Genomic DNA, 72,089 nt, shown 5'->3' with positions numbered 1-72,089 from the left:
ATGATCCATTTTATGACAGAGAAAAAGTATTTAAATAAAATATAGTTGCCATTTATTTCACAGTTGATTTTAAACACATGTTAAAATGAATGCTTTGGGCAGCCTGAAAAATATAGATAGTAAATGAGGGAAAAATTAATCAAAACTCTTAGCCTTTGTGACGGTGCATCTGGGACAAGAGAAGGACGGGGCTGTGACTGAGTTCCATATTACCATGGTAAATTCATGTTTTCCACTCTCATACTGCACCACTGGAAATAACAGCCATGTAGATTACAGCAGTAAATGCTAGATTCAGTTGACTATCCCTCCTATCATGTGAGAGAGGAGTAATCTTCGCACCTGCTTTCCTGTCAGATAGCAGAGAATAAAAATAAAACGCAGTCTTTGCCTGTACGTCATGGCTGTTTTACAATAATAGTCATTCTCAGTAGAGAAGCTAAAGTTTCCAAATTCCAAATTTCCAAATTTCCAAATTGACATTCCAAACAGTTACCACTGAGTCCTATATGTATTTCTCATTTGATTAGGTCCACTGAAGTCAACTGGGTTACTTCACTCAGGTAAAGTCAATGGGAGTGGAGGTAACCCCCATGCAATTAAACTGAATAAAATTTTGTTTTACATGTGACTCTGTGTGATTAACTTCACTCTTACGGAATAGATGGCTCAAGTTCATTTTTTCTTTTGATAAATGTGATTTTACCTAGGGAGTCTCCGCCTTCCTTTCATTGTAAACCCCTATGACTTCATACATTTTGATTAAGACATGAAAAGAACTCTTTTAAAGAATCTAGGAATTGTAGATATTGTGTGCTACTTAATCAAGTGCATTATGATTTTTTCAGCTATATACACTCTGAGAAAGAATAACTTTTCAAAATTCAGACTGGTTTTTATATGGACCACATAAGCAGAAAGGAGGCTTTTCCTCTACAGAATTATAGAGAAAACTGTGTTATTTTAGTCTGAAATCTTTGAGTGGAAAAAACTTGAATTAAAAAATAATAATTATTGGCAGGTATAATACATTTCTGCTTTCTGCTTTCTGTGATTTCTGAAAAGTCAAAAAATACCCGAAAAATTCAGGATGGGGAGAGAAAAAGAATCAGGGCTGAAGTAGAGACAAATTACCACAGATGAAAGAGGATAGTTAAACTATTGGAGTGAAAATTTTTGAATGAGGCAAGTTAGGAAAAGAGAAATACATGACACAATCTGATACTATATGAAATATATAATTTACACGTTTTTAACATTTGTCCTTTTGAAAATACGTTTAATCTTGCCTATATTTGTTTCAGAAAAAAATACTTCTAGTTGTCTTTTTTTTTAAAGTGAGAGAAATAAAGAAATACGTTCTAACGAATAGAGAGCATGTTTCTAGACTGAATTCTTTTCCAATGAATGGAGTAGAAAACTGACTGCTCTGATATCATCATACATTAACTTCTGATGAATAGTCATTTTGAAATGGCATTTCACTATCATCTTTAACAAATGTATTCCCTGTGTAAATTCAGATACATTATTTTCTTAATAAGGAACACAATATGGGAGGGAGAAACATTCATTACCTCTGTGCGGGCAACTGTGCTAGGTTTCCATTTATCTCTTTCCGTAGCCTTGCTCAAAGCAAGAGAGTAGCCTTGAACATTTTTCCAAAACATTTCAATAGCATCTTGTCCAAGAGGTTTATGTGGTGTCTGTTCCTTTCTATTTGGCTGTAGCCTGAACAATGAGATATTTTAGCTTCTAAGAACCTTTTTCCACTCAGCGTGGAGATGCTGGCCCTTTTGTCTTCTTTCTCACGTAATGACCAGAGCACTTGGCTTGAGAAACCTTTTCTCATCTGATTTAAACACTTCTTCCACTTCTTCCAAGGGCTGCCTGAAGCTAAAACCGATTTAGGTGGTGAGACAGAGAAGGTCAGGCCCTCCTATGCTCCTTTGAGTTATAGCTTGTTGGTTCTACTCAGAAGATGCTTACAAATAAGGCACCAGGCTGAGGGTAATGGCACACCCAGCCCTACACTGCTCAGGACTGAAGTTCTGCATTGTGCATGTGCTCAGTGCTAGGTTGCTAGGTGCCCAGGAAGCTTACAATTCAAAAAAAAAAAAAAAAAAAAAAAAAAAAGACTCATCAAAAATTATGTGACAGTTGAGTGTGCTTTAACACTCACAGTTTTGGATCTAAGTTTCTGAATTCCACTTAGATCACTTTTTTAAGAGCCTTAACAGCATCCTGTCTATAATAAAGTGACATATAGCTAGGACTACTGAGGTTAAATAAAGAGAAATATCTTTTCTATAATGTAGTCAAAATAAGTATTCTGTTCTCCCAACTTGCCAACAGTTGTCAAGAGATGACAATAGTATTTTTTGTAAAAACTGTAATTGCTTTTTTTTAAGTACTCAATTATCCTTTTTCAGAAATAAAATGTTAACTATTAACAATGTTATAGAAACAAAGCACAGCAAAAGAAAATAAAGTGCAAAATATTCATGAAAGGAGCAAAGGTAGTGAAGTAAGAATTCAGAGACAACTGGGAGATGGAAATGATATGAAGGTAAAAGTAGAAAAACATTTTTTATAACTTTATTTTTAACTGTCTGTTCTCTCACCTGTTACTAGGACTCCTTAACCATGTGTAGACTTGTATCAGAAAAAAAAAAAAAAGATCCATTCTTTTATGATAAGTACAATCCTCTAAAAATATTTCATGAATTTTTATTCATCATTTGAATACATGAAATTGTCCAGGAGCCTTAGTAAACTGGACTTAGGTTAGAAGTCTTAAAAACACCATTTAAAAAACTAGCTTTTATTCTATCAAAACTGAAATTAAAATACTGATCTGCTGTGAGAAAATTGGTGAGGTAAGAGGACTGGATCTCAGCTTCCCTCAGCCCACCAGTAATCCTCTCCACCATTTGGTGACAGTGAACTAGAATGAAACTCAGCATTTATGTGCACTTAGAATGGGCTGAACAGGTAGGAGCTGTGTTTTAGGCTGCTCATAAATGCAGAGTTGACTTTATTCTACACTGAGGAAAAAGGACTAGAGTTCCACTACTCACAATGTTGTCTGATGTCCCTGCAAAAGAGTTTGTATATACTAGTTTTCTTTATTTACTGAAGAGATGATATTGTGATATTGAAGTCGGTGGGACTCCTGCTATTAGTTTAAGCAGAAGGAGATGTTCTGATTCCCATGAGCATTCTGAGAAATATATAATCAGATAAAATGTAGCCTCTTCTGCTCTCCAGAGAGCTTATGGTCTTGCCATAAGCTCTCTGACAAACCTAACAAACCTGAAATAGAAAACAGGTGATGAGCTAAGAGAAATGAAAGATATGGATTTCAAAGAGAAAGATGAGTTCCCAGCAAGTCTGCAAACATCTTGAGTTATGGGGGCTTTTTTTGGGTGTTTCTAGATCATGGTGTAGATTATTTCTGTGGTGAATCTCCTATTCCCTCAAGTATTTCAAAAAATACAGCTCCTTTATCACTAAGCCTATGCCTACAGCATGATTACAAGTGCAGCAGTTCAGGGGCTGGAATCCCCATGAGATCTTTAATCACACTAGAATGTGTTAAAAGCACAAGGGTGAGGATATAGAAGCACAAATTACACCTCAGGTGCTACTGTACATGTTTTCATTAGTCTTCTACCGTGCTTAACTTTTTCCTACTTGTGTTAACTAGATGAAAACAGTAGGTATCATTAGCAGTAATCACTGCACTTCCCCATAAGCATCCCTTTGTACTATGTTCGAGAGTCAAGAGGCTGCAAAGCAGAACAAGAGGCAGGATCAGAGCTTCTTCTTCTTTTTTTTTTTTTTTTTTTTTTTTTTTTTTTGTATAAGTTCAAAAGATTAGCACTCCTAGCTCTGACAAAAGGACTGTGAGTGTTTGAGACCTCCTAGACATGGCTGACATAGCTGAAAATATAATTCACTGATACGTCACTGGTATGTTGGACTTCTGTATCAGTGGTACTTAACTTAATGTTAAAATGTCTTTGAAGCATAATCAAAACCTATAAGCAGTGACAATTACTCAATTAATATATTTTTAAAAAGAATGTGAAGAGAAAGAAAAAGTAGATGTTTTTCTCTGCAATTATTCCATCTCAAACAACAACATTTAGCCTCCAAAGTACTATAAAAGTATTAAGTTCTACCCCAGTAAATCTGTAGGTAGAAAATACAGCTGTTGAATGCACAGACTTAAAGCCTATTTATGGCAAACAAATTAATAACTTGCTACTGTCAAAATGGTCATACCCTCCTATTTTATCTATTTCTCTCTTCTGCTTTTAAGCTGCACCCATTCATTTTGCTAGACATCTCAAGTAAGCCAGTTCAACTTACATGGCTAGAGGAAAACTAAACCAGAGAAATTGTGGGCATTTTTCTGTCCAGTTAAAATTGAATTGACTGTTTAGTAGAAGGGTATCGGTAGGATTTCAGAACTGAGGTGATTAGAGGAAGTGATGTGACAAAACAGTGAGCTGTTAGATTGGTTCAGCTGCTCGTACAAGCAGCTGTGTCAAATAGTATATCAAAGCCGGTATTATTCCATCAACTTTAGGGATTGAGTTATGTAATTAGATGAAATTAATGTGAGCATGAAGGGCTCTAAATCCTACCTTGCCCTATGACCTAAATAGATAATTCTGAGATGTAGAGACACATCTCCTCCTATCCAGGAACTTTATTCTACATACACCATTTTTTTAAAAAAAATAGAAAAGTGGTGATTACTTTGGCAAAACATGTCCTGAAGAGAACCTTACTTTTTGGAAAGCATCAGCTAAAATGTAGATGCGAGGGCTTGGATTTATTCTTCTCGGTTTTGGTATATGAATCCAAATATGAAGCAAACCTTTCCCACTGGGCTACAGAGTTTTCTGAGGTGAGGAAACTCTCATTCAATCTATCTGAAGTTCTTAATTATGTAGCCCAATGAACAGTCTTATGAGCTGAGTTGAAGAATTTATGCTTGATTGTTAGTACATCTTTAATCTGTACTCAGTATTTATTCATTGTGTTATCATTTTAAATGTTTACAGGATTTGGTCATAGAAAAGTAGAAAGTCATAGAATCTAAATTTTGACCTAAAAATATAAATATTTAATATATAAATAAAATTTATAGATCTGGAAATGTTTGATGAAATAAAAAAATACAAAGAATAACAAGAGAAAACAGAGATATTCAAGTTAGGAATATTCCTTATGGAAAGTTGGTAGCAGGCATAATTTGCTACCTGGGAAGATGGAGGCAGAAAAAAATATGAAAAAGAAAAAGGCCACCTGAAAAAAAGCCACATAATCTTTTTTAAATTTAACTAAATAAATATTGGTGAGAAAAGTATCTTCTCTTCATAGAAAACGTTTCCTTTGAGGATTTTTAGCAGCATTGTGATTGGGTTAGACTCAGTCACCACAAGTGGAAAGTCTGAGAGACCCAGCAGCGAGAAATGAACTATCATCTGCATTTTGTTTGCTACTTAAAAGAAACTAAATTCTTGAATTGAGGCAGTGTTTGAATGAGAGCTAAGTATGTTATTTTGGGGCAAATGATACAGCTGAAAAAAACAGACAAGCTTTCAGGCTTTCAACCTTTTCTTCAAGCTTTTGTATTCTCAACATCTTCTTACAACAACGCTACACACATTTACACAGCTGAGTATCCTTGTACACATGAACATTGGTGCACAGTTCCACTCTTTGCATTCATAAGCATTTGCCAGACAAGGACTTAAATCCAATATGAAAGAGTCAGATTTTTTTTTCTCAGATCCTGTCACCTCCAATTTAAATTCAGTAAAGATAATTTTTTCCCCCTAGAATAGCCAAAAATGTGTCTGTCAATCACCTACAGTATATTTAACTTTGAGGTCTTACAAGTGAGTCCCTGCCTTCTTGGTGGACTAAGCAGCAACCTGTTCCAAATGCCTAAAGTGACCCTTAGGGAAATAGATTAAAATAGTGACTGTTGTCTTTTAACCTCTTCAGTTAAACTTTAGGAAAATTCTAGCTTATCAGCTCTGTTTCCATTATCAACTAAATGCATACTTTAGCACTGTGTTTTAAAATGTCAGCCAAATGGTTTGAAAATTGTATTCAGTAGTATTAAAGAGAAGCCAGTTACTGAATTAGCTGAAAGGTCAAGAAGCATTACATTTAGCTTCTTTGTTAATGCATTTCTAGACAGTGTTAAAACTACAGACTGAAAGAGCAGACGGGCAACAGGACTTTGCAGAAAACAGATATAGACATGTTACAATCTGTACACATAGGATCTGGGGATGTACATAGAAACTCATTTATTTACAAATTATAACAAAATATTAATAGATATATTACATAATATATACAGTGACAAAGGTGATCTCTGTGGATTATTCTAAGTACATGACATTTACAGTACAGCTGTACATGAGTAGCTATTGCACTTACTGTACCTATTGTGTTCAGTATGGAAAGGAATATGTAACTGTAAGATGCACAGAAAAGAAGCCAGAATCAGAAGACAAACTAAAGAAGAACAAAGCAAGTTAATTTCAGATAGAGAAGGAATAAGTTGTATCATTTACATTATCCAATTATCATTGGATATAGCATGTGAAACTACAGAGAAGTGGAGATCTAGCTAGCTTTTAAATTTATCTTTGTACTCACTATGATTCTAACCATAGAAATTAGGAGAGGAGTTTAGTGGAGAGGATGAAAATGAATTATGTATACTTGTACTAGTATTGAACCAGGAAAAACTCAATTTCGGTTAGCAAAAGTACACTGTTACTGTTGAATTATTGGGAAAATAGGATCATGCCCTCATAATTAATTTCATAACAAGACAGGGTGTCTAGCTTTTGAGATTAGGTTGTGATACCACATGTGAAAGATGGTGGATTCACATGTGAGAAGAACATGTCAGAAATGTCATATGTAGGAAAGAGCAGGAAAGTCATGCAAAGAAAATTGGAGAACATACAGCAGCTACAAATACATATAGGAAGAAAACAGTGAAAGAGAGTGGGAGAGGCAGAGCAGTGCAGCAATGGTGCAGGCTAATATTGTCTTTGGGTAGAGGCAGACAGATAATGTCATGTTTTAGATGCTATTCCTCTCTCTTTTATATTCAGAAATAATGAAAATAAATTAAAAATAGTAGAGTCAACTAGCAATGTCCTAGATTTATGCTGAATAAATATAAATTGCAATGTATAGTTCCACTGAAGTCGCTGAAGCTACTTGAGATTTTAATCTGGTCCGATGAATAGAAACATGTGATGTCTCTGATAGCCAAAGAGGATGCAAAACAGTTCTGTTTCCTCTTACAAAAGGAAAATATTAGAAAACTTAACAACTTTGACCTCCAAAAGCATATCTGAGACAATTGTGTGAAACTGTCATTTAATAGTCTTGAAAAATAGACTGGAAGAGTATGATTTCTACTTTGTATAGTAGAAAATCTACATTTTCTGTCAAGTTTCTGACTTGGTGACCTCATTAGTAAAAATGTTTAAAAAAATCTGAAAACACTTTATTTCAAAAAAAATGTAATGTTGTCTTTAAAAATTGTATAAATGTTAAAATCTTAACAATAATGACAATAACAGTGGTGTTATTTTATGGTGGATATGTTTAGGTTCATTTTAAAAGGATGGATTTTTTTTTTTTCATTTTTTCTTCTGTAAGCTACATTCCATAAGTCATGTCACATCAGTGCAATTGCTTCCTTACCCCACTAGCAGCAGCAATGCTGAATTCATCTTAGTGTGACTCGATCAAAAAAATATACTTAATTTCTGCATGACCCACCATCTATTTTTCCTCCATTTATTCTCACCTCTTTATTTAGGAACAGCAATCATCAGGCACAGCACAAGTCTTTTCTCCTCTTCTTCCCTTCATACCATGAAGTCTTGGACTCAGTTCACCTTCTCCAAGAAGGTGAAAAATACCATTGTTACTGTCAAGTCCCTTTGATCATTATACTGTTCCAACCATACTCTCAAATTTACCAGATTTTCCCACAGTGAGCTGATATTCAAAGGGCAGTATACTGCCAAAAAAAAGAGGCTTCATTACTACTGAATAGATCTATCTAATAAAAGCCCTTTTGAATCAAAGAATAAATACATAAGGTTATAATTTCAAGGTGAAAATAGATCAAAAAGTAAACATCATAAGCCACAACTATCCTTATAATAGTTCTAAGGCAGACCTCAGTTCAGCTTCATATGTTTAGTTTCTAGGCCACACAAAAAGTGATAGTCTTTATTAATGCATTTCCGATTAATACTGTCTACATATCTTTAAGAGGTAAATATTCATAGTAGTAGTCTTTTCCTCCTAATTTTTGTTACTCATTTTATGTTTAGTGTAAACTGGTCATTCATTATGCATAACAGTAAATAAGATGACATGCATTAGAAATAAGATACCAATCTTTCATGCTGTCTTCACTGATCGTGCACACAGGAAAAGAAGCAGGCAATGAAGTGGCATATCCTACTAAATAAACAATACACAAATAAATGTTGTTTCTCCCAGTTCTTTTACTTATAGTACTTCCCTCCAACATGTTTGCTTCCAACTTTGCAGTGAAAAATTCTAGGATATTGTTTGGAACAAATTATGTGCAGTTTAATGTGATTCAGTCTGGCTTTTTGTGTGCTGCATATACTCATATTCTTTATAGTTCATGTACAACACGATCTGTCGTTAATCTTACATCACAAGATAAGATACATTATGAATGCTAGATGAGTAAGAGGCCTTAGAAGGAAACTGTAATAAATGTGATAACGTGCATACAAAACCATTTGCAAGGTAAAATTTTATAAGACACAACAATGATGAAATGGCAAGATAAAAAAAAAACAGCTAACATTAATACAGAATGATTAATGAAGCACTATTTCGTAAGATCGTGACAGTACTATAAGATTATCACCTGAAAAATCAAGTAAAAACTTTGAAGTGGGAAAGGAAAAGATATTGGCATAGCATCATTGCTTTGACAAGGCTGACATTCATCATAGAACACAATTATCTGTAATATGGATGTTAATTAGTTAATTAGTAGATACTAATCAAACTAGAGAGATCTTTGTAGATGTAGATACTTATCTTCCTAGAGAACTAGTTTCTAGGCAGAGACTGACTTTAATCATTCCGGAATACGATGAAATAATTTTATTGCATGATCAATTTTCCTCAAGAGTAGAAGTGGGAAAGTTTTTAAAATGCAAAAGAAAGAACATTTCTCTTTATTCAGACAGCTGACTGAACACTCAAATACTGAAATACGATTACAAATCCATTCCTTCCACCAGTTACTAAGCTACTTTCAAGGAAGTACCAGATTCTAAAAATGAATCTCTGTTATTGCTTACACCTATTATAGCAAATGGGTGGATTTTTATCAGAAGGCCTTGATTATCCAGACCAAAGGAGTTCTGAAACAGACTTTTCATAGAATCACATTGTGATATACCAGAAAACAATGACTTGTCTGTCATGACACCAAATTATGTGACTGAGCCAGTCTAGTACTCACCATCCAGGGCAGACTTCTGATTCTGCTGGTGGTACTTTTACTAGGTTAGTACTCCCCTGAAAGGTAGATCTTATGATTTTAAGGAAAAAGAGACCACTTTTCCTTAATCTCATTCATGATGCATGACTGAGCAGGCTGAGCACTCTGATCCTTGCATATTCTGTCCACACTATTGGTGAAAGCCTGGCCACGTCTTGGGCATAGTGTTACAGGTGAACAGCAGAGCCCAGAATCATGATTTCGATAATGCTGGAATATCTCATTGCTACATCTATACCAAAAAAAGCCAGCTTGTACTTTCTGCCTCACAAGTGATACAGCTAATGTCCTCACTCTCCTACAAACAGGGGGGTCCTGTTCAAGCTGCCCACTAGGAAAGGTGGTCGGCTGACGCTAATCGTGGCCAGGCATCGTGCCGCAGAGTGTTCGCTAGCCCAAGTCAGAATGCAGCTGTGTTTTTGACCATGCTAACGTTTCAATGATATGGACAATCCTGTGTTAGCCCTCAGACATATCTGTTGGTAATATTGACAAACGCAATTCAAATCACTGAACATACTTTGGAATATAGTCTGAGCAAGTCTTTTAATTTGGGCTTAAAAGTTTACTGTGTAGATATTTGGTGAATTCTGTCTTTGAGTGAAGGCTTGGACTTCATTTTAAATGGAATGGGGAAAATGGATCCAAGTGACTTAGAATGTGACCTGAACAGAAATGGTTTGATCCAGGTAGATACAGCAGCCTGTAAGCAGATGCATGAAGACTGCTGAAATGCAGTACAGCTGGAAAACAACATGTCTGTTTGTGCATGTGTACAAACACACACGCACACACACTTGAAATATATATATATATATGTGCACACTCTCACACACACACACACAAAATGAAGTACATTCAGTATCATTAGAAAGCATATGTGCTGATCTATATATTTATAGTCACAGTATTGGTCTAAATGAAGAATTTGCATCCTGCCAATGCACAATAAAAGTCTTTTTTTTTTTTTTTTTTTTATTTATTTTGAGGGTGTCTAGTCATGGTTTATAGTGTGAGAATTAAACATAACCTTAAAGTTGATTATTACTGCTGCATCCTGTCTTCCAAAGTACTTACTATTTCTCTTTAGGCATCTGTTATTCTATCATAGCTATTTAATTTTTTACATGGTAGTATTGTTAATTTAGCAATAAATGAATTCACGTGCACTCATTTGGAAAATAAAGTCCACAGGCACCTTGATGACAGTCAATGGATTTATTTCTCAATTTAGAATGTAATGCCTATGGCAACCTTTAGCTACATTAAAAACATAAAATAACTGAAACACAGCAGTTATTAGGGCAAATATCAAAATACACAGAAGTCTACTTAGCAATTCGGGATTCCGAAATATAAGTAGATGAAATGAATTACTGCAATTAAAAGAGAGGTCTTGACTATTACAAATTGTCATATCTTAAAGGAAGCCAATGTGATTAGTGGCAAAGGCATGTAGTCAGCCTTAGAGGACAGACCCTGATGTTGCTTTGTTTGTTAACATAGTAGTAGTCATTGAATACTAGCAGATATTTCTGCATGTCCTTTGTGGACAATTTGTAACCAAATTCTGCAGAAGCATCTGGCAATGTTGTGTAGATAAATAAAAATATAATAATAACAGCAAAAATACACTTCAGTTAGTTCACTCAAAGGAATAGCTATTCTATAATCAATCATCTGTTGTGCAAATTGAAGACAGGTGTTATATCATAGTAAAAACAATGATAATCCACTTTTTACAATTTGTCCTATATAGTGGAAAAGATAGGGAAGCCATTTGAGCAGCTAGTTAAACCACTACCATAAGACAGAGTGGCAAGGTCAAAATTTCATGTTTTCAGTGACAAGATCAAAATTTTATTTTCCCATTTAAAGGATGTTATTCTGTCATGTAGGAGTAATAACAAATAACTTTGATACCAATGTACCTCTTTTCTTTCTGTCTCTTTTGAGCTGTTGTTTTGTCACGCTGCAATTGTGAATTTGCAATCACTTTTCAAAAACAGTAGCAACAATAGCCAGTGCAGTCTGGGCATTTGTTTTCATAAAGTAACACTTAGAAACCAAGTTTTTGATGACCATAAAAAGCATGACATAATATGATCTTTACTTAGGTTGTCAACACTTTGTCAAGACAAGAATTTTCACTCAAATGAGCTACGAATATGCAAACTTTCTGCAAAATTGTTAAAATTAATAGTTAACATTAAGTGCAATTTCCATTGGTCCTCTGGTAAAATGGATTTTAAAAAGATAGTCAACAAAAAGAGATTTAAGGATATAATTATACTCTTCACAAACTCCACAAAAAAATGGATAGTGAAAATGGTTCTTTATATCCATCAAACATGTACATGAATATTAACCAAAAATAATAAGCCTGAATTAATTCAAAATGCTTTTGATATGGATTAGTAAATCATGCTTAAGCGTATTACCTAGGGATAAGGTGGAATTCACAACGTTAGACATTTTTAAGAATGGAGGGTACAATAATGCTCTGGAAGACCTGGTCTAAGCTGACAGGTATACCTTCAAACAGCAGTTTGGATGACATTGCCTCCTGAAAATAATTCCAGTCCTGTGTTTGTATAATTGCATTAAGTAGCATTTTGTTTCCTTCCTGAAAAATGCCAATTTGTATATAAAATATAAACATTATTGGAGCATCTATTAATATTTCCTAAAGGAATGATTTTGAGATAGAACTGCCTGCAACTTTTACAAGACTAAAACAAAAATCATGTTCAGTGAACACGATTCCGAGCACTATTATTATTATTATTATTATTTTTTTGTTAGTGGCTCTCATTTTGATAATAACCAGTATCAATATCTTACACATTGAGATTATATACATATAAATGTACATACATATAAATGTATGTACACACACACACATATAGATAGATAAATACAGATGTAGATATGAAATTTGTGCTTGCAGTGCTACCAGGGATTTTTTTCATTTGTTTTTTTTTTTTTTCTGATTGTTTCCAGTAAACCTCAAATTACTTCTTCCTTAACATTGCTATCCATCATTGCTGATTATATTTTAAGATGAAATAAAGAATTCTAAGCCTTTGTTCCTCCATGATATAGTGTATTGAATGCTTCATGTTCTTACATATAAAGAAATAAAGATAGAGCTACTCATGTTGGCAATATAAAAACAAAAGAAAAAAATTAATTCATTCTAGAAAGGAAAATGATTTTCTTTTGATCTGGATAGCATTAATTATTCCTTTCTGAGATACCTTCAAGGCAGCTGTTTAGGAGCTGATTTATTTAGATACCACTATTTCCTTTTTCTCTTCTATTTGTTACATTTTTAAAAAACTCAGTTGCATAAAACATATGGCTATCATTTAAAGATATACACAGATATGATGAAATGAAAATATGCACAACCCCCTTTAGTACAGTGGAAGAGCTAGGGTGCACAGAACCAGCTTATGACTGTTTAATCTATCCGGAGGAATCTTGGAAAGAGCACAGACTTGACTGATAAAAATGTGATCTATGTAGAAAAATGAAAAACATCTGGTTTCCTTTGGTCAACAAAAAGAAAAAACAGAACTGCTATAATAGTTTGGAACAATAATTAAGCTTTTTAAAGAGGTGTCATTTGTACTTGAATTAGTGAAAGCTTGGCTGCTATAGGGAAACAAGAGTTTTTTGCAAGATATACCAGTGTACCACAGCATTATAGAATTATTAGCACAGCATATGGCATGCTAAAATGCTTTACATCATTATAGCTCCATCTAATATTTCTGTCAGGTCATGAATAGTTTTATTTTTGCAGTGCAGTGCCATGCAGAGATAACTGGTTGCAAGTAAGTGGGCTTTAGTACTGAGTGGTAGCACAGAATTTGCTTCAGTTTTCTCTCTGCACAGCAAATACATTAGGAGGAGATCTCTGAACATCAGACCAATGGGCAGAGTGAGACAAGCCCACATCGTTCAAGGCTAGTCCCTCTCCAGTCCCAAATAAAGTGTATTAAATAATAGACGACACATATTTTATGGAATGAAATTGAGCCTGTTGATGCTATGAGATGTTTTGGGAGAGCACGTAAAGGTACTTAAAGGTGAATAACCTGGTGGCTAGTGTAGGACGGAGTTATGAAGCACAGCAAAAGCTGTAGCTGGTGCAATCTTGTCTTCTGTCCATTGGTAAAGGCTCCCCTAGGCATGAGCCAACCATGTAGTCAAAAAGACAGGATCCAGGAGCGAACTATGAAGTTATCAGTCAGGGTAGACAGAATCAATGAAAATGTGTTTATCACTTCTACATATCACTCCTAAAATTATGTTAAATAAACAGTAACTTATTTTGTCACCATTTCCAAACTAGGAGTGTTAGGACTATGACTGGATTTGAAGAACATATATGAATTTGTAAGAGAATAAGTATTGCTTAGGTTCTGGAAGCCATTTTTCACTATCTTTGGAGAACAAGATGGATCCTTTTGGATGTTTCAAGAAAAGATAAACACATTTTTACAATTAAATTGAAAGATAGGAGGTCTTGCTTCAAGTCCCTGCTCTGTTTCATGGACTATTTTATGGTAAAACTTCTGATGTGTGGTTAGCACAAATCCATGGTTTTCCTCAGGCAAAAAAAATGTACATCATCCATAAAAAAAGTTTAAAAGTTTGCCTATTTATAGGGGTAATAGTAAGCTATAATTTAAAATAGCATTTTTACCTCTATTTGATACCATAGTATTCCCTAATGTAGGATTTTATAATGTGTTTTTAATAAAAACAAAATTCTTCTTAGAGTTGAATAAAACTAAGTCTGTCTCTTGAGGAATAAAAAGTAAGTGATAATTAATGATAAAATTTAGCTGATACCTAAAGTTTTTGCAAATAGATTAAAAATAAATAAACTTCATATTATCTATTTCCTAAGAAAACTAATTATTTAAAATATTATTATTCTGTGAAATGATTGAGTCCTGAAATTGTTGTTTCCTATGAATAGTTTATTTGTTTATTAACAAATTCTTTTTAATGAAAGAATTACCTATCATTTTAGAAGTACCAGTCTCTTTTTTTTTAATTTATACTACTCTCTTTGAATTAGAGACTGCATATTTTCTAAACAAAATCATTAGATTCCCCACAGCCTTAATTCTTTAAACTATTTTTATGTCTATTTTCTTACTATTTTAAAAAATATATTTGTTTGGATTGCAGTACTAAAGCCAATGTTGTCTATTTTCATCAGCCACCTCTCAATTCCTGAACAATCCAAGACTGACCTATTTCTGTCTATAAAACTACGTTGATCATGGTATCCAAACACCTCCTAATTTTGAATCTAATTATCCTCCTAACACCTTGTCTTACATAAAAAAGATAATTCTATCTCTTTAAATATTTTGCAGCATCAAATTAGATGTGGCTCCTCGTGCCCAAAGTTTTAAAAATGATTATTTTAAGTAACAGCATCTAACTACACAAAACATTAATCCATTGCATGTCTAATGTAGATATGCCACACAACTAAGCCTTCAAGAAAAGATGGAATCATCCCTGTGTTACATTGGTATTTTCATATTACTGACTGGGATGAGCTAAACAAATAGACATAGATCACAGAAGCAATGATGTCACTTGTTTCAGCCTTAGACTACAGCATGGGACTTATTAGTCTATTACCAGTAGCTCTATGCTGTTGGTTGTTTGCTTTTGTGTTTGGTTGGTTGGTTGGGTTTTAGTTTTTTTTTTTTTTTTTTTTTTTTTTCCTCCCCCTTTAAATTAATGACAGTATCTGTTCATAGTAACTTGTATGTATAATTTATAACTGCAGAAAATCTAGGATACAGAAATAAGCAAGGGATTGTATTTGCTTTTGTGCAAGTGTAAAATGATAATGAGAAGTTCAAGGAGTTTCTTCTCAAGCAATATTCAGAAATTATCACCTCTAATAAATTGCCCGTTTTCTCATTTCCTCTTTTTTTTTCTCCATATTTTATCTTTCTCCAGTTTTCCAGATTTTAACCCACGAGAGATTCAGCTGACTTTTGTATTTCAGAGGACAGTCAAACATCTATTTCAAATTGATTTTGAAGAATCACAGCTGCTTTAGTAGGCTCCAGATATAACACAGGATCTATTCCCAGATGCACATAAAGAAATTTAATAGCAAGAATGAGCTCATGTACATGCAGAGGGGTTAAACAATGTGAACCAGTGGCAAGTTACATAGCTCCAGTGACTCCAATAGTATAAGCATTCAAAGTAAAAAGCATTCAAAGGGATCCTCTATATTACAAAAGCCTTCTACGGATGATGCTATAATATTTGGACATTTCTGAGGCATGTTAAACAACTCATTTACTCTAAAGTTTGTACTTTAGATATATTCAGTTTGAGTTCTAAATTTTGAGACTCTCACTAGTCTCTTTCCTTTCTCTCACCTTTGTTTTCATTTCATCCTTCCCCTTGCTGACACTTTTGTATTTTGGTCATTGTCAACAATATTTTTAGAACAGGAGTATGTGCATTTTATTACAGCTTTCTTAATTATCAATGGGAATAATTGGAGATATTAAGAAGATTGATTGCTACTGTAATGACAAGAGATAATCTGGTTGTAGATTACTAGTTTAATAGAAAAGCCTAAAAAATTTCAGTTAGTTTTTATGCTCTCAGATGAAAACGTATTTAAACTGATCAGCTGAAGACTTTTAGCCTATTTGGTGGAACTTTATTCTATGATTTTAAATAAACCATGCTCCTTTTTCGTATAAAATATATATGAAATATATCATTATATTATATATTATAATCAGAGCTGCCACAGTAGTCAAGGTGTGGATCTTTGACCTTGTGAAGTAGCATATTTTCTCTTTTGTTCTCCATTACTTCCTAATAATCCCTAACAAACTATTTATGGTTTAGACTACTGAATACTTTTCTTACATTTTCACAGACTTAGCCATTATAATACTACAGATAATATTAGGATAACTACCATCCAGTTTTTAGAATATATTTTAAACACATTTTGAACTTTCTGCTATTCCAGTCAAAGTGAATTTGAATTTCCTACTTTACCTTTGTTTGCTGCATTCTATTACATAGCTTTGCTATATTATGTCTCTTTTTATTTCTTAACCAAGATGTAGATTTGCAATGAGTCATACTACACATTTCAGGTAAGTCAGAGGAACAATAACAAAAAAACATTACTGAAGAAGAGCAGACGAATTTGCAGATAACATCTCAAAAATCCATTATGAAGTTGAATTTTACTTTTAACATAGAAGTAAGATTTTAACCTCCTTGTGTACATTGCAGATTTTGGTGTAGAAGATAAAAGAAATATTGTCTTCTGGAAATATTCTTTGTGTCCGGCATGAGAATCTATCAACACTGAGATGCTGGTGTTGCACACTACACGCTAAATTTGAGTTACATGGCTAAGCTCCTTCAACAGCTAGTGAAGAGATATAGCATCTTCAGTGCATTTTTTTTTTCATCCTGAAAAGGATACCTAAAATAGGTGTGATATATCATCCACTGGTAGTAGTGTAGCTCTTTCCAATGATTCTAGAAGGACTGTCATGAAGCACCTACCTTTTAGATGGCTAAATATAGATCTAAATGACTCTCTCAGTTTCATAGGGTTCCTCTGCAACTCTTTTCTATCAATACTATTCATGTCTATTCAGAAATATTTATCACTTAAAATTTTTGTCATATTCATGTTTTCCAGGTCATGAGTTCACCCATCTTAGGTTTCAGAAAAGAATCATTACGTATCCTTGAAAATAGATTGCTTCCACTGTGAAAACTATCAGTTTTCTACTCCTTTATTCTTGTATTTTAACCACTTCTTAACTGATTGATGATTTCAATTTACTCATTACAATATTATCAAGAGCAAGTAACAGAATTTAGACTTTAAAAGTAAATGAATTTGGGGACCATTGAAAATCATCTACCTGGATTTTAATTTAGGTATCACAGCTCTTTCACTGAACTGTGTAGGGAGTTACTATCAGAAGGTATTGGATGAAAAGCTTTTGAAACTACTCGTGAATTTGCAAAAGCAGATGCTCTATCAGTTGTAGCGGTATGCTAGTAAACTCTAGTAAATTGTGAAAAAAAAGAATTCTTTATCACTGCTTTAATGTCAATCTTTGCTATATTTTAAGAAAGAATTTTAAAAATCATATTTTTAAAATGAAATAATACCCTCATTATGACATAATATTAAAAAAAAATGTCACACAGCAGTGGCCCAAATATTGGTTTTTTCCTTATATCCTAATGTGCAGCATTTTGGGAAAGAAGAGGCTGGAACGTTATACGGATGCTAAAAGAATGGAAGCTGCTAAAAAGTCCTTCAGAATGCCAGCAGCCTTCCAACAGCAATGCTAAAGGGTTGGTATCTCGCATTCAGCAATTTATCAGCAGTGTTACTGGTATACAGATTCTTATATAATCTTATAATATAGTTTCAGTCTATATGCATGTATGATTTAATTTCTGTGTGTTTTTGTACATGTATAAGCACACAGAGAAGAGTGCATATGCAAGCCACATACCCCAGTAGAATTTTGTATTATCTCAGAGATACCAGTGATTCATAATTATGTAAGTACATACCCTGCTTCTAATGGAACAAGTCATAAAATTCTGCAAAAGTTTCCCAGAGATACATGTCTTAAAGAATTATTATGTACTATTGCTAGAATAGTACTTTCTTTTTTCTCTTCCTTTTCTTTTTTCTTTTCTTTTTTTTTTTTTTTTTAATGTTGCACTAGATATGCAGAGATGGAGGAAAAAAGATGTAGCTCCAGGACAACTTGAGAAAGTCTCTAAGACTCACTAATGGATGCTATTTTTTTCTTTAAACCATTCTTATGTAAATTGTATGAAATGCTTCCTTGAGCAGACTGAACAAGAATTGTATTTGTGGGGGAACATGCAATCTACAAAACCACCGAAATAAAATAAATCATATTAGAACACCTTTGTGTTCAGTTCCTAAGAACACAAAATCCCTGAGTTTTTCTTCCTTGCACCTCATTTAACATCAGTGCAAAATATCTGTAAAATCCACAGGCTTACCAATGGCTTGGTTACTCAGAATCTGGTATAGTTTCTAAGCCAGTTTCCCCTTGCAACATGTACAATGAGCACTCTGAGAGGGTTGTAATGGGGCCAAATTTGGCCTTGCTGTTTATAGCAAGGATTTACTGTGCACAATATTGAAATGATTTTTGTAGCATTTTAAACACTATAATTAAGTTATACATGATGTACCCTTACTGCAGTTTGCCCATGTACATGAGCTTTAATTGGTACCAGTGTCAACAGGATGTTTATTCAGATGGATTGTTTTTCAGCTCTTTATTTGTAAAAACACAGGGAAAATATATTATGTGTATGTTCAATAACCTCTATCAACTTCTACGTTAAAAAGAAAGATTTAAAAAATTAAAAAGGTCTATCTCTTTCTTCCCTGATTATATGCTCTTTCCATACAACTCTTATTAGATCTGGTACACTAATAGTACTGTTCCAGCCTATTCACATCTCTCGGTCTCATTTTTTTCCCTCTTGGATAGAGCGCACTTCTAGCTCTCACAGACAACTTTCTCCTTCACAGTTCTCCTCATTGTTTTATTATATTACAATTTATTTAGTGTTAACTGGCCAGTGCTGTTATATATATACATACACATTTATTTATATGCATACATACATATGTATATACACATATATATATTTACCTAAAAATCAGAGGAGTCTATACAATTCATGGAGATTTTATTGTTACCTTTTCTACCTTTCTAGTCATCATATCATTTGCCTCTTCTAGTTGCAAGAATTCATTATGGGGATTATCTCTACTTTGTTGTTTGCAAAACATCTAGATTAGCTGTCCCCAAACTTATCTGATGTGATAAATTGTTACCTAATTAATGAATAAATGCCATTCACAGCCCTTTGTGGAACCGTAGCATATGGATAAACCCTTCAACCTGAAGCATGTGTACACATTAAATAGATTTTCTTATCAGCAAAGTGTCACTGTTGCAAAATTGGAGCTTGACCTCGGTGACTTGATATCAAGCTCTTTTACAGCCAAGATGATAACTTTCTCCATCTTTTTCTCTTGATTTCTTCACTTTTTGTAGCTTGAGTAGTGTTAATAGATCAATTGTGTTTCAGACAGATTATAGGTTAAATGTTGCATAATGAATTGATTCTTTGGTGGTGGCTCTTTTTTATATGATTAATTTTTTGAGAGAAATGGTCTTATTGGCAGAGAGAAAAAAATACCCTCAAGAATTTGTCACATCATATCCTACATGTATTATACCTTTGTGATAAAAGGAATGGTCCTCAGCCTCAGCACACGACATGTTGTATATGAATCTTCACTTTGCAATTGCAAGAGAATTAAAACTCAATTAAAATTGAAAGAGCACAAGCTCACTTATATCTTGTTTCTGTGGACCATGGGTCTGCAAAGGCAAGGGGCAAGTCTCTGTAGGCATCTGAGAATATACAGAAACTACACTTTTATACATAGTTGGGGGAAGGGATGCAGAAAGGGGAAGAGGAAATGGAAAAAGTGAAAGGAAAGGAGAAGGATTAGGGGAAGAAAAAGGTAAAAGTTGACCATCATGTCTGTGACAGAAGTTCAGAATGTCTTTCCCTAATTTATTTTCCATAACAAATTGAACTGAGTTCAATTTAGGGGGGATGGCTAAACTTCAGAAAAATGTCTCCTTGAAAGAAGAAAGCAAATACTGGCAAGGTCAGGAGAATTGCACAGAGCTCAGTGAAATGGGGTCACCAAGATTGGTTTTTAAGCTTTTGGGAAAGGGACCATAAATCATCATTAAGGATCTTGTGTTTCAATGAGCTATTCTTTAGGGAAAGATGCAAGTCTGAAACACTACTGCAAGTGTAGATAACCGAAAAAAAAAGAAGGTATGTTGTTGGTTAAAAAAAAAAAAAAAAAAAAAAAAAAAAAAACAAAGAAAAGATGTATTGACACAAATGAATGTCTTAGACTTGCAGAGGTAGACTTAGCCAGGAAAGCTACTCATTCTGTGAAAGATAGTCTAGTAAAACTCTCTGAGACTCACTGCCTAGGAAGTCAGAAACTTGGACAGATTCAAAATTAGTAGTAGAGGACTACATTCAGGGGATGAAAGCTATCTATCTACATCTGTTTTCGTCTTCATTTAATTTGGAACATTACAACTACATCTAGAAATCAACAAATCTTATCTATGTTTAATTCTTCATTTTTCACTAGCCTCTTAAAAATGCTGCATCAGCTAGCATAAATGTTTAGGGGTTTTCACCAGTGAAGAAAAGAAAAACAGTCGTACCTGCTTATGGAAAGCAAATACAGTGTAATCTTGTGTCACACTACCTCCCTTCAGTCTTGTTCAAGAGACACAGACAAAAAAAAGGTCTGTCTTAACACACTGTGCTATGAAGTAACTGCAGTAGATGAATAAAAGGAATGAAGCTGAAGGACCTTTCAGGGGACGAGAATAAATGAGATGTTGATTACAATGACATTGATCTCTACTAATGTAAAAGTGAAGGAAAAGTCAATGTTCAGGACTAAAGAAATGTTTTACAAATTGAATAGAGACAAAACTGCCAGATTTTAATGACTTATTTTTTTTAATTTATTCTTCTCAATGGCAGACAGAGAAAGTACTTACCTCTGACTAGCTGATGTTAACCAGTTGGTTAACCAATGTCTTATTATTAAGTAAATAAGAACGAAATCTAGAGGGTCTCTTTTTTTCCCCCCCTTTTCTTTTGTGTGTTGCAGTTATAACATAAGGAAGATCCAAGCACGCTTGAGTGATTTCAAGAAAGACAATACTTTTTAATCCTTGCTACTCTATAAGACAGAAAAAATATAATTTAAAACAAAGATAACAATGGGAACTGAATGTAAATCGTTCACATTGCTTGTTGCGTGCTTTTTAAGGTTGCCTCTGTTCACTTCTGACCACAGAACTCCACAGTAACAAAATATTCTTACAGGTTAATTGCTTCAAAACGTGTTGAGGTCTCATCGCCAAGGCTCTCCTACTCACACCACTGAAAATACTAAATTGCTTAGTACTTGGAGCACTGTGAAAAAGATAATTTCAGTTCCTGCTCAAACAACATGTCAATATTGGAAAAGACAGGCAGAAATTCACTATTGACTTGCTGTTGTTGTTCTGAAAACAACAGACTTGGCTTGATCTTTCAACTTCTCTCTTGTGTGTTCTCATCTTCTTTGTAGGAACACAGAATAACAGAATAATTCAGGATGGAAGGGACCACAGAGAGTCTCTAGGCCAACCTCCTGCTCAAAATAGGATCAACTCTGAGGTCAGACCAGGTTGCTTGCAATCTGGTCTTGAAACCTACAGGGATAGAAACCAAATCCTTGGCAAGATCATCCTACCACAGATCCTTTAATAATAGATCTTGATATATTTAAGTAAATATACATACATCCCTTATGTCTAGATCCTTTAGTAGATCATCCTATTTCTAAAAAATCCTAAGATATTTTATAGCTAGAACTGGCTATAGGGCACAACCAGTCCAAATAACTACTATGGATTCTCGGGTCTTGGCCTGCTTATCCCTCCTTGTCATCTAATTATCACATGACTGAAGCCTATCTAAGGCTTTATTATTATTATTATTTAATGTAAGGAAAGGAAACCCTAAATTACTGTACATGAGCTAAAAAGTAAGCCTTTGTACGTGGGCAGCTAATGCAGTGCAGTTCCTGTGTGGGAATTTGTTCCTACATGAAACTGGAGCTCCCAGTATAGTGTGTTCTTCTTCCATGAATGGTTTGCTTTGAGATCCATATTTCCAGGTCTGGAAAAGGGTGGTTAGGAGGAGAATAATATGTGGCTGAAAGGCAGTACTGTGCTAGAGGAAACTGGAGAATCAAAAGCTGTACTTGAGGGATTGTATGGAATCATGAACATTTCCATAAAAGGCAGATTTGCTTTTATTAAAAGTCAAATTTTCTTTTATTAAATGACATAGGGTGCTACTCTCAAATCATCCTTGGGTCCTGTGGTGCTAAAGATTTATTCAGTCATATATTATGTTAGGTTTCTGCAACGAGTCATGGAGCTTCTAAGGATTTCAGTTTTATACCCTTTTCCCCAATAGACAAGCACAGGGCAGTTCTTGAAGGACTACTGTCTAAAATTTGCTCCACGTATTTCACTGAGATAAGAATTTTGACAGACCAAAATTTCAGGAATTCAGTTCAGAAAGCATGAATAGAGCTAATTAAACCTAGCAAGATGACTTTGGAAAACTGTATGAAAATGGATGACTATTGTTATTCTTCCATAGCGGATTGAACTTTTAGTACATTTTAGTCTCCTTTTTGGGTATGTAATCTAGGAATCAGTGATATGAAATGTAGCTATGCTAAATATTCACAGATGCAAGTTAAAAGGAGCATACTTTGAAAACCTAAATAACGCTAAGTGCTTTGAAAAATCAAGATATAATCATTTCATATTGGGTAAACAGAGATAAAATTTTTATTAAATGTTAAAATTAAAACACTTTCATTTTAGTTTATTATCTTCTCATGAAGGAACATCTTCCTGAGACCTTCTTAAGGCCTCATCTCCCTACCCTTGAGAGGAAGTTATCTTCTTAACTCAAGAGTGGTGTGCAAATATATATGTTCACTTACATAAACAAGGGAAATAAGATACTGGTATTTCTAAAGATGGACTCTATGAGTCTGTATTCAAAGCATGATTTAAATTATGACTGAAATAAGGCATAGGACTATGCGTAAAACAGTGGGGACAAAACAAGTACTCGAATACTCCAGTTTCTCTTCAGATCGTATAAATTGTATAAATCTGTGAAGAAATGGCATTCCTTGGAGAGCAATTGCACCAGCAAGCAGCAAGAGGGGGGAGCTGAGGGTGCTCAGAGCACAGGTAGGGCAGTGACCTACCTGACCAGGACATCTGAGCAGGGCCAGGTTGGTGACAGTGGCAGGTCCCATTGACAGTCCCAGACAGAGCATGGTGCGGGGTCTCTCCAGCAGCAGAAGCTCTGGGCCAGAAGCTGGGCTGAAGGCAGCATGAGTCTACTGCGGCATTGCAGGACACAGACTAACAATCCCCAGCTGGGCTGAAATGGGGCTGAAGCTGGGCAGATAAGTGGATGGAGACAGGGAGAGCTGTCAGAAGACGGGGAGAGCTGAGGGACACTCAGGCCCTGACTTTTGGTGTTGTTCACCAAATAAAAAAGTGACCTTACTGAAAAATAGACATGTATTTAAAGATTATTTTAAAATTTAGGCAAATATTAGAATTAAGTTGTAGATGAACAGGTGATCTTAATTCCGGCATTTTCTAACTTTAGAGTACTAAATCTATGCCCATTTTTTTCTGTTTTTTTCTTTTCTTTTTTTAAGATAACACTTAAAGAATTTGAAGTTTCTTTTTTTTTTCCCCCCTTTTTCCTTTTTTTTCACCTTATCGTCACCTTTTGGTCTGGCTTGTGTTTTATGGGCAATTAAGTTTTGAAACTGGATCAGCAAAGGAAAAGAAGTAGCAGCCTGTAGGAATCAGGTGCAATCTTCACTCCATCTAAAAATACAGAAGATGAGAAATGTGCCAAAGAAGCAAGCTTTTGACTTTATAACACCTCAATTTCCAGCTTTTAAAGAAACAGCTAAAAATACAGAGACAACACTTCACATTTTATTCTGTTTTATCTGCCCCCTTACATGGATTTGAGGGATGTCTGATGAGTTGTTCCACAGAGATGGGAAAGAACTTTAATCTTCATAAGAGATAGGAAAAAAGATTCACAAAGGGAGATATTGCCCTTAGAAAAATATTAATTCTGGATGACTCATACTATTTGTGGAAAAGCTTTCACAGCCCTGAACGACTCCAATTAACAAATATTTCACCATCTTAAAATTTATCCTGCCATTTATGCATTTATGCTGCCTTCTATTCCCCATTCTCTTAAAATATCTAGTTTGTTAATGGAACGGATTTATAAACCTTCCAACCCTGTTAGTTTTTTTTTTTTTTTTCACCTTGCCTCTATTTCAGCTTTTTCTCATATGGAGCATCCTAAGTGGCGATTCAAATCAACAACAGGCAATACCATCAATTACTATCTACACAGAGTTGAAACTGATGAAAAAGCTAGAAGGCTACCTTGGCGTGCCTTTTACCTTCGTTGGATTTGGGGAAGCGTGCTTCTTTCGGTGTTTTCATCTGTGTGCAAACCATAACACTTTAACATCATCAGTAATAAATCATTTTGACTGATGTTATGTGTGTGGATGAAAAAAATAGCTGAGATGCTCTGAAAGAAAATTAATCATCCCATTATTTTTTCCTTAAAGAACAAACATGCACATTATGTAGATATATACATATCTACAGATAGGTTAGTTGTAGATTTTTGATATGAAGCACAGGAAGTACTTTGAAGGTTGTCATTATTTGCCCAAAATTTAAATCATTAGATGAGATAATTGAAGATTAACTTGCAAATATATTTTTTCAAGATTGTCTGAGTGCAATATTATGGCTCATGCTTATTCAGATGGCTTCTCAGACAAATGTCTTCACAGGTTTATAAGCACAGATATCTTGCTTTTAACTTTACTGAAAATTTGATGCACTGCATTCAATTCTTGATATCTACATTTTAAGGATATTCATTTTTGTAACATATTAAAATATACGAGTATGTCTTGATGTGATGCCACTAAGCTACGCTAACCTGCCAGTAAGTGATAGTAACAGTAACTGTTACTCAAATCTTTAAAAATCATTTCCCTTCTTGGACCACAACAGTGAACTTTTTTAACTTTTAGCGGTCATTGTTTCTCTCTTCACCTATAAAACTGAGTAATAGTAGTGAAGGATTCTAATGAGAATTCAGTAGAGAATTTGAAAATGTTTCATTCTATTTATACTGTTTCTGGATGACAGGACCTTTGGCTAATTGACAGATCCAGTTATTTATTAGTGTGTTTTTAAAATACTATCAAAGGTGCCAACAACATTAACAAAGTAGCAAAAATTCAAATCTTGATATATGTCCACATAATAGTTGCAGAAATGCCTGAGGAAATAGCATTAGTCTTCACTGTCCTGGCTAAACTATGGTCAGTACCTGGAATAGCAACACTGAAACGAGATCAATTTTTTTCCTGGCTTTGCTTAGCCATATTCTTAAACCTTGAGCAGTACCGTCTGTCATAACCTCAGGAGAGGTAGAGTAGGAAGGCACATCCTGCACAATGCATTTGAATTATCTTGCACTAGAAATGAATTTTGATTTAGCTGACTTCAAGATAATGTTTTTCTTGGAATTTATATTTCAAACTACAAACATACACATTTACAAAAAATATGTACCGCATTAACAATAAAAGGTTGCATATACCGCCTCAGACTTAGAAGGAAGGTTGATTCTGCTCATTCATCCTTCTGCAGGATTTCTGTGACTGTGGCTAAAGTTTTGTAGATACACGAGTTCAATATATTTATTTATATTTTTACTACCCTTAAATGCTCTTGGCACTGGTTGAGTCTAACAGAGTAAACCAATAAACAAATGAATTTTCCTCTTCCATCTGTGTATTATGATATATTGTTTATCACCAAATGCCATTTTTTTCCCCACAACTGACATGCAAGTTAGACTTACTCAGGAACAAATCAATTCTTTTTTTTCTTTATCCTAAAAATATTCATTTTGAGAGAGGCATAAAGAATGTCAACCTAGAGAGCTAAAATATTGTCAGTTATAAGCACCTGACAATGGAACCTTTTATTATCAAGTACCAAGTAGGCTTCACGGGCAGAACGTGATAAACATGAATCCTTCAGGATATATAAAGCAAGATTTGAGATACAGATTGACAAGAGTGAATTTGACAAAGAGTGAGTAATAAAACTCAAAATAATGAGTGAGACTAGCTAAAAGACCTTTATACCATATATCTGACTACCCTCAAATTGTAGCTAGGGACCAAAAAAATAGAAGAAAAATTAGGACTTTTTAGCATGATATTTTAAAGAAAACACAATAGTCCTCTGCAGAAAGACAAAAAATAAACTAACTTTTCTGGAAAATGATTGTATATGCATGATGAATGATTACAAAGATTCAGGGAAACCTGTGGGCCTAAATACAACAGAATCTTAGGATTAGTTTAAAGAAAATGTGGAGAGATACAAGTTATTAAAATAATTTCAGGACTAAATAGATTTCCTCAGAAAGTAATGAGACTTTTAATTGACCAAAAAAAAAAAAAAAAAAAATTTGAAATCTCAGTGTAAAATTTAGTAAGATCATTGCTTTTGCTAAAAAGTTATAAAGTATCTGACATGCAGATATTTGTAGAGCTGCAGTCCCTAAGCATTTGCTTAGATGCTTTTCATGGCTTCTTTAGTACCAGGACATATGTTTGCAAATTTTATGCTACAAGAGTAAACGGCAGTTCTGATTCTTCCTTCAGCCTCTGAGCTGTACTCACTTTAGGGAAATTCTGGTTACTCACAATAAAGATGAGACCAGTTACTCTAAAATCCTAGGCCCTTTTACAGCTCTCCAGTAGATTAAGTAGACTCTTTTCCAAAGCATCAGTTCTACAGACAAATGGATTCATAATTCTTCAGGATGACATGGCAACTTAAAAAAAAAACTTCTTCTGCACGTTTCAGCCTCATTTTCCCTAGTTCAGCAAAAAATTCTTTATCAATTTTTCCCCCATTTTGATGGTTCTAGAAGTCTGACTTTAACCACATGTGTTTTTCTCTCAAAATTTGGAGCCTGTCTCATTTCTCCAGCAAGCTCCCTGTTCCTGATTTCATGTCATCTTCTTTCTCTGTGTTCCACTAGAAACAGCGAGAGACTCCTTCTTTTATAAAATCACAATTTTCCCTGGCATATATACCATTGCTATTACCCATTTAAATATAGTTTCGAAAACAGATATGTGATAGAATTGTCATCTCTTTGTACAAGGGTATTAATTAAATAAGGACTGTCATATTTGGTTATATACTAGGTACAAGAACTTTACCAGTGTGTCTGTGGGCTCAGTTTAGTATGGAGGTAAAAGCGGGTAATTTTGGGGCTCAGTTTAGTATGGAGGTAAAAGCGGGTAATTTTGCCCACATTTAAAATGCATTGTACAGTCTAAAATATAAGAATATTACCAGTCTCAAATGCAATTCATGCATCTGAAACTATTCCCCAAATCATGCCAGTGAAGGCTGCTTTTTTTCTCTTCTGTAAAACAGATTAAATTCCAGTGTTAAAATCCCTATAGATCTTTCTAGGTCTTAAACTTCTGTTTCATCAATTGGCTAAAAGTGAAAATATCCCATTTCTCCTTTTCATTGCAGATTTTCAGGTGAAACATATTAAAAACCTTCTATATTTTGAAAATGTCATTAAGACTGGTAGAAATTAATCCAATTCAGAGGAAGAACTATCTCAGAACCTTTAATGTTATCTCCCCACATTTTCAATAAAATTATTATGGTCTTTCTGTCCTCTCTAATAAATAGAGAAACATCTCTTCTAGCAGGCTCACCTAATTATGCAGTTTTTGTTTATTTTATCTCAACTGAGCCTCTGTTCTTTCTGCAAGTACTGATTGCTATGAAATAACCCTCTTGCCCTTTTAAATTATGCTCTATTATTTTAATGTTTGATTTCACAGACTCTGAAAAATGTAGCTTTCTTACTTTGGAGACCAGTAGTGACTTTGTCCATGTTTTAATGATTTAATTTAAATGTAAATGAAAAGTTTGAGTATAAATATTTTATCCTAAGCCTACTCAGGTTCCTGTATAAGAAAAGGTGAAAAGGAGGGTATTCATCTTTGAGAGAAGTATAGCTAAAAATCTAAAAAGTAAAGGTCCTAACAAATTCTATACCTCTTTAAACTTAGTTAAGAAAATAAATGAAAATTCATTATTGAAATAGTTTGTAAGGACAAATATCAGTTATTTTTTCTGACACTTTTAGAAACTTTCGCTTGAAACTATTTGAAATCCATTTGCAATATGCTTTAATTCTACAAATATGAGAATTTTGCACTTCTAGTGCGCTATTCAAAACACATTAAACTGCTGGAGGATACTGAGAAAGGGATTAACAAAAGTATTAATTTCTTTTTTAATTATTCTGAATTTGATATAATTGGTAGCTGGTTTTCAGCTTTTTTTTCTTTTTCTTTCTCTTTTTCTTTTTCTTTTTCTTTTTTTTCTTTTTCTTTTTCTTTTTCTTTTTCTTTTTCTTTTTCTTTTTCTTTTTCTTTTTCTTTTTCTTTTTCTTTTTCTTTTTCTTTTTTCTTTTTCTTTTTTTCCTTTTCTTTTTTTCCTTTTCTTTTTTTTTCTTTTTTTTTTTGGTGCTGCTAACAAAAATAGACATCAAACCAGCAGCTAGCCCCATTACTCTGTTGTTCTGTACGACCACTGAATTTGGAGTAAGAACAATGGAAAAATTCATTGCCATGAATGCCTACTTATTTTTGCCATTCTAACCAAAACTATTATCTAAGTAATGTAGAAATAGACAGAAAAACAATATATAAACTTTAAAGCCTTTTAAAATCACACTGATAAAAACAAATATTTTAATGGAAACATTTAAAACAGAACTGCAGCCTATGAGGAAATGTCAAAGGCAACAGCATAACAAGTAGAGGACTGTTTTTTTTTCTAATTTGAATATCTGACCTTACCAGTTGATGAAAGGGTGATTAATACGGATGATTTTCATTGATACATTCATATATGAAATATTTTTTCCTGACTTTTTCCATTTCATCAGAATCTCCTTGGGAAATCAATGTTGTGATACTTGCTGGAGTGACATAATCTGGAAAGCAATTGTCAGCTTCTTAATCAACAAATCTGCTCTTCAAATCTTATCTGCTTAGTGACAAGAATAACTTTTTGAAACTTTTCTAGCCCTTCTGTGCTAACAGACTTGATGTGTGCTAGATTTGATTTTGTCTTGTCGTGTCCATCAACCGAATTCTTCTCTAAGTTTTAGCTGCCAAAATAAGTTCTGGTTGATTACATCTCTGCAACCTCAGTTTCTTCAGTTACTAGGTTTGTAGAAGCACTCTGACAGGATCCTTAAAAATGCACTTTTCACAGTATAGCCCTCTCTTCCAAAGGGGAAATTTGAGGATGGATGGTAAATGACCAGAGGATATATTGAACCCATAACAATTTCTCTCTACACTCAGCTTTGTTATGCTTATAACACGAAAAGGTATACTAGGAACCAATGGCAGAAAATTCATATTGCAATTTCTAATTTGAATTTGTGGTGCAATCAACAGTATGCAGCCACTTAAATAGCTGGAATGGTTCCTCCATCGCTATTTTTTTTTGAGTTTTTTAAGTTTTTTTTTTCAGTAAAAATATATAACCCACTTCAGCTAAGAATTAATGCATGGATATTCTGTAGTCTCTGTTATAAAAGAAATCAGTTTGGATGATAATAATAACACTTCTGACTTTATAATTTATAAATAAAATAGAATTTATGAATGATAAGAAAATAAATAAATTTATAATAAGAAGGGGGTTTATAACACCTCATTTGCACTACACAGTTTAACAAATTTATTTTGTGCCACAGAGCCAGGAGGAAGTTGTACAGGTCTCTTGCTTCTTTCATAGCTACACCTGGTTCCAAGTGAGAAAATTCCTTCCATTAGAAGAGATGTCAGTGGTAAATGCATGAGGCCTCATATGGGATTTATCCATACAGGAGACTCTGTATCCAGCTGTATTAGTGCTCCTGATGTGTGCATGCACGTGTGTGTGTTTGCACCTCTCCGGCATACACACTCAGCCTCATGGCTGGCCAAACCTAGAAATGGGAAGAGCAGCAGCTGCATCCACGGGATGAGGACGGAGGGAGGACTGGGACAGAGGGGCTCAGAGCACATGGGATTTGGCAGCCACCTGTAACATCCTTAACTGACACAGTGGTGTGGATTTGCTCAGGATGGGAAGAGAGGTTAAGTTAACTCTCTGATGGAGTCAATCAGAAACATGGAGAAAAGCAAGAATATCAGGTGAGCACCACAACAATCAATTCCTTCCTTGCTTGGGTTCATAAAGATGTCAAATACTAGCTAGAAAAAACGCATCTTTTTTTTCTGAGGTCATATTAATTTAGATAAGTCTCTGATATCTGACTCACACTCAAAGGCTGTTATATATAAGCTATGACTGAAAGAAGGTAACTTTCAAAAGAAAGAGACTCTCAAAGTCTATTTTTATTTTTTGGTTGTTTTGTAAGGTTTTAAAAATGATCTGTGGCTACCTGGTTACAGTACTATTTGATGTTTTTATTACATGCTGTCAAGACCATAAGAGGTCTGCTTTAAGACCGACAATTTGAGTGTTGCGAGTGACTTACAGTAGCCTTTTGTTTCTAGAATAAAACTGCAGTATCTAAATGAAAGGCTTTAAATTCTCTAGTTCAAAGTTAGTGCTATTTTTTCATGATCAAAACAACACTATTTTCCTCTTTAATTCAAGTTTTACCTTAAGAAATATTTTAATATTCCTTTAAGAATCATCTGTATATACTCATACACAAACACATATGTGAAGAGAAGATGAAAGCAAAACACATAGGTACAAATAAATATATACCATAATGTCAGGGGAATGATCTTCAAATAATTTAAGTGGACAATTGAGCTCCATTCCTGTGTGCAACTTGTCTGCATGAATTGTCTTCATATAGTAAAGTAGATGGACCTGGGAAATACTGAACAGAAAGTTAAATTTGAGGCCAATGTTTAGTAGGAAGCTAAATAGGAAAAAATAATTTTAATAGAGCATAGAACAGAGAGAGAGGGAGAAATAAAAGACATTATGGAATTATGGAATCTTTTTCCAGCTAATGAGATCACGTCTACCTACTGGTTCTCTGTTGCAAGGAGAACTAGAAATGAGAACAATGACCAGATAGATAAAAAAAAATTCACACTGAAAATAACTAAAGAATTATAAAATGACATATTTGCCGTAGTTGAAAAACTATCATCCTAGGATGATAATGGACCTAGTTTTCTTTAAGCGAAATTGAATCCGATGCATCCAATAAGTTGTTCAGGACAGAAGAAGTCTTTATCAAATATGAGTTTATTCATTTGATTTTTTTTAATTAATTAGTAGTAGTTGGCAGAGTAAATGTCTGTATTTGTTTCATTATAACAATTCTGATTTCAAAATCTGACATGGAACACAGAGGCAAGTTTGGGAATTATAGGAAATTTACCTGTGAAGTATAGCAACAGCAAAACCTTCACAGTCATAGTGATAACATATTGATATAATACTTCTTGGAGAAGCTGTTGTCTGAGACACATTTGTTGCTGTAACTGAAATCATATCTTCATATGTATCTAAGGTGGCTGTTGCCCTCTTTGAGCTACATATATTATGTTCTGTTCTATACCTAGAGTGAGACTGGCTGAAATGCGGGAGAGGGCATGATAATTACATATTCATTAAAACTCTAAGAAATGCTGATTTATGCCAACCTGTTTTCAACATAATGAGTGTGTGTATTTTAGTAGGAACATCAAATAAATATTGGTTCAATATCCGGGAATATTTTAAATGGTAGTTGAGCCTGTAAACACATATGACATCTTTAATAAGGATGATGGCTGATATCCTTTAGTCTCTCTATTCAAAAACAAAACAAAACTCTAGTAACATATTTGTAAGGATTTTTACATGCCTCTGATCACCTCCTGATTCCCCTGACTGTGCCTTTTCAGTACATTAACTGTTATAGACTTGTGTTTTTCTAAAGGAAACCTATTTTATTACAGGAAATATCAATGCTTATCGGAGACTAAAAGAGTAAAGTCAACCTATTATTATCTGCTGCTCTGCTGGGAATGCATTTGAATCCAGCCTTGACTAGCACAATCAAAACTAATTTTCAGCAGATGTTTTCAGTTGGTACTGTTTAACTTCTACTTAATCTAAGATTGCTACCTTTTTAAATGCCACCCCTTGGCCCTGAACTGTAGAAGTCAATTTGGTAGTAAGTAGAATTCTTCTTTTTCAAGATGGAAGCATTGAGATTTCAGAAGCTAAGGGTCACAGGAGTCATGGATGCGTCCACTCTTTTCCTTTAGCCAATAGGTACTACAAAGGCAATCAATTATTATATTTGTTATCAGTTTATCTACAAGTTATTTGTAGATACTACATTTACAAGTTATTTAGGGGTCTACTGAATGAAGAGCATCATTTCGTTCCACCTATCAGGATCCATGAGAAGTACACTGTAATACTGATAGGAACCACTTTTGCTATCACAGACTCATCTAAGATAGGTAGTGTGTTTCCTTGTTGTGCCGAGGAGTAAATGAATCACTGTCCAGAGTCTGTATTAGATAGCTACATTTTTAGGGCTAGAATTCAGGATTATGAATCCCACTCCAGGAGTGCTGGCAAAACCTGTATAGCAAAATTTTTTCCAAAACTGAAACAGAGTTCAAAATGTGCTGTTCTACAGTCATTCAACTGAAGTTAGGATAATTATTAGTTATAACCTCCTTATTTAAAACCTAATAATGATTTTGAAGACGCTATTGCAAAGCATTCTTTTACACTCTCTTTTTGTCCTCAGGAAAATAAAGGAAATGGATATCCAGTTCTGTGAGTTGTATCCCAGACTGAATATGAAACAATAGGTTTTTGTTTTAATACAGTTTATTTTAATTTAGACAGAGATGTGCAATATTGCTGGCAAATTTTAAAAGCTGCTATAACATGTTATTAACTTTGAACAAGAGTCCCATCAGAGAGACAAAGAAAGTCCATTTCTTTAATAGCAGTTACCCACTTTGAATCTGCAAATACTTAGCCAGCCAGCTGCCTTACAGTTGTACAGTTGAAATTAGAGAAGAAATCAATATATCATCCTTCAACTGTCAAATGTTTGGCAGACATTTATAATAAACAGACACAGAAATGAAAAATATTATTCTACTTCATTTCTATTAATAACATTCAGTTTGACAAAATAAAATAGGAATTGCAAAGATTTTTGACAAAGACAAAAATAGAAGATTATGATATAAATTGAAAAGATATTAGGTAAAGATCAGATCAGGTACCTTTGATCTTCTGATTTATAGTGCTGGTAATTTTAATGTCTAACACGGTCTGGAAATCAATCTTTATCAGAGGTATTGTCAAGACCAAAAATCAATCCACCCAAGGGGTGAACACTGCCTTTTGAAAGCGATACTTTGAGCAGTGGCATGTCATAAAGGCCTCATAATTTACAGAAGATGGGTCACTCCAGAATCACAGGCAGGTGGATCTGAGGAAAATAGTATCCCTTAAAAATAAATATGCAGTCATAGAACATTCTCCAAGAATCTGTTCTGCAAATAGTGGAAAAGGAAACACAGCAAAGAAGCTGTCCCTTGGACTGATAAAATACACCTTCATCCTGACAGAGTTGCTTTTTCACAGTTTCATAATCATACCAAATGCAGTCAAAGTCAACTTTCCCATATTTCTTTACTGAAATACCCAAACCTCTAGAAATCTCAGTAACGGATGAAGAATTAGTGTCCTTTGAAATAGCCTAATCTGTCTATATTACAAGAAAAAAAATATTCATGGTCTTTGGGAGGGTTTCAAGTTTCTTGAAATCACAGAATCATAGAATCAGTAAGGTTGGAAAGGACCTCTGGAGATCATCTAGTCCAACCTCCCTGCTCAGCAGGGTCACCTACAGCATGGTAGACAGGGTTGCATCCAGGTGGGCCTTGAAGATCTCCAGAGAAGGAGACTCCACAACCTCTCTGGGCAACCTGTGCCAGTGCTCCGTCACAGGGAAGAAATTCCCCCTCACGGTCAGGCAGAACTTCCTGTGCTTCAATTTCTGCCCATGACAGTGTCATGTCTTCAGGCGTCACATGGGTGGGTTAAATACAAAGTTGTATGGTGTTTCTCTTACACACCAGAGGCATCTGACTGTGTCCACACATTGTCAAAATCTACCACTGTTGGTGACAAGCACAGAGCTTGAAAAGGTAGGTTGAAGCTGTACAATGAGCAATAGAGGAAAAAAAGCGCAGGAATGAATAAGTAACTGTTTGGGACATAAAGCGATAGATACGTAAATAAACAATAGCCCAAGTAATTCATCACAAAGACTAAAATGTTCTTCCCTCAGGTGGCTAAAACTCAGAGAGGTTGGCATGTCCGACTGCCAGTAGACAAGAGGTGCAAAGGTGTAGAACTGCTAGCATCCCTACCGCCACAGCAGCTATTCTCCACCTCTGGAACTTGTTTGAAATGTATTTATACTGTGTGTACATACAGTGCGAGAGAGATATAGCAAACACTTTAAGGAGAACATGCTGTATATAAAGATTTGAGTTATGACCTCTTGCACAAGAAGTGAAGCTGATACGTTTGTACTAAAATCTGTCTGCTGTTTTACCATAATACTTATTCTCCTTGCCATAGAAAGCAAATTCTTTTTTTCTTATTCTTTTTAAATACATTCAGAAAGTCAGCGTCTTAAGATTGGCAGTAGTGTTTTTTCACAAACATTTTGGAGTGGAAATATTTTCTCAAGTGAAGCCAGCCATTAATATGAAAACAAAAAACAGACTTGTAGCTAGAATTTATTATATCAAAAGTGCTTTGTTAAACATCAAACACTCTTTTCCAACTTCCTAAGACATTGGCAAGGTATTCTGATAGACTGCCATTTTACTCGAGGTGCAAGGAAATATTTTGACAAACATTGTCTTGGCTCCCGTTTATTTTTCTAGCATCCGTAAAAAGGAGATACATTCTGGACACTTTCAAAGAGAAAAATCTTACAAGAGTGTGAGAAACTGGAAGCTGACAGAGCCAAAAAAATACTGAAAACGTGAAGGTAAGGAGCTGACAAATCATCTCAATTTACAAACCTCTGAGAATAAAATAGTGTAATAAATTTGAAGAAACAGAAGGCAGTCTCAGGAAATTATATTTTCAGTGCTTATGTGTGCCACAAAATGGCTAATAATGTTTGAGAGTCAAGAGTGTTGGTGCAAAATTTCACAAGTATCAATTCAGTAGTATACATTCATGCTATACAAAATCTTTCCTGCAGTTATGCAAGGGACGAAGGAGTGTAAAATGGCAAGGAAGCTACAAAGCTGATATGCACGATGTGTTTTCTCTGCAGTCAGCAAAACAATTAAGGTATTCATTGAGGCTTTATATCTGAAATTCTGTTAATATTTCATTAATGTTTGTAGCATCTCAGCCTTTTTTCTCTTCCAAAATAAAAGGATGACTGATTTTCATTGTGCATTACAATAAAAATCCCTTTAAAATATTGTTATATAAATTCACACATTCATCTTTCTTTTTTCTTTTTTTATCTATGTATTACAATATTTTTATATATTTTATTGTGCAGTCAGGGCATGTAGTAAATACACAATGAATACTGTTAATGATGAATAAAATACAACAAGTTCTAAATTAAATTGTTTATTTCTTAATCTAAAGTATTTTTTATGCCTTTGTAGGAAGTCAGAAATTTCCAGCCGACAGAAGAATAGGTGTCAGGAAAGTAGATCTTGTGTTTTTTTTTCTGTGAGCCTCAGCTCACTGAGGCTTTGTCAAGAAAAGAAATATGTTACGTGTTGTAAAATAAGGTTTTGTTACAAACAAAACTACATTTCCATCTTTGAAGTTTTATCTCCCATTTCCCATTACTCTGGCAGACTTTTCTTTTTTTTTTTTTTTTTTTTTTTTTTTTTTTTTTTTTTTTTTAGTTTCACTATGTGCTTCATTATTTAAAGAGATGTCCTTTAGTAGTTCTTACGAATCTGTTGTACTGTTGTATTAGTTAAATAATATAATTTGCCAGTATTCAGAAATTTCTTCAGCAGAAAGGCTTTCCTTAATTTGATTCAGTACTGCTATGTCAACTTTAATTTTAATTCTACTTCTTAAATTTGATAAGAAAACTCTTGAATAACCCTAGGTACTTAGCTCATATTAGCTCAACCTTTCCTCTTCTCCTGTAGGGATAGATTTAATATTTATTACTTTACTGACACTACCACATGTAATATAACATCCACTTTTTCAAAGTCACAATAGATTTTAACAGTAGTTCAGAACATTCCCAATATTGCATTACTAGTCATCCAACTTATTTTCTTTGCATAGTAGGTATTTTCTCTATTCAGACTACAGAAATTAATGCAGGTTGAACATAGATGATTAAACTTGATGTAATACTACAACTTAAATTGTAGATTGTAAATTGCAACCTTCTTTCTCCCTAGACTGCTACAATTTAAGAGATCACTATGAAGCTTCCTAAAACTGAAGTAATATCTATACTGATGACTTTACAAGGATAACACCTGACAGCACTGTATGCTATACATTCTCCATCCCTTCCCATTAGAAATTCCTTTTCTGAATTTTTCTTATATTTGCCAAACTAAAACATCTGATTCACATCTTCCGTTCCTGACTCAGGCTGAGATTTGGAAGTTTTCAGTGGTCTGTGTATATGTATGCTTTCAGAGATAATATAAAACAACCAAACAAACAAAGCAGGGAACGGTAAAAAGATCATGGTGTTGATTACTTTTGGAGACTTTTAGCATCTTCACATAAATAGGAAAGACTTGCAATGTTGCTTTGTAATGTTATTTAATCAGTGATATGTTTTTTCTTTTCCCATGGAAAAACTTTCACTATTTGGGGAAGTTACGCTGCTTTTAATTGACCTTTAAAACGATAACTTGTGTTGTGTATGTTCTGAATACACTCGTTAAAATGTTGCAGTTGAAATCTCCAGAGATCTTTCTTTTTTCTCCTATAAACATACACCATGCTGCACTTCAACCATGCTCTGGCATGATCTGTGAGAAAGTTAGTTAGCACAGGCCAAAATAATGTTAATAGTTCAACAGTATGGATGACTGCAGATTAATATTGTGTCCGTGCCGTAGCTTTACACAACTTACTTGTATAGATTTCACATAGATGTTGTTTCCTGATGATAGTCAAGTGATAGCATGGATGAAGGCATCTAATAGAAATACAGAAGAGATAAGCTATAATATGGGAGAGAAAGGAAACAGGTAGATATAAACAGTCTGACATAACTAAGATTGGCTAGAAGAGAGTAAATAGGAATTGTGGAAAGGAAATAGTTTGGAAACACCTCAGAAATAAAATTAAAAGCTAATAAAATAAAAAGATTGCTATCGTGTACAGACTAGAGAATCTAGATCTGGAAGACAGAAGAAGGGGGATATAGAGGAAGAGAACATAAGACTGGCATTATATAGCACTTCATACTTCCAGTATGCAGTTTCCATTAACAACAATTACATCTGTGTGTAACCACACTTTTAAAAAGGTATCAGAATGGCTACTTAAAAATGACAAACACGTAGTAACCTCAGGATTCATCTCAGCTAACTTTAGGCCTTGGCAAAATAGATGTCTAGTCCAAAGAAGTTGTTCCATTTTCCCTCAACACTTGATGGAAGCACCTTTTATAGGTGATCAGTTTCTTCTTAAGATAGTTATCTAAGCCAGTGATGTATGAAATGCCAGTCCAGACCAGATGGAAAGCCTAGGCTATCTGTCTTCCAGGTGGCTAAAGCCTGGCATGATGAATCACACTGATCAAGGGAAAAGTTTGGACACAACACAGCCACACAAGTGGACACACCTGAGAATAAGGCATACAGGACACTTTAAATATTGACTTTTTCCTATTTCTAGAATTTAAAAATGGGTTCATTTTCTAAGTCACTTCAATAAATGATATTTTTAGGCAGAGTATTTTGAGATACTTGGACACATTATGTACTGATACTGGATTCTTTTTAATTAAAGAAAATTTCCACTGCTGTTCTTATGTTAATCTAACAATATAATTGTATTTGAAGACAATTAGATTTACATTTTATATTAGCATACTTGCTCTAATTTTTATTTTCAGTAGCCGTATTTTCATTGACTTATAGCATTTCATAATTGTAATTCAGAACACATTTTTTAGATTAAAACCAAGAAACATTGCAAACAGTTTGAATCCATGAGAGAACTGAGAAGACATGAGAAGAAATCTCTATCACTACATGTTTATCAAAATTTATTTTCTTTTAGAAGAACGAACAGGGATTAGAATCAGAAAACTAACTCTAGGCACTTCTGTAGGTGGCAACAATGATAAAGTATTGAAACAAATCCCAGAGCTTTCATCTGAACCACAGATGATATTCTTGATGTTTCAGTACTATCCTAAAAGCTTGATCTCTGTATTTAAATTTTGGCTAACGAAATCCAGCAGAAATCTTGCACTTCCTCAAAAGCCAACAGAAATTGCTATCTATCAAAATACAAATAAGAGCTCTGAAGTTCTCCAATGAGAGTGCACGTAAACTGATACCAAGCATTCCCAGTATATATTACTGATACCGGGTATTTTCACCAGTCCTGCCATACTGCATTCTGGGGTCCTGTTCTCTACACTCCTCTTCCCTAGTATGTGGGAAGAAGGAGAGGTTCGTCTCCTCCTCTTGTCAGCTTCTCTCTTCTTGTTTCAGAGGAGCCATAGGGAAACTTTGGGTTGCTAGAGAAACCAAAAAGTTTTTTTCCAGCTTACAGTGAAGCTGCTCAGCTAATCTAAGAGATTCTTTACAGAGGAAGAGACTAGAACCAGATCTAAGAAAGGGGCTTTCTCTATTCCCATTATACTCCTGTTCTGTATATAACTTACTTTTCTATACATCTATGCTAAATAAAAGAGACAAGTCTATGGATTTTTCTCTGACGTTGGAACCAAATGTCACACTGATCACACTGTACAGTCCTTCTCCTTGGGTTGCTCTGGGCTCTTTATAGTGTCACTGTAGCCCTAAGACATAACTATTGCCCTATACAGACTCTTAAAACTCACAGTGCTTGAAATAATAAAAAGATATTGTTTGCAGCCCATCAGTGAAGTATTTTTGCAGCATGAAATGATATGTGTGTTATATGTAAAATGCTCTGAGGCATGAAGATAGAAAAAGAGGTCTGTTAGGGCAGCACTGAAGGACTGTGAAAGAGACTGATCTTGTTCTATCAGGCATAGCCCTTGGCTTGGCTGCAATAACTCCATTTATTTTTTTATATACATACATACATATATATATATACACACACACACACACACATATATATCTTCTAATCCATCAATGGACAATTTTTGCCTGTCCTCTGAGACTCCTTTCTGTTCCTTACGTGGCAAGAGGGAGAATAGTGACTCCTGGAACTGAAGCAGATGGGAACAGAAGCAAAGGACACAAGGAGGTGTAATGGTCATAAAGGAGTGCAGGTAGGAGTGCTAAATTCCCATTTAACATAGAGAAGAAATGAAAAGACAATCCTTAATTAAGTATGTTTGTATATTACAGATATGGAGTTCACTGTATACATATATGTATATATATACATATATTTGGGGTGCACTGTGTGATTCCTACTTTTGTGGAATTGAAGATCCGATCAGGTAAGACAGCAGATTTTGGGATGACTTGGACAAGATTTTCCTCCCTTCTGTGCAGAAAGTCCTGTCAGGAATTTTTTCTGCAATTGCTTCAGCAGCATGGATAAAAGGCTCTGCTTGAAGATGATAAAATATGAAACATATCTAAGGAGTTCCACTTTGAAAGTTAAACAAAAGAGTTTTGCAGCTCTTCCCAGTTTTTGCTCCAAACTCACTTCAGATACATGATAAGGCATACAGAAACTTCAGTATCCCACAGTGGTGTAAGCTGTTGTACATTCAGATGACTGCCGCTCACTGGCAGTCTGAAGTCCTGGAAATGGGTTTCATGATTCCTACAGTACTTTTCCCATTATGAGGTGCCTGCCAGTTACTGGCAACCAAAGTACTATTCTTGATCAATAGCTGGTAAATGGCTTTTAAAGTTCTTTTTTTACTTTCCAAAATGCATGAAAAATCCTTCTTGATGCTGAGTGACTCTCATCAGCCAAAGGTGAAACACATTATCTGAATAAGCTCATTCAGAATTTTATCATTAACACCAGATACCTATCAAAAGTGATATCTTATTTCTAGGATATCACCCTCACCTTTAGTCTTAATTCACTACAGATATTTTTAAATAGGAACAGAGTTAATAAAGCAGGAGCATTTTTGGTTTGTTTTGAGGCTGGAGAATAGAAGTATCAGGAATCCAAAGAAAAGGCTCTTGTGAAGGAGTCTTTTATTTTATTTATTTATTTATTTATTTATTTATTTATTTATTTATGGAAGCAAGGGTGGTGGTGCCACAGCCTAGCGCTAATGAAAGTGAAGTCTTGAGATCTTATATGGCAAATTGTCTGACTGCAGAAATAACACTAACTCAGTAGAGGAAACTACCTCCTTTTTTGTTCTTTTGGAAAAAAAAAAAAAGAAGAAGAAGAAACACTAAGTAGTAAATATTTAACACAGAAGAAAGTACTTCTTTTGGCATCAGCTATCTCAATTTTGTATCTTAAACTACGCTAGCTGGCAATCTTTGCCAGTTACAACTGACTTGGAGAAGAAGGTATTCATATTCAAATCTGATATACCAGCAGACAGAACCTACTTCAGAACAGTGATGTATTCCCACTTCTGGGCCTCTCTGACAGCAGGGATTCTTTGTTTCCTCTTAAGGAAGAATAAAGAGAAAAGTTTCATGATAGACTTGCTGTAGTGGGAGAGAAATAGGCTGGTGCAAGGTGATTAGTGTCATACACGTACCAAACAGAAGTGTACGTTCCAGAAAATAGTTGTTTGTTTTAGCAATACAAGCTACAAATTTAGGATATTTGAAAAAACGCATGCCCTTACTGTTGGTCAAAGGTATTAATTATGATGACAGAGGTTAATGCATAATTGTTTCTGAAAAATCAATCTCCTTTATCCTTGATCACTTAGAGTGAACGGGAGCTTACATATACACGAATCAGCTGCTTAATCACGATCAAGTACTCAATGATATTGATGTGCCTGTAGTGAAATAATGCAGACGGTGCAAAGCTGGCACTTCTCTAATAGTTCAGCCATCTTGCGCTTGTTTATTTTGTTATTACTAGGATTTTATTCACAGAACTATAATCTTATAAGTATCTTTGTTTCAAATCTTAGATTTCAAATCTAATCACTATCAGACCTCAAGCTTTGCATTTCATGTGGGAGGACTGAACACTTATCCTCCATGATACATGTGGTAATTAATAATCAAAGACTTCTTTTTTTCTCTCTGTTAAGAAGGGAAAGGAACAAATGTAAGATGCTTCTCTAAGTAAGTGGGACTTCCTTGGAAAGAACTAATAGAAAATTCAGTCTTCTTGAACAGAGAACGAGAGTTAGTTTGTGGATTCATAGTTCATAATCACTTTCCAGGCTTCTTTTTACCTCAGAGTTGTTGCTTATAGTCCCCGTTCCCCACTCACCCCACCCCCTAGGATTCATGTTTCAGGTCTTCTCTACATTGAGATTTTCTTGCAGCCTAAAGAAATCGAATTATTCCTCTGACTTATATTTGCTATAAGGCCACTCAGTACAGTCTGTGGATCATATCTTAAGCATTACCCAGGATTTTTTGAAATTTTACTGTGGATCATGTTTTATCATTGTTTTCTAAACAAAGAAGAATTCAGTTGTGTCTTCATTTAGCTGGAATGTAAAAGGCTGCATAACACTTTAATAAACTTAGCAATCAATCTACACCAACAGGAAAATTGCAGTAGAAACATAAGAAAATTATGATCTGCTCAGGAACTTTTAGTGAAGAGAGAGAAGATAAAACCAGAGGATAAACTATTGTTTGTAAATAATTCATATCTTAATTCTGTTAATAAAGAAAGATACAACATATAGTAACCATCTCTAAATGGGATTCTGCAGAATAAGCTATTAAACTAGAAATGTGTTCTGCTGCTGCTAAGTCTTTGCTTGTGGTTTTCTACCTTAAATTTTCCAGATTATTTTGTCCACTTTGCCAGATTATTTAATGGGGTCGGACTGTGGAGATTCAGAGTTTACTCTTCTGCAGGGTATTAATTTAAAACTAAATTATCAGAGACTAAAACAGTTTAGTTTCACAGGTACTGCTACAGTGGTAATATTAATAAAATAAATTGTTGTGAGTTTAAGAGAATACATTATAATTTGGACAGTAAAACCTAAATTAATCTCACTATGAAAGTTAGCATCTACTTACTGCTAGCACACTCTTTGGCTATTCTCTGTACTCAAAATCTCCAAGGATGGAGATTTCACAGCCTCCATTGGCAATCTGCTCCAGTGTTTCATGGAATCACAGCATGGTTGGGGTTGGAAGGGACCTCTGCAGATCATCTGATCCAACTTCTATGCTCAAGGAGGGTCACTCACAGTAGGTTATTCAGAACCATGTCTAGTAGGGTTTTGAACATCTCCAAAGATGGAGACTCTACAACCTCTCTGAGCAACCTATTCCACTGCTTCATCACTATTACAGTAAAGGAACATTTTCTTACATTCAAATGATATTTTCTGTGTTTCAGTTTGTGCTCACTGTCCCTAGTCCTGTCACTGTGCACTGCTGAAAAGAGTCTGAAAAGAGGTCCCATCCTCTTGACACTCTCCCTTCAGATACTTGCACACATTGGTAAGATCTCCTCTCAGTCTTCTCTTCTCCAAGCTGAAGAATTCCATCTCTCTCAGCCTTTCCTTATACAGAAGATGCTTCAATCCCTTCATCATTTTTGTGGCCCTTCACTAGACTTGCTCCAGTAGTTCCATGTCTCCCTTGTACTTTGTCCCAGATCATTGACAAACAAATTTAACAATATTGGACTGGACTGACCTCAGGGGACACAGCTTTTCACTGCCGAGCACAACCCTCTGAGCTCTGCCTTCCAGTCAGTTCTCAGTCCACCTCACTGTTTGCTCATCTAGCCTGCACTTCCTGAGCCTGGCGATGAGGATGTTATGGGAGACAGTGTTGAAAGCCTTGCTGAAGTCAAAGTAGATAACATCCACTACTCTCCCCTTAACTACCCAGCCAGTCATCTCATTAGGGAAAGCTACTAGTTTGGTCAGGTATCTTTAGCTCATGGTAAATCTATGCTAAATATTCCCAGCCACCTTCTTGTCTTTTGTCATCACTCACTATAGTCTCTCTTCTTCATTCTTTAGGCCAAATCTTACATGTTCACATGATAAGCCTACATTTCTAAACTGCTCCTCAAAAACTAACCTTTGTATTTGTTCTTCAGCCTTATGGGATAAGGGCAACTCTTCAACATAAGTTAAATCCCTTGTGCTTGTTTTTAAAATCTCTTTAAGCACAAAAGAATATATTACAGTTTGTCAACATGCAATTCAAAACAAACAATCAAACAAACAAACACATACACAGGACCCTAAGACCCCATTATAAATAGCGAGCAAAATATAAGAGAAAAAGATTCATTACAATTATTAAAAATATCCTTTGGAATCCATGATTAATTTTGTCCAAATTTTATCTGCAATTTCAATAATATAAATCTGAAGTAAATCCTCTTAATAAGGAAGACACTCTAGAAACAAAAAGACATTTCTGAGAACAGCTTTAAGGACTTTGCACACGAGTTTGCTGATAAACTGTGCACAATGCAGAGATTAACTCATTAAATAGTTAGGATGAAATTAAATTTAGCTCAGCTACTTTGTTCGTAATTTGCTGCACACAGTGAATGAGGCACGGTTCTTGTAAAAATAAATACATGGTCATGCAATTAAATATGTCATATTTAATATGCACAGGGATAAAAGTTTGGTTAAGTATATATCCTTGATATTCCTTGATATGGTCACCTGGCATTTTTACAAATATTTTCACATATATAGAATTGTAAATAAATGTATCAAATGTTCAAGATACATTGTAACCTTCATAGTTCAAGTACTACAACAGTCTTTCTATTCACCATTCTTGCTCTCCCTTATATCTGCATTTTCTTTGTTTTATCTCTAGCTAGATCTACAAATAGATGTCTTTACCTTGCAGGTCCCTACTCACCAAGGCTGTAAACAAATTCATAAAGTGAAAGGACAGCAAGGAACATTCTATCATTTTGTTTGACCTCCTGGATATGTCACAGGCCATAGAATTTGCTCTTTTATTTGTCTAGAGAATGTCTTCTGGAAATGTATCCTAGGTTTGAGGACATCAATAGATATGATCTATTGGTTTGGAGGGTATTTTATTGCAATAAATTTCTATTATTATTATTATTTTAAGTCATCCTTTTTCTCCTGATTTAAAAATATTCAGTTTAAGCTTCCAATACTTAATTACTCTTACTTAACAGATTTTTTGAGCCCTTAGTATTTAGTGTTCTTTCTAGTGAAAAACCCTGATGAGGCCATATAGCACACAGATTTGTACTGCAGTCTGGATGTTAAATTGTTCTGTGTTATAAGATTGAACTTTTGCATAGCTTTGTTTCGGTCACAAGAACTTTATAATATATCCTTCTAGAAGCTGATTTTAAGGTTTAGAAAGAGAGTGGCTGCACAATGGTCTGAAAATAAATGTTTTAAAACTTGAATCTTCATTTAAACTCTGCACTTTGACTATTATATTTGTTATCAAAGTTTCAAATACTTTAAAAACTCATTTTTCTTCTCTCAGATTTTTCGGACTTTGAAGTTTTATTTTTCTACCTACTCTTTTTACTCAGCAAAATTCCCAAAAAACTAAGGACTTGAATATTTACAGCATCATACCTAGATAAGCAATTCATGAAATCTGTCATCATCTGAAAAAGATCTAGTTGGTTCATGATAGGAGATATAAGTAAGAATATTTTTGAAGGCTCCGATTCAAACTTATTCAGTTGGAGCACATGTAAATTTTTACACTAGAATGATTAGTCAATCAGAGAGGCATACTTTTTAGTACTTTGCAAAAAAGTGTGTATTAACTTCACAGGCTTATTATCATTTTAAAACAAACAAAACATTTTATTTAAAAGCAGACATATTTAACATTTTTTACCTTCCTTCACCAGAAAAAGGAAGGATGATTATTGCTTAACTATTTAGAATTTGCAGTCCATTTTATAGAGTGCTTTATATAAAGAAAATATGATCTCTCTGTAACATTCTTTAGTATGCTGGACTGCTGAGGCCACCAATACTGTTATTGTAAATTTTATCTTTTCACCAAATTAGACTCTCCTCTTTTAATTTTCTTCATTTAAAATTTAGAAGTCTGATCTGTCTAAGCTTCCTTATAATAAACGGGTACTGGCAGAGGTGAATTCATCCCATCTGTTTTATATCTATATTTTAGATTTACATTAATTTACCTGGGCAAATAACTATTTAAGCCTTAGAGATCTAACTTCAGCATGTTTTATTAATGGCAGATGAATCCCACCCTCTGATTCTTTGTATTCTCCCAATATTTATCTTTATACACCTACTTTCTCTTCATTTCTTCTTTTTGTGCACAATAAAATAATCATATATAAAATAACCACATTTTTCAGATGATTAGCTGTATTTTCTAATGATATGATCTGTACAGGCATATGTTATACATTCTATACCATTTCAAAAATCTAAATCATTGAAACAAGGTGCCTGTGGAAATAGTGGATTGAAATCTTCAAAATCAGAAGTCTTCATAAATATCAGATTTGGTCAAACAAACATTTGGGCATAATATAGGTCTAAATAGAAGATCTATTATATGGGATGCCAGAATACTTGATTAATTTTCCCTTTCAGCTTTAAAACAGTGAATCTTTATTCATTTCTTTTAATTTCCTTCTTGATACTTGAACTACTAAACTGTGAAATGCTCTTCCATCATTTTAAATTCTTTTTAATCTTATTACCTTTTATTTCCTTATTTATTTATTTTCTTTTATGAGAAGGAGCAGAAAGATGGAGAAAGCTTCAGGATTTGCTTTTTTCCCCCTGAACTGACTGACACTGAGAGAAATCACATGGTGAAGTCGCAGAATTATAGAATCATAGAACCAGTAAGGTTGGAAGGGACCTCTGGAGATCATCTAGGCCAACCTCCCTACTCAAGCAGAGTCACCCAGAGCACGTTCGACAGGGCTGCATCCAGGCGGGCCTTGAAGATCTCCGGAGAAGAAGACTCCACAACCCCTCTGGGCAACCTCTGGGCAAGTTTCTCACACCACTTCCACAAAAGCTTCAGGTGAGATTTATTTCATCTAATGTTACTAATTTTAAAAGTAGGTACTTGTTTAGACTTGTTTAGACTTGTTCCTGTGTCAGTAAACTTTAAGCTTCTAATGAAGATGGTTTATCTATTCCTAGACACCTAGCTCACAGCAATGTCATGTTATCTTCCCTCTTGTCATCTGTATTTTATTCCAAGTGGAGAAAGATGAGGGAAATGCCTCTAAATGCCTACTATTTCTAAAAATCCTGCACCTAATTCTCTGATAATGTCAAACAGATTTTGTTTTACTTGTTTCAGATCAGCTGCCATAGAACAGACTCATATGTTGTAGATCTATGTCAGAGAAGGTCTGTAAAACCAAACATCTGCACTAACACTCAACCATGTCAATTAAACATTATTCAGTTAAACAGTCTTATATAATCTCCCAAAGTAATTGAACTAAATCTATTTGTTTCAAGAGCAATGAAAAAGACAAATAAACATTTAAAGTCATAACCAGCTTTATATCCAATTTTCCTCTCTTATTTTAGTGTTAGAACCAGTTGGTATAAGTCATGAATATATCAGATCTTAAGCTATGAATAACTGCATTTGTAGAACAGTAGGTGTATCTGTAGCCTGATATTTAAAAATTATTTTTATATATTTATTTATTTTTACATAAGAATTTATGAGCTTAGTATCAAAATTTAATTGCAGCACAATCGATTTATTTTCATAGTTGTAACCTCTGTGACAAGAGCTCAATTCCAAAATTTCATCAGCTTTTCTAGGTTTCTACAACTAAAATGAAGTTATATATTTTTTAAAGACTCATTCCCTTTGGGAAAATGTCACAACCATAACATTACCTGGCAAGTATTCAAACATCACTTCTTCCAAGCTCAAGAGCGGTGCATCCCTATGAGTAAGAAGTGCATCAAAAAAGGGCAGGAGACCTGCATGGGTGAGCAAGGAGCTCTTGGCCAAATTCAGACAGAAGAGGAAGAGGAGACAGGCTACGTGGGAGGATTATAGGAATGCAGTCAGAGTATGTAGAGATGCGGTGAGGAAGGCTAAGGCCCAGCTGGAATTGAGTCTGGCAAGAAATGTCAAGGACAACAGGAAGGGTTTCTTCAAATACATCAGCAGCAAGAGGAGGACTAGGGAAAATGTGGGCCCGCTCCTGAATGAGGCGGGTGCCCTGGTGACAAGGGATACAGAGAAGGCAGAATTACTGACTACCGCCTTTGCTTCAGTCTTCACTGTCAAGGGCAGCCCTCATGAATCCCAGAGCCTGGATGTGAGGGAGAAAGTCTGGAGAAGGGAAGACTCTCCTTTGGTTGAGGAGGATAGGATTAGAGACCTTCTGGGCAGGCTAGACATCTACAAATCCTGGATGGAATGTGCCCACGGGTACTGAGGGAGCTGGCAGAAATTGTTACCAGGCCTCTCTCCATAATCTTTGAAAAGTCCTGGAGAACTGGAGAGGTGCCTGAGGACTGGAAGAAAGCCAGTGTCACTCCAGTCTTCAAGAAGGGCAAGAAGGAGGAATCAGGCAACTACAGGTCAGTCAGTCTCACCTCCATCCCTGGAAAGGGGATGGAACAGCTCCTTCTGGATGTCATCTCCAGGCATATGGAGGAAAAGCAGGTGATCAGGGGTAGCCAGCATGGATTCAGCAAGGGGAAATCCTGCTTAACCAATCTGACAGCCTTCTATGCTGGAATGACTGTCTGGGTAGATGAAGGGAGAGCAGTGGACATTGTGTACCTTGACTTCAGCAAGGCTTCTGACACTGTCTCCCATAATATCCTCCTAGCGAAGCTCAGGAAGTGTGGGTTAGACGAGTGGACAGTGAGGTGGATTGAGAACTGGCTGAAAGGCAGAGCTCAGAGGGTTGTTGTCAGTGGTGTGGAGTCCAGTTGGAGGCCTTTGGCTAGTGGCGTCCTCCAGGGCTCAGTCCTGGGTCCCATCCACTTCTTCATCAATGACCTGGATGAGGGGACAGAGTGCATCCTCAGCAAGTTTGCTGATGATAACAAATTGGAAGGAGTGGCTGATCCACCTGCGGGCTGTGCTGACATTCAGAGAGACCTTCAGACAGGCTGGAGAGTTGGGCAGAGAGAAACCTCCTGAGGTTCAATAAGGGCAAGTGCAGAGTCCTGCACCTAGGGAAAAATAACCCCAGGCACCAGTCCAAGGTGGGGGCTGATGTGCTGGAGAGCAGCTCTGCAGAGAAGGACCTGGGAGTGTTGGTGGATGACAACTTGACCATGAGCCAGCAATGCGCCCTTGTGGCCAAGAAGACCAATGGTATCCTGGGGTGCATTAGGAAGAGTGTTGCCAGCAGGTCGAGGGAGGTGATCCTGCCCCTCTGCTCAGCCCTGCTGAGGCCTCATCTCAAGTACTGTGTCCAGTTCTGGGCTCCCCAGTACAAGAGGGACATGGAGGTACTGGAGAGAGTCCAGCATAGGCTTACGAAGATGATCAGAGGACTGGAGCATCTGCCCTAGGAGGAATGGCTGCGAGAGCTGGGTCTCTTCAGCCTGGGGAAGAGAAGACTGAGGGGGGATCTGATCAATGTGTACAAGTACCTGAAGGGAGGGTGTCAAGGAGACAGGGACAAACTCTTTTCAGTTATCTCGTGTGACAGGACAAGAGGCAATGGGCAGAAATTGAAGCACAGGAAGTTCTGCCTGACCGTGAGGGGGAATTTCTTCCCTGTGAGAGTGACAGAGCACTGGCACAGGTTGCCCAGAGAGGTTGTGGAGTCTCCTTCTCTGGAGGTCTTCAAGGCCTGCCTGGATGCAACTCTGTCTACCGTGCTCTAGGTGACCCTGCTGAGCAGGGAGGTTGGCCTAGATGATCTCCAGAGGTCTTTTCCAACCTTACTGATTCTATGATTCTATGATTCTATGTCATAGTATATTCTATCAAATCACAGCACATACTTTCTAAATCTTAACAAAGACACAGAAGTATATGGTAAAAGGAAAGGAACTGGTAAAAAGTTAAATAAAATAAGCTTACAAGGTTCACCCTAGGATAGTTAGAAGGCTGCTGACATAGATCTCTCAAGCATTAACAATTATCGCCCGAAATTTGGTAGTAGCAAGGCGAGATCCCATGTGAGTAGCATGTGAGATCCCATAAAATGGAAGACAGCCAGCCTTGGATCAGTCTCCCCAAACAAGGTAAAGGAAGAAGTGGAGAATAGAAGACAAATAATTGTAACTGATTCTTGGAAAGAATTTCCTTTCAGGGTGGTGTGAGGGAGATTTTTTAAAACAATTGTTTATAAGAGGCTAAATGACAGTGAACTGATTAGGAAAAAAAATCAACATGGTTTTATTAAGAACATATCATGTTAAAACAGCTTAATTTCCTGGCATGATAGAATAACTGGCCTAGCAGAAAAAAAAAAAAAAAACAGGATAAGTAGTTGATATATCTTGGCTCTAAAAGGCATAATTTCACATGATCTTATCATAAGCAAGCTAAAAATATAATGAAGTAGGCAAAATCACCTGTTATTTGAAAACCTGCTCACTAAAATCTATTACTTTTATCTATCAATCTGAAATGGTATTTTAAAATCAAATCTACAGAGATATGTGTTATTAAATATTTTCACTAATGATATTTTCACTAATGATGGTTGTCACTGTTGTGAGTACACTTACCAAACCTTTATATGACACAGGATTGCAAGAAATTTAGAGGATAGGATGGAAACCTAAAATGTCTTCACAGATTGAAGAAATGGTCCAAGATGAAATAAAGGGAAAAACAAAAAAAAAGACATATTTAAAAGGAAAAAAAAATACAAAGTATTGAACAATTGGCAAGTCAAGAGTATGACAGAGGAAAAAACAGGAAAAAGAAATAACAGAAGATCCAGAAATATCCCAACCTTTTAAGAAAGTCTCTTTTCAAGAAGGAAAAAAAAATAATCTCATTCTTGTATGTGAGAGTTACCCATCAGGTATAGGAACTGTTATTCATATAAGAGCAAAAAAACCCTGAAATGATCCACAAAAGAGCTGATGGAATATCCTTCCCTCCATATCTCTGAAGAAAAAAAATAGAAATGCACCTGTCATGGTGATCTAGGATTACACATTCTTTTGGAAGAGTTGAATAAAATTGGCCTCCAAATTCCCTTCTGATATTTCTATGACTTCATAATTCTGTAACTCCTCAGTGACATCTTTTTGTAGAAATGTACCATTTGGTGTACAGCTGCTGCAGCAAATGAGTGGGCCATACAGATGACCTTAATTCACTAAAGGTGTACTAAACTGTGGTAGGTGATACTTTAGAAGAACATATCAGAAACCCAAAGACAGTTATGCTATGTAGAAAGCAAGAGCTTTGAGGAAATAAAAATAGGAGTAAGTTAAAAAAAATCAGGTCTATAAAAAAACTTCATTAGAAGACTAGGGAGAATTAGAAAGAGATTATTCGTATTTAAAATTTAAATTATGTCTACTACTGGAGGTAAAATAATCTGTCTTAGAAAAAAAAATGGGGGTACTTTCCATTAAAGAATAAAAAAATTCTACAGAAAGTAAATAAAAAATAACAAGGAAAAAATAGATTTTCACTTTCAAGAAAGAGCAGTTAAAAAAATCAGGTCATTTTCATTGAGTTCTAGTAAGTTTACAAGTCTAACTTTTGACAAATGCTCTCTATCACACTAATGCTTTATCAATTAAGCTGTGTCTTCTGGGAGCCTATAAATTGTTTCTAATGATGTGAAGCAGCAGTGTCTATTCACTCACGATAAAAGTAGCTTTTATTGGCCTTTGCTAATACCAGTGAGATATTTCTTTTAGTTAAAGAAGAGAGAGGAAAATCGTTCAACAGAATCTACTGCAGTAAAGCCTGAAAAACAAACTTTTCATGGTTCCTAAACAGTTTAATATTATTTAAACAAACTAATGCCTTTTTTCTAGGTCATATTTCATAAACAACAATCCTGAAACTATTCTTATTGATATATTTTCACTATTTCTGTATCTCTACTCACAATTTTAGTAGTGGAAAGCTACAGGAACTGGCAGAAGCTCCACTCAATTCAAGCCCAGGCAAAGGCAGTAGCTTTCTGGAGGAGTTTCTATATTATAATTATCTAAGGCTCATGGCTCTGACCTGAGTTGGTCTCCTGATGCATTTTATACATATAAACAGTTCATGCAATGAGATTGATTCTGGTGGACAAGTAGATTCATTGTAGAACTCATTGAAGTGAATGTCCATCTCTGAGTACCCAATGAAATCACCCTGCCTATAAACTGAACTTTATTTAGGACAGCCTAGATAACTTTTATAGGCTTACAAGCCTACAAGCCTATAAACAAGCAGTTTTCTGGAACACTATATTTCTGATACAAAGGCTGAAAGAAGACCATTCTCAGTAGTAGTGGAGAGTGAAAAATATACAATTACATACATAACAATGTATGTGATACAATAAAAGACTTCAAAGTTATTATGACTCTCTAGTGCATTTTTTATTGACATAGAAATGTAGGGCTTCAGAATACATAGCTTTCATCTTTTCACAATGAGTGTACTCGTTTGAAAAAAAAAATCAAGTGACTGTCTTCAAAAATCCTCAAAGATCCATATTGTTCAGCTGCTACTAAACAACAGCCTTTTCTCTAAAGTCTTCCTCCTTAGGAGGCCCTAGACATGCAGAAGACAAGAAGGTGATTGGTAGCCACCAGCACAGGTTTATTAAGGGCAAATAGTACTTTTCTTCATAGAACAAAAGACTAGCTTTGTGAAAAAAAGGGGGTGCAGTTATTAACATTTTCCTTGTATTTAGTAAAGCTTTTAACATCATGTTTTTGAGAATAAACTGAGGAAATATACTGGACGTTTGAACTACAAGGTAGGTGAAAAACTGGTTGGACAAAAGATAGTGATCAGTGGTTGAAACTCCAACAGCTGATTAGAGTGGTGCTCCTCAAGAGTCAGTCCTGGGCCAGAAACATAATCAGCAACCTGGACAATGGGATGAAACAAAACTAAACTGGCAATAAACTGGAAGAATAGGTCAGTATAAACCTCATGAATTTCATCAAGATGAATGGAAAGGCCCACACTTGCGACAGAATTACCTCGTAATGCAACGTTAGAGCCCAGGGAGTGAATTGCTAGGAGGTAGGGCTGCAGGAAAGGACCTGGGCTTCCTGGTGGCAGTTGAGCATGAGTCAGCAATGGCCCCTTGAAGAAGGGAGGACAGGCCATGTGCAGGGCTGCATTAGCAAGATTGCAGCTAGCTGGTCATGGAAAGTGGTTATTCCTCTCTATTCAATATTTGTGAAAACATATCTGTAACGATTTGTCCAATCTTAAGCTGTCCAGGAAAAGATAAATGTCAGTGAGCTGGAGACAGCACAATGGAGGGTCACAAGGGTTAGAGTTAGAGGGCTGGAGCACATGATATGTGAGGGAGTTTGTTCATCATGGAGAAGAGAAAGCAAAAAGGGATATAACTGCAGCCTTCTACTATATAAAAGGAGGTTATAGAAACGGTGGAATCGAACACATCTCAGAACTTTCAAATTGACTCCACAAAGCTATGTTTTGTAAAAAGATACAAGCTATCTCAGAGATACCTTAGATACTCACAGATTTTTACATTATATAGATAAGATTATGCTTACAGGTAGTGATTGCTGAGGCAAGAGGTGTTTTATTTCTAGTTGAAAGACACGTCTCTTGTTCTGGTGTATATATATGTTTCCCTTCTTCCTCTCTTTTTTCCCTCCTCACATTTCCTTTTTAAAAAAATCTTTCAGTCAGATATTCTTTCAGTCAGTCCATGAATGATATTAGACAGTGAGATCCTTCTAGACATTCAGGTAAGGACTTGTTCAGAGGGACAAAACAGAACACAGTAAGATGTGCTTAAAAGGATTATTTTGATGGTCTTTGCTAATGAAGATCATTTGCTCTTTAGGCTATGAATAATTCAGGTTGGAAGGGATCTCACAAGATCTCTAGTCTAACCTCCCGCTCAAAGCAAGGTCAACTTTGAGATTAGAGCAAATAGTCAGGGCTTTCTCCAGCTGGACCTTGAAAAGCTCCAAGAATTGAGCTTAACCTCTCTAGGAAACCTGCTCGACTGCCCTCAGAGAGAAAGCTTCTCTTATCCAGTCGTCTCTTTTGTTTCAACTTATGCCTATTGTTTCTTTTTGTACTGCCATGCAATGCTGCAAAAAGACTGGTTCCATCTTTTCTGTAACCTTCTAGTAGGCACTGGCAGGATTCTGTTAAGTCCCTCCAGAGTTACCTCTTCTCTAGACCACATAAGCCCAGTATCATCTCACAGGGCAAGTGCTCCAGCCCCGAACAACCCTAGTGGCTTGCCACTGGAGCAACTTCAGCTGAGTGAGTCTAAATCTATTCTGTGAAGACTAAAAGATAATGTGTAAGCTTTCTTTTGGTGTTACAAAGGCAAAAGTAAGAATTAGTTGTTGTGACAAATATTTCTTTCTAATCAGTCAAATTTAATAATGTTGTTACCATATTAAATGAAATTCTGATTTATTGTTTTGACTTGCAATCTCATTACAGGTTTCTTTAATACAAGAGACTGAAATTCATTTGAAGTTTAGTTTAAATAGATGGGGGGGAAATGAAGTATTTTGGAATAATTATAAAAATTGATTGCTTAAACTAACAAAGTGAGACAAGAAAAGGTTAATGAAGATGAGCTTTCTAAAATAATCTTCCAAAGGAGTCTCTGAGAGAAATTAACTCTCTTTTAAATCTTATTTAGGATTTCTATTATATAGCACGACTCAAATTTTAAAACACGAGCAAAGATTTTTTTCAGAAATAGAAACTGATACCTTTTCACTCCTTCCCAAAACCACTAGTACAAGATTCTGACAGTGTGTCCACAGTTTCTGCCACTATTCCTAATTGATAGATTGTGTGATGCTTTGGAGAGATTGAAAAAAAAATGAAGCTAAATGACTGCCTGAAGTCTATACCTGCAAGGCAAAGCCATTAGGATACAAAAGCAGCCTTTCGATTTATTCCGTGTCAATCATATCTTAGCATCAGCCAGGAGATGTTTTTATAAGTGTGTATACTGTAATGGAAGTGGTTGCTTCGGACGTCACTGTGAGCTTTCATTCCACATTCATCCACAGGTAAGTCGTGAGAAAGACTCATGGAATCAAGTGATTTACACATGTAAGTGAGCTGAGAGAGCCAAGCGAGGCCTCTTACTTTAGGAGTGCAAAACACCTCTGCTAAGATAGTCGAGGAGAGTTATTACTAGCTTAATTTTTTAGAGCCAAATAATAATAATAATTGCTTTGCACAAAAATATCATTTTGAAACATGCTATTTAATTGAATGATATTCTGTTCCAGATTTAATGATAGATAACAAATTGCAGTCAGATTATTCATAAGAGCAATAAATACTTCGTGAAAAGTAAATAGCACTTTATACCTATTGAAAAATATCTAGCTAGTCCCAAACTGGATTTTTTATTTAATCTCCCAAGTAAATAACACTTAAGTAATAGCTCTGCCTTTCTGCCCATCTAATTCTCTCTGCACTTGTCAGTTCCCTCTGAAAACTTTGGATCTCACAGGTCGGTTTCAATCAGATTTGACAGATGGGTTAAGGTCTCAAAGATACTAAATTTCTATAAAATATTAAGTTTCATGAAATATGGGGGGTGACTAGGAGAAAGAATGAAAATTAACACCTTCACCAAGGAAATCAGATGGGTACAACAGATATCTCTTTTGATGGACAGCCATCCGACTCAGCATATTCCTTGCCACCTGCACCACTGTCCGCCTTTTGCTTCAGTTAAGCAGAAAGGAGCCGAGGGGGAAAAGGGAAGGTTGGAAACAGTGGAGGGAGATGGAGACATTTGCAGGTTGTTTCATGACGTGGAAATAAGATGGAAGAACTGCAGGAGCAGAAAAGTTGTTGAACGTATATTGAAGAACTGGAGAAGGAGAAATAGAGTACAGATCCCTGGAAAAAAAAAAAAATCATTATTTCCACTATTCACATATGCTCATATAACAGCTTGTTTCCTCAGATAGACAGATAGTATAGTACATATACTGTCATTTCACTCTGTACCAAACTTTTATACGTAATTGTGTTAGTGAAACCACCACATAATATGGAAAGGTGAATATATTTTTCCTCCTTGAAGAATGTACACTGCTCAGTTTTGGTTATTATACAAACATTTTTTTTTCTTTTTTCTTTTCTCATTTTAATACAAGATAACCGTCTTGAAATATAGGCAGCAGAAAACACAAGTTAGATCTCATACAGGGTTTTTTTGTTCTTTAAGTGTCAACAATGACAAAAAGGTTGTGAAACAAACAAAAAAAAAGAGACAGAAACATGAATGCACATTCTTTTCATAATTTATTGTTTTATTTTTATTTCAAATGATCTTTATATGTTTGTGATAATTTGTTATCTCTGTAAGTAGAATCTTTATTCAGGATTGTGTACGTTTTATTATGATATAAGACTATTTGCACCATATATAACTCATTTCAGTTTAACATTCAAAAACTCGTACATTTTTAGATAATTTCATCTATTGCAGAAAAAAAGAAGTATTTTCTTCAGTAGCTCATTTATTCACTGATGGTGGAACAGCCAATTACGGACGTGGCTTGACACTGCTAACTTCTGTGATCGCTAGAGATCAAAGTCCGAACAATTGTGACAGCATTTGCTGAACCCGGCAGGGATCCTCTCACATTCAGCAACAATTGTACCTAAACACATCACTAACCAAGAAAATTATGTATTGATTCATTGCTGAATATTTTTTTTGGGTGGTTTGCAGTTCCAGTGTAGTGCCACTTGAATGTGGTACATATATTTGAAGATGATATACAATGCAATACACTGTAGTACTGGCTTCACTCAAATTCGCACTTCTATCTAACCTTATTGTATTTTGTCTTTTCATCAGCCTATATAGTGATAACAAGTACTCTTACTATTAGACAAAGTGTGCAATACAAGAAGAGAGAAAACTGTCATTTTCCTTTATTTTTTTTTTCACCACCTCCACTCTACCATCTCTTTATAGTGATTGTATCCTGTGTTCTGGATTGTAATCTGGATCTTTATAAGAGTAATAGAGATTCGTAGGATGTAGTGTTTTTAGGAAGGTACCTATTAAATTCGCAAGAGTTCTGAGGCAATCAACAGAATAGAAGCATTAGAAAGGTGCAGTTAAAATAGTATAAAAATGAAAGAATAGAAGAATAAAGAATAATCAATACTGCTGATGAATGAACAAAACAGAAAATCTAGTCATGTTTTCAAAGCAGTGTGTGTACCAAGAATGTTTCACACCGACGTCAGGCCTCTATGAAAAGACTACCATGCAACCGTTCCTTCTGTTAGAAGTTCTTCTATTGCTAAGTGTTTACATTAAGATTTTCTTGAGAAGCAAGGGTGATACAGCTTGGTTTTGTTTGTTTGTTTGTTTGTTTTTGTTTTTGTTTTGACTGGAATGCAAGAGGAAGGACCTGACTGACTGCTAGATTCTCCTATTCAAAACCACCTTCTGTAAATTAATGATCATGACCGTATCTCCCACAGAATCATGGTTATAAGTATCTGCAGTTGCCTGCCTTAGAAACTCACTGAAACAATCTTCTTGGCTTAGTGAAATTAATAGATCAGGATATAGCTCACAGCTTGCCCAAGGCACAAATGTCATGTATGGATGGTATGGTTTGCATCCATAAGGGCAAAACTTTCTTTTCACCCCAAAATAGAATTGCTTTGTCCAATATATGTGCTAGGAATGGTCCCTAGCAAATGCTGTTCCCTGACTCTCTCTGGGAGAATGCCAACTGCTTTGCCTAAAGCTGTGCCAGATAATATCTACAGTCTTTACATAGGACAGAGATCAAACCCATGTTCTGGCCCAGTGCTGATGTAACCCGTAGCACCTCATTACTTCAGCTCCAAGGTTAGAGGTTTCTTTAGGTGTCTTTTTCTGGCATTTCCCGACAAGCTGTCTCATCAAGGTCACAAGAGAAGATTTTCAATTTCTCCCAATTTAAAAAGAAAGTCAGTCAGACTTTGTAAATTTAAGGTTTTTTTTTAATTATGCAAATGCTCTTCATTGTTCTTTATAACCTAATATAATCACTGCCAGGCAAGTCACACATTTTCTTGACATAACAGTACCTCTCCAGCACAAGAGTTTTTGAGTTAGACCCTCCCTTAAACTTGCTCTAACATCCTAATGATGTTTAAATTGCTCATGTGACTTTGAATAGACTAATTAGCAGCTACAGATTATCAAGGGCTATTATAGTGCCAAATGTGACTGATACATATACTAGAATGCTCAAAAAAGTATTTTTCATAGACCAAACGATTTGATATAATTATGTTAAAGTAATTGATTCATATCACTAAGTCAAAAATATACTTCTGTGAACTGAATAAGCATAGAGACTTAACATATATATGCATCTGGAATATGTATATTTAGATATATAAGCAAATGGATCTTGTTTATGCAAGAGGAGAAACCAAATTTTAAGACTAGCAAGATCTTTCAAAAGATGTGCCAAATCATCACAGACAGTATTCTATAGGTAGTACTTTGGGCTTGTATGAATAAGGCCAATAAGCTATTTTTATAATCTTTAATGATCTATTAGTACTATAGCAATGATTATAAAAGAAAATGCCACAATATTCAGATTGTTCTGTTTTCTGCCACTAAACAGCAGCTTTTTTCTGCTGTCTTTCTTTTACAGTCGTAAAAGCTTTAAAGATAATCTCTAGGTGGACATACAGACACTTTCTGGAAATCCCAACATTATTTTTTTCTCATGGCATTTCTGATAGAGCTAGTTTTCAAATTAATTACAAAGCATATATTTAAGTATGCCAATCTGACAGAAGACAATATTACAACTCTATTTTTTTTCCTTAATATAAAAAGATCCTCAGAAACATTGATATCTGAAAACATTAATATCTATGGTTCTAGAACTGAACATTACTCATGCTCTGTCAAAAATCCTACCCCATTATGTTCCATTTAATCAGTTTGTGCTTAAAACTACGACTTTAAGGTGACAAGTGATAATCATGATTCTACCAAAGTCCAATTTTGGGGGGTCACTTCAGGTAACTAACTGTTGACCTTCCGACAAGGAAGAACTAAAGTCTCGGAGAAGATTCAGGGTCATCATCACCTCCTTCCTTATCTCTCTACTAAGGGCCTTCTAAGAAGGAAAGAGCTAGTAAATACCACATAGTTTATCCTTGCCAAATTCTTACAGGGGTTAAAGGACGACCATCACAACTTATTTCTGTGTCAGTAAGTAGAAGAGTGACTATTCAATCATAAATAAAGAAATCACCATATTAGAAAGACCATGAACAACTAGACTGCAGGAAGAAAAGAGATTTTTTTTTTTTAAAAAAAATACTTGTTATAGTACAGCTTAGAGCATAACTAAATCAAAAGTTTTGGAAAGTGAACCCAGGCTGTCTGGTTTAGAGATATCAAGATCATTCTACATCCCTTGGGCAGTTACCTTCCACAATACGATACAGCTAATGTAAGTAATTTTTTTACATAATTCATGACATTCTTGAGACCGAAAGAAATGACTGGTTTTGCTATGATTTTTCAGGTCTAAGGCTTGAAATCATGTATGAGTTATCGCAAACTACCAGAGTGATGTTTCTGTATTACAATAAAAATGGAACAAGTTACATGTGTTGGGCTACATCACGAGGGTATGTGAGTGGGAGTGTTGCAAAAGACCTGCTGGGATAGTGTTGTAAAATGCATAAGCGAATGACAGCAGCCTCAGTGAAAGAACATTCATACAATACCTAGGAGCAGTGTTAGGAGTGAACTGGCCCTAAAATAGCATTATCAGCTGCATAGGAAGTAGATAGTTCACTCAAAAAAAATGCCCGGGGCTAATAGGTTACAGTAGGCAAGATCGGGAAAGCAAGACCAAAGAGATGATGATGGAGACAAGTTATCCAACACTGAAATTTATCTATCAATTTCCCATAGTAAGAAGGCAAAAATCCTAAATTTATCACTTGGATGGGAAGGACCCATCCAAGAAATATTTTTATCTGTAATTATTATTTAAGTAGCTTATTTTTGAGTTTAGATATTATGACTTAATTGAAACCTATTAAAAATTCAAGTACCAATTCATATCTGACCCTAAAAATGAAGAAAATAGTAGTATGTGATGCTGATCAACCTATCTTTGAAGTAATGAAAACAAACAAAAAAAAATCAGTCATGGAAATATTTAGGTTTGTAGTTCCTTTATATTGGACAGAATTTTTTTGCAGGAAGGGAAAGTCATTAGACTATCCTTAAAAGATTGAGAAGGGTAGAAATAGATAAATCAAATTGATATGCTCTTTAATTATATTAATTGGTTATTAATTGTAATAACATTGTATCATTTGTGTGATAGTGTTTTTGGTAGCATCCGAGTGTTTTGAGTGCTTGCATTTTTTTAGCAAATTTAATGAGACTCTCCTGGGAATCCCTTGCACTGAGATTATTATATTTTTTTTCTAATGTACTTATTTTGATCTTTTGAAATGCTTATACTATGCTTCAGTACACATCTATGCTCCATGCTGAAGATGCAGATACTGCCAGAGTATCTAATGAAAGATTACTGCACTGTTACAAAAGTAAAAATCCCACCAGGAAAACTAATGTTAGTTCTGCCGTCTGGGCCAAATTCATATTAGCATAATTGTATTCCACCTACCTAAATATGTCCTGCAGGGGATACAGCAGCAGTTTAGTCTTCACAGTCATTCAATCTCCAGCCTCATTGAGAACAGCAGCAAAGGTGCCAAAAAGAGCCAGGTATGAGGGAATCTAAAACAATCACATAAAATTGTTTTACTTAAAGAGGCTATATACATGCCAATGTAATTTGTTTACCAAAATAATGACTATAATGGTATTAACAAATGAATTGGCTTTAAAAGTCTAGCAGAAGGGTGTCTGGAAATTGAGAAAGGTCATTCAGTAATTGTACTGACTTGAATCATGTCTCTGGACTTCTGCAATTTGCACTGTCATTTATGTGATTTTATTTTTTTTTTTTAATTTTACTTCTAGAATATAAAAATTTCATTCACCTCTCCCAAGAGGAAAATCAGCGTACATTGAACTGGGAACATATAGTTCCTCAGGGAAGCCTGTGGCGCTTCTAATGTCAGGATTTGAGCTATGATCCTCTCCTAAGGCCTGTGGGCACTGGTGCTTCAAATCTCTGCTAGGATGGTAGTGAGTTTTCGTTCTCTCATCCTAAAGTCACCTACATGGTGTGTTCGTGTCACTAGTGGAGAACATCGCTCACCCTCTGAAGCAGAGTAATGCATCTAGACTGCCTGTGGGCCTGGTGCTTGGTTAATGCCCACTCCAAAGCTGTGTCTGGGAATTGTTTGAATGGATTTGGGATGTCTCAAGCCAAAACTGAATCAGACACCATTTTAACAATATCACAGAGCAGAGAATCAAATCGATAGCCTGAATCCTTGACATAACACTGTTCAATTTGCTATTACCAATATAGTCTAACAGATTAAGGCAAAGGAAAACCCTAGAATAACTTCTCAAACATTCTGGTAATGTGGTCTCTTTTGCAAGAAATGAGAAAAATCTGAATTAGTCCTGCTGAGATAATAACTCTTTCCAATTATAGACTACATAATCTGTAGCAACTCCAAAGCACATAGACACAAAAATAAAATTTAACTCATCTATTTTCTATTTGGAAATTCTGTAAAGTGAATAAAGAATCAATATGGATTGAAGGCATATGTAAAAAGTCACTAGAATAATTCAGAAAGCCCTCATATCCTTCATATCAAAAATATGAGCCTTTCACTCAATACATTAATCTTCTCAATGGATCAAGATTATCACACTTATTGAAATTTGTTATGTCCATTACGCTTATCAATCTAGCAGTCATGCAAAAGAAATCACATTCGTTGGTGCATAACATATACAAACTCACTGAAAGTAACAGCCAGTACCTGTAAATCCCAGCTGCTGGGACTGGCTATTTAAAATACTCTATCTCTTTCCTCTCTAACTTATGTGCCATCCACTAGGAATAACTTTGAATATCAACACAGTATAATGAATTTGTTTTATATAAACTCCCTTAAAGTCAAGAAATTCTCAAGAAGTTTCTTACTAGAAAAATATTGTCACTAGAAAAAGAAATATTTTAGTTAAGCAGAAAAATAGTAGTTATCATTGGCTGTCAGTCCTCCTTGTCCTCATTTCTACTGAAGTAAACTTGGAGAAGCTCTAATAAATTCAGTGGACTTGAACTTTTATAAAATCCTGATATATCTGGGATGAGTAACAGCAGAATTGTATTGTAGCCTGTGAAATATGTAGACTTTATAATCCATGCAAAACTTATGCTTCAGTGATTATGGTTAATACATATTCTTGCAAAAATGTGATAATTTACAAAGATCATGAACTGGGTATTTTATGCTCATATTTATTTCAAGCTTCATTTATGGCAAAGGATGATTACTATTAGAGAGATTAAAGAAAGAAAGAAAAGAAGAGAAAAAAGACTACATAGCTTTTAGTCATAAATTCACTGTTAACTTTTACAAAAGATTTTGTGAAAATACATTGGAGTTGATGCAAAATTTGTCAAGTTAGTCCCTTTAGATCAAAAATAGGATTTTTATTTAAGGAAATGTAGGGACTTTTATTTAAGCAAGTAGCAGGATACATAGGACTCGTGTTTCAGCCCCTTGCTCTAGGTATATTTTTAGCATAGGGTCATTTCTGGGAGTGGGGGGTGTTTTCTTCTTTCTCTACCATTACTCCACAAATGCACCTGAGAAACATTTGGAAACGTCTCATTTTTATACTTTTTAGGGGTTGGGGTGTAATTCAACCCTCAAATTGTCAGAAAATGGAGCTTATCTTTCTGCCTCATTCAGGATGACCACTTATCTGCTCTGTTTCAGAAGTTCACAAGCATTTACTGTCAAGGTATTAACACTTATAATGCCCAAGCGGTAAGATTTTGTTCATAGAAAAACCTGACTTTAGATTAACTAGATTCTCATTACTGTGACACAGTTAATGTTCTCTGGAGCTTCTTCACTCATTTGTTTCCATATTTTGCTTCATCTCACTAATTCGTTTACCTCAAACTTAGATTTGATTCATTCCTATTGAAGAGGAATGAATTTGTTCACAATAGAAAATGTTTCTACTTCCAGGAAGAACTACATACTTTTTTCAAACGCTGGCCAGTTATTCTTCTCCACAAAGAAAAATAAAAGTGGAATACTTATTAGTTATATATAAAATCCTTGCAGCTTTAAAAATCAATAGTAACATTTCTGTATCTGCAAAGTAACTGGAGTTTTAGCCAGAGTCTTGAACCATAAGAGTTGTAGCATCTTTTAATTCTGTCATAGATAGGTAGAAGTTTTCATTGTAATTATAAATGTCTAATCTCTTTTTGAACACTGTTATGTGCTTAGCCTGAACAGTAATTGCAGTATTGCTTTCTTCAGGGTTATTGTGCACTTAATATAATCTATGGCTTTTTAGCATTTTTGTATTCGTTGTGTATCAGTTTCGCTGGACATGACTTTGTTCTTGCTGTGTCAAAGGAAATATAAGAGCAACAATTAACATTTGATAGATCATTCCATAAGCCTCTGTCATACCTTTTTTTTACTCTGTGACAAACAACATCAAATTTCTTTCAAATAAGCATCTTTGGTAAATTTTCATTATATATTTTTGACAGTGTTTTAACCTAAAATGCACTCATGCTATCAATTTGTTTAGCAAAGAATCAAATTTAAATGAAGAGTAACCCATTTAAAACCATGTTTATTACTAAAGTACTGCAATAACTCCAATTATTCCAACAGTTTTATAGTCAGATATGTATATCTGCTTTGGATTAACTACGTGAAAAGGTATATGTTAACATTTACTGTTCAAAAGGCCATTTTCTCAACTCCTACGCATTTCTGAAAAACTAAGATAAGTTAAGCATTAAGTTCTATTGACATATGCAGACTCTTATCTGAGAGCAGAATCAGACCTAACAAGTATTGCCTCAAGCTCCACAAACAGGTCCCAGCTTTCTTGAGCTTTGGACTTTTCTTACCCATTCCAGCCTGGTAATCATCTTATCCAGGCTTGAATTTAAAGCAGTACCAAATGTTATGTATCCAGCCGTATGTCAGCCCTTCCTGTACTGAAATTCAACTAATGACAAATTCTTTCCATATGCAAACATGCTAAAGCAATGTATGCTAAAGTAAAGTGTGTAGAGTCTTTCTGAGTGGGCGAAAAGGGTCCTATGTCATTTTTCCATCACAGTAAGGGAATCCAGTTTTGATGCACAGCAAGACTGAAATTAAAACATACACCCAAAATGTATCAAAATAGATCAAAAACAGCTTCTTTCTGAACACCTGGAATTGCCTTTGTTCCATAGTGAAGTTTGTTTGCACCAATCTAAGACTAAGATAGAGACGATAGACAAGACTACAAGTCAAGACAAGGTATCGAAGCGACCTTGTCATTTCAAATCTTTACTTCCATCTCCTTTTCAATGTGTTCACTTTCTAAAGAACTTTCATCTCCCTCAAGTCCCTTAGACTGTCAGCATGGAAGAGAACTTACCTTCAACCTCACACTTAATGAAAAGTGTGAGAGGGGAAATGCAATAAAAAGTGCCTGAAGGCTGACCTTGCTCCAGCGAGAGATGCAGCAATGAAAGATCTCTTCCAGTTTATCCCTCCTAAATACTCTCAATTTTTTCTATTCATCTAATGTTTTCCAGAAAAATGTTGAGGAACTTAGGAAATGCTACAGGGATATTCATGAAGAAATCATACTGAATTTTAATAGAAACTAGGAACGGATTTTTAGAGAAACTGAGTCCATCAAATGCTGAGATTCACCTATTATGTGGGAGGGAGATATTTTCTCTACTGAAAGAAAGTACGAATGTATGTGCTGAGATATGGTAGCAGATCAGACCAGCATTCTGTCTTTGCCAGTGACTAACAGGAAGTATTTAGGTAAAAATCATATGACAAGTTTTAATTTCCCCACATATTTCAAACATACATCTCCGAGTTTTCTACAATCTGTGGCTTAAAGGGACCTTCTGAACCTTTGTGGAGTCTCCTTGTCTGGAGATCTTCAAGGCACACCTGGATGCAACCCTGTCTAACATGCTGTAGGTGACCCTGCTGAGCAGGGAGGTTGGACTAGATGATCTCCAGAGGTCCCTTCCAACCTTACTGATTCTAGGATTCTATGAAATTTGAACAGACCTTTATGAATTTTTCCGTTATGGAATTGCCTAATTACTTTTTAAACATAAACTATTTAAACTTTTGGCATCCACAATATCCTGTGGCAATGAGTTCTACAGTCTAGCTGTGTGCTGAGTTATGAAAGCTCTATTTTTTCTTCTGTAAAACTTCTGCTGGATCTTTTCCTTTGATGCCTTCAATATTGTTTAGGAGAAACAGTGGATAAGCATTACTTAATTTTTTCATATAATTCAAGCTTTGGTCTTTCTCTGTCACATGCCCCCTTAGTCACCTCTTTTTTCAGAGAGATTATTTTGGACACTTGAGTAGTCTTTCCTGTGTATTTATAGTATGTTTTATGAGAACCAATTTGTCCAGCAGAATAGTTCTTTCCCGTGACATCTGGAGTCTTCTCAGTAAATCTTTTCAGTGGTGGATGTTTTAGTAAGACAATGGAAGTGAGTAATAACTTGAAAGCAAAAGTAATTAGTCAGAAGAGTTCAAAAGTAGAAGGGAAGGAAACAAGATCAGTACAGGATACACATTAAAACACAGACTGTTTCTCAGACACAATGACTGGTGACCAACAAGTATGTGTTCTGAAAATCAGTTTCCTATTGATTAAGTCAGTGCCTGACTGGTTTTATAAGTCTTGCTGAGATACTTTAATAAGACTGTGAGTGAGAATGGCATCATGATTTGCTTGTGGTTTTCCTTATCCCTACTACAAACAGGGACAAAACTAGCAGACTGATGCTGTCCCCTCATTCATCCTCCTCCCTCTCACTTAAGTTTCTTCATGAATACAAACAATGCGAGCTTTCTCAAGAGCTAAGCAGCAAACAAATATTATAGTTCAGGGTTATGGACTGCTGACTATTGTGTCATGATAGTACAAATGTATCCATAAAGGCCAAATTCACAATAAACTATATAGAATGTAGTCTAATCTTCTGCATATCACAGGCTATTAAACTTCAACTACAGGTTTACAATGTGTCAAAAATACTTTTAGTAAATCATTGCAATGCTTAGAAGATGAAGTTTTAATATGCCATATAGACTAAGGTGTGATAACGCCCATTGTAATAGCTGCGAACTCACTACACAAGAGTTTAACAGCTTGGGAAAAAATCTCTTTGTAATGATGGAAAGTCCAGATTTCACCAGGTAATATAGCAAGAGAACATACCAGTATCTGATGATATGACAAGCTACTGCTTAGCAAAATTATGAAAAGATCTTAACGTTTCTAGAAGGAAAATTCATCCCAGCACTATCGTCCTTAGAAGTGGTCAAGTAACATTGATTCAAGCAAAGAGTAGATGCCAGGAACTCCCCATGGGCAGTTAGCACTTGAGTATGCTGTTTTGAGCAGGAGAACTATGATACGTAGATGCAAGCCATCTCATGCAGTTTCCCTTCAAGGCCAGAAAAGGAATCCTGGCTTACTAATATAGGCATGATCCCAGGTTGCCTGCATTTCTCAGTGAACCAAAGCTGCATTTGAAAATGTAGGAAGTGAATATATGCAGCACTTTTTTTTGTACTAATACCTAAGAAATGGTAATGATTTCTTTAAATTGTTGGCTTTTTGTTCACGACTTGACTTATTTCCACTGTTGCTGTTATAAGACTAGCAAGCCTCTTTCTCCAACACTTGACAATACTACTCCTTCAAACTGACTCCTGTAGGTAGAAAACGTAGCTCAGCTCTGGGGATTTCCAAATTTTGCAGCCATACAAAGAGTTTGTAGGCACACTCAGTTTTATTTGGTCTCATCATCTCTGTGGAAATAAAAGAACTAGCTATTTATTAGGTATACTCGAATCCTTTTTAAACGTGAGGCAGGCTTAGAACAAAAACAGCATGCTTGATCTGAGCACAGCCAAGGTGCCAGCTCAACATGTTTTCATTTCCAGAGCACTGTCTTTCTGAATGTCCCAGATATGCTTGTAGATTAACAAGGAATGAGTACAAATAAAAAGTCTAAACATTTTCTAGGACTTTTCCCTCAACTCCATCTTTTCCTTTCAATTTATGGAGACTGATTGTATTTTAGTTTTCATAGGCTCTGCTTGTTTATAATAATGTAAATAAAACAGTATTTAAACATGTCAGCCTTAAAGATCCTTCAATATATTCTCCTGCTTCTCAATAAATCAATTTAATAAAATTTTATCCAACTCCTCCATTCCCAGACATTGCCATATGCAATAAGGCAATATCTAGCATTACAAAATGTTTCAGGTTTAGCTAAATATTTTAGACATAGGGTATTTGTAAATTATATATCAGAAAAGAAATGAACTGTGTGGAAGTTCTAGTAGTCTTACAATTCTTGATTCCCTGACATTTAAATGTTGAAAATACTCCCAGTGGTTCAGAATTTACGAGCCTTAATCAGGACTCTAAGTGTTCACCTGTATGTGTAGGAGTCACACAGCTAATCTTAAAGAAATTAAAGAATAGAAAAACTAGTTCAGGGGAAAGAGCCTGTCTTTCAGTCAAAACACAGTTGTACTCCACTACAGATTTTCTCATGTTTTGTGCAGTCCAGTTTTGAATGGTTACATGACACTACTAAATGATACACTGTACTTTATAATTCAGTATAGATGGATGTTATTTCAAAGCCAAATGAACAACTTTTGTATTTTTTTTCCCCAATCAGTTCTGCAGATGATATTTAAAAAAACGATGTAATGGAAGAAGTGGAAACCACAGGGTATAGAACACAAAGATCTCAAAACAAGATTCAGGGAAATAATGTGAATGTTCACTCTACTTTTAGTACACTAAACATGTAAAAACAAACAAACTTTAATGACCCCTAATTTCACCTATTTTTATACCTTAATATGCTTTCTGTATTAAATAATCTCATTTATTGTTTTATACTCAGGAGGAAAATATCTTTTATGATAGAACTAATCCTAAGAAATGTTTTATCTGTCAGTCACAAGGATGGAACACACAGAGCATTACTGGTCCAAGTCAGCGCTAGCTAGATTTCTGTGATGGGTTTAATGGTCCGTACAATAAACATCAATCTCTAGCATTTCATGTGGAAATTCACACCTTCTCTGATACACCGTATTGCTACTCACAAGTGATTTATTGTTTATTTTCCCCCGGAAGGTGAGAGCAATCGTATGACATCGGTAGGCTTAGAGGTGTGGGGAGGAGCAGCAGATCCTGCCCACATCTGTCCGACCCATGCCACCACAGGGATGGCTCTGCTGCTCACGAGGCAGCGGCTGAACTGCCATAATTCCTGACCCAGGACATGAGTAAAGTGGCATCAATTTCACCTCATATATCATGTCAGGCTAATAATCTGTGGCTGTTTAGCAGCTATTAATGAAGTAACTGAATTGTCCACGCAAATGGAGGGACAGACAGCTGTGTCTGGATGTGTGAGTCTACACACATCCTGGGGTGAGTCTGCATCAGAATACCCTAGGACTCTTTATAAAACTCATTAAATTTGTATTTTTATAATAAGACAAAAAAAAAAAAAAAAAAAAAAAAAAAAAAAAAGAGTTTGTTTCAGGTGTCTAGAAAGACACAACATGTCTAGATGCTTAACAAAAACAGAAAAAAAATCCTTCCAGACTTCTGATTCACCTTGTCTGGTGTTGGGGAGCAGACAAATCCTGTTGAAAGAGACATGTTTGGATGGAGTGAAACTGAATTAAACTGTATATATTTTGGCATATCTGAAACACAATTTGAGATATATTTTAGATATTCAGAGGCTATAGTATCTTTCCTGCCACTATGAAAACTGTCAGTATGAGAAAACTTTTCCTGCTACGTGGCTGGATTTTGAAAAAGAATTTCTCTGAGAGATACAAAGTGTTGCTCTTCCTGTGGAAGTGTTGAGGAACATTGTAGCTATGCATCTCTTAGGAAATTAAAGAGTGCCAGGGCAGGGCTCCCAGCACTGGAATTACATCAGCTCCACAATTAAATTGTTGGACTGGCCCCTGGCAGGCGCTTGGCCCAGTCCCAGCAGCAGTGTCCCATGTGACTGCTTTGCACTGTGTGTGAGTGTACACGAAGTAGTCAGTCTGGATGCAGCCACTCTGTTTACTACGGAAAGCCCTCACATTTTTTGGTTTACTGATCTTTACTCGATGATACAAAGCCTTCATGGTGCAGGGAAAATCCTAATTTCTCCTCTTTCCTTCCCTGAATAAATCATATTTCTCTCTCTCTCTCTCTTTTTTTTTCTTTTCTGAATACTTCTTCATCAGTTTCTTTCCTATCTACAGCTCCTGTAGTGTTTCAGGATGGAAATAACACACATTTGTAATGCTGAGGTGACTCAGCTCTGAAAGTAAACGAACAAAGAAAGAAGAAAGAATTCATAAGGTTAGGGTTCGATATCCCACCATATTATGGCATATAATGTAAAAGATATGGTCTTCAAAACGTATCATTCCTGCACCTATAAATTTATCCCCCAAAAAAATTGTAGTATGAAGTTTCCAAAGGGAATTTCATAGTTTTCTGCTGCTGTTTTGTGAGCTTTTTGAGTCTATATGCATAAAAAATGAAAAGATGAGACAGAACACTCTTTTGTCCACAAATTTAATTTCTGATTTCTTATTTATAATAATATAAATAGATAGTGTATTGTGTGTGTGCGTGTGCGTGTGCGTGTGTGTGTGTGTGTGTATAATTAACGAGAGAAAGAAGGGAATGTATCAGCTCACATTTAAAAGTAGGGACTCCTTTGTTCATCATGAAGGCAAGAGATATATAGTTCACACTGTTTCATCAGCAAAGCTGATATGGATTACTTAGACAACCTGGAGTAAAAAAAAAAATGTATATTTTATATGGACAAAAATTTAAATAATTTCAATCTCATTATGTCTATGCATTGCTCTGAAATACAGTTTATTAATAAAACCCTACAAAATGAACACTTATAAAAAGAAATAATAAATCAAATCAAATGAAATCTTCCCTGTATTCCTTTGAGAACCAGAATGTTCTGAAAAACGTTATCACTGAACAGATAAAGTGTCAAAGCTTAAATGAAACCTCAGAGGAACAAATCCAGAGATTTTTAATAACATTTCCAAATGATTGGGGCTTGTGACACTTTTGTTTTAAAGATGCAATCCATGCCAGATAAAATACTAGTTTCATAAAAAATATATGCCTAGACCATTCTTATAACAAGCAGCTTTTCCCTATGTGGCTTTTCTCTTATAAAAAAGCATGTATGAGAAATTTTATTGTTACACAGAGACCAAAAAATCATTATGAGCCTTGTTTGAAGCCTTGTGCTTTACCTTCTGGCAGAGAAGCGTGGGTTTCCACCTTTTCTTAATGGAACATTTATTAAATTACTTGAGGGATGAACGGCTCTGAGAACGGGCGATGGGCTACGGGACACTGCCTCGTGCAAACTGCTTGTCTCTGGCTGCAGTAACCGCTGCTACTGAATTCCCTAGGCTCCAGGATAGCACAAATCTGCCTGTCTCACTGGTCCATGCTCTCCCATCATGGGCCTTTCCACACAACCCCCTGAGTCGCATTTCACCTCGGTTTGGAAGAAATGGAACATATTCTGGTCCATCTTCCTTTCCTCTTTCTAGAGTGGCAGCTTGGACGAGAGACCTTAGCTGTGTAAACAGAACATGCTTTTCTCCCGTACAAAGAGATGAGTTGAGGTGAGTTGAATTGAGTTGAGTTGAAATGAGAGGACAGGACAGGACAGGGCAGGACAAGAAAGGACAGAACTGAGGTATATAAGCTTTCTAAGAAGTAGCATATAGTGATCATAGAATCAGTAATGCAGCAGACCACATAAGATCAACAGAATAGTCAGGAGAAAGGTATATATTTCTTCTAACTTAGTAAAAAGGAATATATATTACTCATTTTAAAGTGGTTATTTTGATGCAAGCCAACTACAAAGACTAAGAACATGCAAATATGTCATTCCCTGCCACACACTGCAAAATTAAGTGTATATGAGTCAAATGATTTGCGTCATAACTGAGGTACAGTCTTTTGTCTTTTTTAATATAATTTTTCCTGTATTTGTGAATTCTTTTTTGAAGGAATATTTGTTTAATTCTAAGTCACAGCAAAAAAATGTGAACCATTAACTATCAAAGGGAAAAAGATGAATAAAATAATAAATTGCATTAGACTGCTGAGCTGGGATTGGCATGACTGAAAGTAGACATATGTCAGTGAGCTAATCACGCTAATTCTTTATATAGGTAATGGAGAGAAATTGGCACTTCCAGAGGAAGATTTATGTCTTTCTAAAATAAGGGTTTGGATGATATCAAATGAATCACCTTCTGAGCTGCCTTTTTTCCGCCACTGATTACAAAGCTAGTCCAAGGCGACTATAGGAAGACTGGGATGGCTAAAATTTAAAAGTCCAGCAATCAAAGAGACAAAACCCATACCTTCACAAATTGTTTCAGACAAGGTATCAATGCTTTATTAAAGAGTAAAAGAAACTCAAAATGTATTAAATACCTGCTGTGTGAGTTCTCTCTCTCTCTCTCTCTCTCTTTTTTTTTTTTCCCCCCTCTGGGAGAGTAAAAATTTTTTTTCCTCTGGGGGGCGGGGGATAAATTCAGTTCTGAGTGGATCATAAAGGCAAGCTATAATCTTAATAAGTAATGAACAAAAATTGTCAGGCCCACAGGAGAAAAGGGAAATGCTGTTTTACAAACAGTGTACCAGGGATTCAGGAT

The sequence above is a fragment of the Rhea pennata genome, chromosome 3 (genome assembly GCF_028389875.1).
Source record: "Rhea pennata isolate bPtePen1 chromosome 3, bPtePen1.pri, whole genome shotgun sequence".
In the NCBI taxonomy this organism is placed as follows: domain Eukaryota; kingdom Metazoa; phylum Chordata; class Aves; order Rheiformes; family Rheidae; genus Rhea; species Rhea pennata.
Note: the sequence above shows the minus strand (reverse complement) of the source record.